General features: G+C 39.3%; 1 protein-coding gene across 1 annotated transcript; it reads right to left on the bottom strand.

The window, feature by feature from the left end:
* Nucleotides 1-49,938: 49,938 nt before the first annotated feature.
* On the bottom strand, nt 49,939-69,492 carry ISOC1 (isochorismatase domain containing 1). The gene is made up of 5 exons (XM_027547038.1): nt 69,125-69,492; nt 59,113-59,232; nt 58,802-59,005; nt 56,670-56,786; nt 49,939-51,076 (listed from the first exon to the last, which is right to left on the bottom strand). Exons 1-5 carry the CDS (start codon nt 69,431-69,433, stop codon nt 50,930-50,932), a joined length of 897 nt encoding a protein of 298 aa, XP_027402839.1. The 5' UTR covers nt 69,434-69,492; the 3' UTR covers nt 49,939-50,929.
* Between the last annotated feature and the right edge of the window lie 2,597 nt (nt 69,493-72,089).

Raw genomic sequence — 72,089 nt, 5'->3', positions numbered from 1 at the left:
TCACTCAACCTGACATAACTGACATCTCTAGAATGCTCCATTCACCACACAAAACCACATATTCTTCTCAGGTGTAGATGCAAAATTCTCCAGAATAAATGATATACTAAGCTGTAAAACATGCCTCAATAAATTTAAAAGAATAAAAATCATACAAAGCATATAATTACAAGTCGATAACAGAAAGAAATTCATGGAATTCACAAATATTAGAAATTAAACAACATACTTCTAAACGACACATTATGTTTCTGTTGATATGAAATACACAGAAAAGGCAACTCTATAAAGATAGAATGTAGATCAGATCACCAGCACCTGGGAATGAGAACCAGGATTTACTGCAAACAGACATCAGGAATCTGTTTAGGTGATGGAAATGTCAAACTAGATCGTGGCTATGGTTATCTCTGTAAACATACAAAACAAGTCATTGAATTCTAAGATTTAAATGAGACAATTTTGGGGCAGCAGAGGATGAGATGGTTAGATAGCATCACTGATTCAAAAGACATGAATTTGAGCAAACCCCAGAAGACAGTGGAGGACAGAGGACCCTGGTGTGCTGCAGTCCATGGGGTCACAAAGAGTCAAACACAACTTAGCGACTGAACGACAACAAAAGCCTATATAGCACTTAACACTTCTAAATAGTCTATAGTTCAGAGAAGAAATCAAAAGGAAAATTGCAAAATATTTTTCTCTGAACAAAAATGAAAAGACAACATATGACATGCTGTTAAAGCTGTTGATCATGAAGACTTTATAGCAGTAAATGCCTATATTAGAAAAGAAAAAGATATTAGATATCAATGACTTAAGCTTCCAGATGAAGATTAGAAAAAGCCAATTAAACTCAAATCATGAAGATAAAAGATTAGAGGGAAAAAATCAATGAAATAAATAAAAGAGAAAAAATAGAGAAAAATCACTAAACCAAAAATGTTTTTTAAGTTCAATAAAATTCATAAATATCTGGCCAGACTGAGCAAGTAAGGCCAATATCAAAAATGAGATATGTGTAACAATCTAGTGGGGTATGGTGGGGGCTGGGAGGTAAAAGGGAGGTTCAAGAGAGAGGGGGCATGTGTAGATTTATGGCTGATTCATGTTGATGTATTGGAGAAGGCAATGGCACCGCACTCCAGTATTCTTGCCTGGAAAATCCCATGGATGGAGGAGCCTGGTAGGCTGCAGTCCATGGGGTCACGAAGAGTCGAACACAACTGAGCAACTTCACTTTCACTTTTCACTTTCATGCATCAGAGAAGGAAATGGCAACCCACTCCAGTGTTCTTGCCTGGAGAATCCCAGGGACAGGAGAGCCTGGTGGGCTGCCGTCTATGGAGTCGCACAGAGTCCGACACGACTGAAGTGACTTGGCAGCAACAGCATGTTGATGTATGGCAGAAACCAATAAAACATTGTAAAGCAATTATTCTCCAAGTAAAAATAAATTTATCAATATCATTTTTCTAGATTCCATATATGTGCATTAATATACACTATGTTTGTTTTTCTCTTTCTGACTTACCTCACTCTGTATAACTGGCTCTAGTTTCATTTACCTCACTAGAACTGACTCAAATGCATTATTTTTTATGGCTGAGTAATATTTCATTTATATATGTACCACATCTTCTTTATCCATTCAAAAATTAAATTTTATTTATTCAAAAATTAAATTTTATTTATTTTATTTATTCAAAAATTAAATTTTAAAAGAGAAATGAGATATGACATCAATATTGATTTATAGATATTAAAAGCAAAATAAAATATTATGAAAAAACTTCACAGAAATAAGCCCAAAAATGTAGATGAACTGGACAAGTTCCTTGAAATATAGAGACAAACAAAGCTCACTAATGAGGAAATAGCTTATCTGAATAGCCTTAAATATATTGAAGAAATTTAACATAATTAAAAACCTCCATACATTAAAAATACCATGCCCAGTTTACTTCAAAGGTGAATTCTACTAAACAGTTAAGAAATATTAATTCCAATTCTACACAAAATTGTCTCAAAAAATTGAAGAGGAAAGAATGCTTTCCAGCTTATTCTATGAGGCCCTGATATCAACATCAGACAAAGACACACATGAAAAAGATCAATATTTCTCATGAATAAATATGCAAAAGTTCCAAAGTTTTCAATAAATAAAGCTATACAAAAAAGGTTAAGAATGATAAACAAGCGGAGTTTTTCCCAGGAATATCAGGTTGATTCAACATTCCAAAAAAGAAAAAAAAAGTGACTACAATTCACAATATTTGCAAATTAAAAAGAAAAAAATCATATGATCAACTCAATTGATGCAGAAAAACTATTTTACCAAATCCAATATCTATTCCAAATTTTTAAAATCTCAACAAATTAGAAATAGAAACAAACTTTTACAAAATGATAAAACACATATACAAAATCTCTATAGCCAATACTATAATTAACAATGAAAGAATGAACGTATTCTCATTAGTGAAAGAGTTCCCAACTGCCAAAGCTGGAAAAACCTGAGCAATAAAATACATAATGTAGTATTAGCATGATAACCCAAATTATAAAATGAAAACATGAGTCTATACTGATATAATAATGTGGGTTCGACCCCTGGGTCCAAAAGATCCCCTGCATAAAGAAAACAGCAATGCATTCTAGTATACTTGCCTAGGAAATCCCATGGACAGAGGATTCTAGCAGGCTACAGTCCATGGAGTCGAAAAGTATCAGACATGACTTAGTGGCTAAACCACCACCATTGATATAATAAATGATTATATAAATAAATGGGGGATAAGAGACAAATATCTCATGCAAGACATTTCTAAGTAAGTTGTATAGACACTCTCCCCTTAAAGAGAGTGAAGCTTAACTCTCCACCCTTAAATACAGGCTATACTTGGAAACTTGCTTCTAGAGTACAGAATGGAAACAGAAGAAGTGACTTTTCAGAGCAGAATATTAAAAACCAATACAATATTGTAAAGTTAAAAAATAAAATTAAATTAAAAAAATAAAAAAGCACTGCCTTGGCCAAATGATAGAAATTATTATCATTAATAGTAAGTCATTTTGACAAGACAGATTAAGAACTACTTCACTCTATGGTTATACTCTGAAAAACCCTTAACCATGAGAAAACCACCAGAAAACCCAAAACAAGACCCTGTTTAAAATACCCAACTGCTGCTGCTGCTGCTAAGTCGCTTAAGTCATGTCCGACTCTGTGCGACCCCAGAGATGGCAGCCCTAGTACTCCTCAAAAAAGTCAAGGTCATCATAAATAAGAAAAGTTTGAGGAATCGCTATAGCCCAAATGAGTCTAAAGAGACATAACAACTAAATGAAATATGATATTCCGGATTGGATCCTGGAAACGTATATTATGGAAAAATTAATTTCAAGTATGAAGTTTAGTCAATGAAAAACAAGGAACAAATTACTGAAATAGGCAACAATAAAGCTGAATTGTAAAAGTAAGATGATAAGTGAAAGAAATCAGGCAGAAGAATATATGCTGTACCATTCTGTTCATATGAAATCCTAGAAAAGTTATAACTATAGAGATAGAAGGCTTAATAATGATTGCCAGTGGCCAGACGTGAGGAGGGTATTGATGACAAAGGAGTACTAGGGAATTTTCAGAGTCATGGAGATGGTCTACACCACGAACCACTATCATAGTGGTCACTAGAGTGCACATATATACGCATATATGTGTATATATATAGAGAGAGAGAGAGAGAGTGCAAAGTTGGTGACTTTATATAAATCAGATTTTAATACTGCTATTTTCAAGTCTTTATTGTCCTTAAGGCCTTTCACATCAGGGTCACAGTCTCATCTAAGAAGATAATACCTACACAATATTGTAAGCATGCTGGTAAAAGTGGCATGTCACTCTGATATTGAGGATCGTTGCCCAACACAGCGATGGGGATAGCATCTTAGAGAAGTCTTCCCAGAGCCTCTGAAAGGGATTTTACTGTTTCATCTTTTTGCAGGCTTTATGGGTGGTCAACTTTTTCCAGAGTGACGGTCCATTCCCTTTACAAGGAAAACCTGGGGAAACTAAATTTTTTCTAAAGAACACAAACAGAAAATACCTCATTTTAACAGAAAATGAAGTATCTGCTATTTGACATTACTGTACATGCCTTAGCCAGATACTAAACTCATTATAATGTGTTAGTATGAGAATTATTAGTCAACTCATGTCCTCATTACAGGGACTTTAAGGACCTGGGCAAAAACCCTGCACAGAAAGGGGAAATTGCTCTTTCGAGCTCACATAAATAGAGTTTGACCTGCTGTGATGTTTGTAAGTTTATCACTTTTTCAAATGTTCTGTCAGCACAAAGGATATTCTTTCTTAGAATATACTTATGTGACTTTTCCTTTTCTTTTTTTTTCTAGTACCTTCAGCCACCCTATAGCAGCTGGTTTCATTGAATACTTTCAAAATCAGCAGATTATTCCCAACTGAAATGTCCAGCCTTGATCTTGGACCCTTCTTCTTTTAGTCATGTGTCTTCTTATACCTTCTTTCCCATAAGAATATAAATATATTTGTTTTACTCACACATAAAGAAACTCCTATTTTTGCCAAAGGTACAACTATCCCCCTAGTTCCCTAGGCTTCCCAGGCAGCGCTAGTGGTAAAGAACCCACCTGCCAATGCAGGAGATGGAAGAGACCCCAGTTCCCCAGGCTCAAGTTAATGGAATGACTTCTTAATCCTTTCTCTCCTTTGATCTCATATCCAATTCATTACCAAATCATTCCAAGTGCTTTACTCAAATGTAAGCTTTTATGATCTCATATTCAAACTCTTTGAATGACCTTGATTCTTCTGCCTCCACTTCTCTGTTCTAAAACACTCTGTACAAACTCCTATAAAACCTTTTAAGTATCTTTTCATTACATCTCTTGCTATGCAAGAATCTACACTTCCCTTTATCTGCTATAATAAATACAAACTTAAGTGTCCAGCATTCAGTGCATTATGTCAACTGTTCTTATGTTTTATAGACTTTAAAAAAATCCATTTGCCTTTCTTATTTAGAGTTTACTGTACACTAATTTTCACATATGATTCTCACGATAACCCTACAAAATAGATGTCCTACTATCACCTACATTTTACAGAGGAAGAAACCAAGACTTAAAAAATCAGAGTAACCTGCCACAGTTCACTCAGTTTGTAAGTGGAAGAATTATTATTTTATGACAGATCACTCTGACCCAGAGACTATAGTCTTAACTGTATACTCTATCACCTTTACCTCACGTAAGTTTCATTATACACCTAGAATCTCTTCTCCCCTTCAATTTTGCCCAGGTTGGCTTTAATCTAAACTGCCTTCCAGCTGTGCATTCCCTTTGACAACTCTTATCTCCTGTCTCATATACTATATCTGTTTACTCTTATTGATAGGTAATCCTCAACTCAACTAGAGAAATTTCAGCTTTTGAAAATATGTATGTCTCATACGGTCTGGATCCCCAGCACCTAGTAAAGTTCCTGGTCTACTGATAGTGATCAGTAAATATCTGTGAAGAAACAAAATAACAACAAAAAAAAGCGTTCTTCACTTTTAGGAGTCTGTATTTTTTAATCCTTTCAGTGGTTAGTACATTTCTCTACACAGTAAATGCTCAGTAAACTGCTGGCTCACTATGCTCCTTATACTTTAAATAGATGTTACTTCCATTAAAAAAAAAAACACCTTGAAGTTATTTGGGCTCCCATTGGATTTTTCCTCCTTAGCTCGTGAACACACAAAGGTTAGGCAAGCAGTGGATGTGCAAAACAGGATTGAGAGGCTTGAGCTATTCCTCCTCAGACCTAACAAATCTGGGGTTTTGACATCTTATACCACATGGAAATGAAACAGGATGGAAAAATGGTCAAAAAACAGTTGACCACATGACCAATGAGAAATCATTTTACATTTATGTTAGATCTTCTAAGGTCCAACATGATGGCCATCATTGTTAACTAGCAAGAAAATACCTTAAAATTAATGCATGAAAATTAATGCCTAAATAAAAAACAAACACAGAGAAATGATATTTGCATTTACATAGCCTCCTGCTGCTGCTGCTGCTGCTGCTAAGTTGCTTCAGTCGTGTCTGACTCTGTGAGACCCCACAGACGGCAGCCCACCAGGCCCCACCATCCCTGGGATTCTCCAGGCAAGAACACTGGAGTGGGTTGCCATTTCCTTCTCCAATGCATGCAAGTGAAAAGTGAAAGTGAAGTCGCTCAGTTGTGTCCAACTCTTAGTGACCCCATGGACTGCAGCCTACCAGGCTCCTCCGTCCATGGGATTTTCCAGGCAAGAGTACTGGAGTGGGGTGCCATTGCCTTCTCCAACATAGCCTCCTACCCTTCTCTTAATAATTTTAAAAATCATTTTCTATTCCCATCCTTAAAATAGCAAATGCCAAGATAGTTATTATTATACTAATTTTATTTACAATGTTATTTAAACCCTATGAGATTTATTTTGCAAGGTTATAAGGCCAATAATTAAAAACACCACTGGGACCAGGAGTTGGATTTTTTGGGTCACAATCCAATATTCTGACATGTTTGAATTTTGCTGCTTTTGTAGCTAATAATTCATTCACAAATGCTTGTTTTGTGATCAGGATATATTTGTTAAACAGTGCTACCACCTGCTGGTAAGTTTTTCAGTAATTCACAGTATAGCAATCCTAAAACGGGAAGCAAATAAAAGGATTACCAATATAGTTTACAATTATAACTACTTTGACTTGCCACACTCTAAACTGTACTTCCTAACTGTGCTATCATCTCTGCTTAGGTACTCCTTTATAATACAAGTAGCCAAGTGAATCTTCCAACCTTAAGCACCCAAACATTTCTTTTCTCAAGAGCTTATAGTTTCATTAATTTTGTCTACTTCTTAGACCATGCATATCTGGGACATCATTTTACTAAACTTTTACACAACATAACAACAAATTTGGTGCCTACCGATAATGTAAGTCAGTAATACCCAAACTTGTACACACAACATCAACATCTGGTGAGGAGTGAGGGCTATTATGGTAGCAAAGGCCAACCAGAAGCCATTAGCACTCTCTCCCTATTTAAAAAAATAGTAAGCCAAAAAATAATACCACATTTCTGGAGGGATTGTAGGGAACAGTGCCACCATTAAGGACTTAAAAGGTGCAGGATTGGTGATTCCCACCACATCTCCATTCAACAATCCTATTGGGGCCTGTGAGAAAGAAAGATGGGTTCTGAAGAATGATAGTGGATTATTGTAAGCTTGACTACTATAGTGAACCCAATTGCAGCTGCTGCACCAGATGCGGCTTCATTGCTTGAGCAAATTAGCACATTCCATGGTATCAAGTGTTCAGCTACTGATCTGGCAAATACCCTTTTCTCCATTCCTGTCCATAAATAAATTCCACCAGGAGCAGATTTTTTTTTCAGCTGGCAAGGCTGGCATTACACCTTGACTGTCATATCTCAAGAGAATATCACCTTTCTTTAGCCCTGTATCATAACTTAGCTCACAGACCAAGATGCTGATCACATTTTCTGTAAGAAAATATACAGGTCCATTACACTGATGATATTTTGCTTATTGGAACTAGTGAGCAAGAAATAACTAGTTTAGCCTAGGTATTATCTGATCCACCAAGTTACACAGTTGGGCATGGATAGCAACACTCTCTAATCAAATGGAAGTGGTATATATATGAGTGGCCTCAGGCAGGCACATGGTTGTTGACTTTGCTTGGAAGGAGAAATGGTCAGATGTGCAATTATAACCTGGCTCATGGATTGTGGTCAATAGTTAGGCTAGATGACAGGGATTTGGAAGAAATATGATGCGAAAATTTATGATGAGGAAACCTGGGGAAGAAGTACACGGTGGACCCCTCTGATTGGGCAAAAACATTAAGACATTTGCATCCAATGTAAATGTTCAGCAAAGGGTGACCTCAGTGGAGGAGGATTTTAATAATCAAGTGGATAAGATGACTTGTTTTGTGGATGCCAGTCAGTCCCTTTCCCCAGCCACCCGTGTCATCACCAAATGGGCTCAATGAACAAAGGGGCCATGATGACAGGGATGGAGTTTAGACTTGGTCTCAGCGATATGGCCATCCACTCACTGAGGCCAATCTGGCTATGACCACCACTGAGTTCCTCATCTGCTAGCAACAGAGGTCAATTCTGAGCCCTTACTATGGCATCCTAGTAGTAGATTGATTACAATGGGCCACTTCTATTATGCAAGAGGCAGTGCTTTGTACTTCTGGGGATAGACACTCTGGATACAAATTTGCCTTCTCTGCACTCAATGCTTCTTCCAAAACTACCATCCACAGTCTTAACAAATGGCTTATTCATCATCATAGTATTCCACAAAGCATTGCTTCAGATCAAGGAAGTCACTTTGCAGCAAAAGAAGGACAACAGAGGGCCCGTGCTAATGGAATGTATTGGTCTTACCATATTTCTCACCATGATGAAGCAGCTGGCTTGATCAAATGGTGTAATGGTCTTTTGAAGATTCAGTTACAGTGCCAGCAAGGTTGCAATACCTTGTAAAGCTGTAGCACGGGCTATGGTAGTTTAGTCACTAAGGTTATGTCCAACTCTTGTGACCCCATGGACTGGAGCCCACCAGTCTCCTCTGTTCATGGGATTTCCCAGGCAAGAATACTGGAGCGGCTTGATCTCCAGGGGATCTTCCTGGCCCAGGGATCAAATCCACATTTCCTGTGTCTCCTACATTGCAGGCAGATTCTTTACCTGCTGAGCCATCAGGGAAGCTCCTCCATAATGCTGCATAAGCTCTAAATCAACATCCAATATATGGTGCTATTTCTCCCAAAGCCAGGAGTCACAGGTCCAGAAGTCAAGGAGTACAAATGGTCATGGGTCCATTCAATATTACCCTTGGTACCTACTAGTAAAATTTTTGCTGTGTGTTCTTGAGACTATATACTCCACTGGACTGAAGATCTTAGAGGAAGGAACGCTTTCACCAGGTGACAACAATTATTCCACTGACCAGGAAGTTAATAATGCTGCCACCCCACTGGCCACTTTTGACTCCTCATGTTTCTGAATCAACAAAGAAGGGAATTTCAGTATAAGCTTGGGAAACATCTCACACCAAGAGGAAATTGTACCTCTCTACAATGGAAGTAAGGAAGAGTAAGTCTTGAATACAGTCAATCTCTTAGGGTGACACTTAGAATCACCATATCTTGTGATTAAAGTCAATAGAAAACTACACTAAACTAACCAAAATCCAGGCAGGACCAGTAATGGTCAAGACCCTTCAGGAATGAACGTTCGGATTACCCTACTGGTTAAAGAGCCACGACCAGCTGAGGTGCCTGGTGAAGAAAAGGGAACACAGAAGGAAAAAGTAGCTATAAATACTAGCTAAAACCATGTGACCAGTTGCAGAAATTAGGGCTGTTTCTCAGATATATATATATATACACATAGGCAGGCTTGCTCTCCTTCCTCTCTTAGTTCCTCATCATGTAAGGTAAAATATACTGCTGTTGTTGCTTAGTCACTCAGTTGTATCTGACTCTTTGCAACCCCATGGACTGTAGCATGCCGGGCTTCCCTGTCCTTCACCATCTCCCAGAGCTTGTTCAAACTCACGTCCATTGAGTCAGTGATGCCATGAAACCATCTTGTCCTCTGTCCTCCCCTTCTCCTCCTGCCTTCAGTCTTTCCCAGAATCAGGGTCAGTTCTTTGCATCAGGTGGCCAAAGTACTGGAGCTTCAGCTTCAGCATCAGTCCTTCCAATGAATATTCAGGACTGATTTCCTTTACAATTGACTGGTTTGATCTCCTTGGAGTCCAAGGGACTCTCAAGAGTCTTCTCCAACACCAAAGTTCAAAAGCATCAATCCTTTGGTGCTCAGCCTTTTTTATGGTCCAACTCTCACATCTATACATGACTACTGGAAAAATCATAGCTTTGACTAGATGGACCTTTGTCGGCAAAGTGATGTCTCTGCTTTTTAATACGCTGTCTAGGTTGGTCATAGCTTTTCTTCCAAGGAGCAAGTGTCTTTTAATTTCATGGCTGCAGTCACCATCTGCAGTGATTTTGGAGCCCCCCAAAATAAAGTGTCTCACTGTCTCCATTGTTTCCCCATCTATTTGCCATGAAGTAATGGGACCAAGATGCCATGATCTTGTTTTTCTGAATGTTGAGTCTTAAGCCAGGTTTTTCACTCTCCTCTTTTACATTCATCAAGAGGCTGTTTAGGTCCTCAAAACATACTGACTTTATAACATATATTTAAGTATTAACATCATCATATAAGCTATAGATTATTAAAGAGAAGACTATCACTCAAGAACTCTACCTACTTTATTGGTGAAGCAATCAGTGCATTTTCAATTGTACACAGGATCGTACTTGTGCTTAGTCACTCAGTCATTTCTGACTCTTTGCAACTCCACAGACTGCAGCCTCCCAGGCTACTCTGTGCATGGGGATTTTCCAGGCAGGAATACTGGGGTGGGTTGCCTTTCCCTCCTCCAGGGTATCTTCCCAACCCAGGGATCGAACCCTGGTGTCTTGCTTTGCAGGCAGATTCTTTACCAGCAGAGCTACCAGGGAAGCTTGTACACAGGATAATTGTGGCATAATAGCCAGAATTGTGGTCTTATTAATCTCATTGGTTGCATATTAAGTATAATTTAAGGAGATGAGTATGTGTGCCACGTTAACAAAAGGAGGAGATGTGAAGGGTAATTGTATGTGTCCGTTTGAGGGAGCCATGGATGCCTAGATTCTGTTTCATTCTAGCTCATTGAGGGGGGATTATTTTGAGTATGTTTCTCAAAATAATTTTGAGTATGTTTCTCTAAATAAGATTAGCTCTTGAATCAGCAAACCTAATAAAGTAAACGGCCCTGCCCAGTGTGGTTGGGCATCATCCAATCTGCTGAGGGCTGCTTAGAACAAAATGTGGAGGGAGCAAAATTTGCCTCTTTTTCCTGCCTCACTAGTTGAGCTGTGACATCTTATCTCCAGCATCAGTCTGAATTCATATCATCATTTACTGTGGTTCTCAGTCCTTCATACCTGAACTGAAATATATGACCAGCTTCCCTAGTTCTCCATCATGCAGATGGCATATTGTTGTACTTCTCAGTCTCCATATCATGTAAGCCAATTTCTCATAATAAATCACATAAGTATACAAATACACAGCCACACATATCCTATTGGTTCAGTTTCTATGGAAAACCCTAACACTAGGTTTATCTCCTAAACATTCTAATTCATTTCTGGAATGGAATCAGGAAAAAGTGTTTTTTAAGGAGCACCCCAAGTGATGGTCATGATAAGGAAAGTTCCAAAGCTCTGACTTAAGCAAACTATTCATCTTGGGATTTATCCATAATTGGCTCAGTGAGTCTAATAAGGTCAAATAACTGTTCTAAAACTCTGTTCTTTGTAAGAAAAATATGGGAACTATAATAAATTCCAATCATTACATATTCTCTAAGAACCTTCCTTCATGAACATGCATTTTCCAAAATAAAATATTTTTGGAAAGTGAGCCCAGGTGATAACTGAATTTTTACATATTGGATAACTTGTTTTACTTAGTCAGAAATGTTGAACTAACGATTACTTGTTGAACTAACAAGTAGCTATCCCACTAGACTATGAATAGCTGTAAAATAAGTATGTTAGTCTTAAAAAATATTTGGAGAAAAAAAATTTTTCAACATCAGTAGGTTTGGGAAATAAGAATTTAGTGTTTTACAACTAGATGTTTGTCATAATCCTTTACCTACTCACAGAGCATAACTAAACAATGTCAGGGCAGAAAGGCAATAACCAGGAGAAAATAAAGAGATTTTTAGCTGTAATTGCATTAGTTAAGAGCCTTCAGATGCTAAAAATTCAATGCCCCACAACTATTAGGAGAAAAATCAGTGAAAAATTAGCCTGACTTGGAAAATGTTGGATGTTTAAATGAAAAAAGTAGTGGCTAGTTTAAGACAGACTGACCTAGGGCAAACAAGTCAGCAAAAACAAGACTGGGAGCTGACTGTGTGGTTCAGATTATGAACTCTTTACTGCAAACTTCAGACTTAAATTGAAGAAAGTAGGGAATACCACTAGACCATTCAGGTATGACCTAAATCAAATCCCTTATGATTATACGGTGGAAGTGACAAATAGATGCAAAGAATTAGATCTGATAGACAGAGTGCCTGAAGAACTATGGATGGAGGTTTGTGACACTGTACAGCAGACAGGGATCAAGACCATCCCCAAGAAAAAGAAATGCAAAAAGGCAAAATGGTTGCCTGAGGAGGCCTTACAAATAGCTGAGAAAAGAAGAAAAGTGAAAGGCAAAGGAGAAAAGGAAAGATATAAGCATCTGAATGCAGAGTTCCAAAGAATAGCAAGGAGAAGATAAGAAAGGCTTCCTCAGTGATCAATGCAAAGAAATAGAGGAAAACAATAAAATGGGAAAGACTAGAGATCTCTTCAAGAAAATTAGAGATACCAAGGGAACATTTCATGCAAAGATGGGCTCGATAAAGGACAGAAATGGTGGACCTAACAGAAGCAGAAGATATTAAGAAGAGGTGGCAAGAATACACAGAAGAACTGTACAAAAAAGAGGTTCACGACAGATAATCATGATCGTGTGATCACTCACCTAGAACCAGACATCCTGGAATGTGAAGTCAAGTGGGCCTTAGAAAGCATCACTATGAACAAAGCTAGTTGGAGGTGATGGAATTCCAGTTGAGCTCTTTCAAATCCTGAAAGATGATGCTGTGAAAGTGCTGCACTCAATATGCCAGCAAATTTGGAAAACTCAGCAGGGGCCACAGGACTGGAAAAGTCAGTTTTTATTCCAATCCCAAAGAAAGGCTATGCCAAAGAATACTCAAACTACCACACAATTGCACTCATCTCACATGCTAGTGAAGTAATGCTCAAAATTCTCAAAGCTAGGCTTCAGCAATACGTGAACTGTGAACTTCCAGATGTTCAAGCTGGTTTTAGAAAAGGCAGAGGAACCAGAGATCAAATTGCCAACATCACTGGATCATCAAAAAAGCAAGAGAGTTCCAGAAAAACATCTCTTTCTGCTTTATTGACTATGCCAAAGCCTTTGACTGTGTGGATCACAATAAACTGTGGAAAATTCTGAAAGAGATGGGAATACCAGACCACCTGACCTGCCTCTTGAGAAACCTATATGCAGGTCAGGAAGCCACAGTTAGGCCTGGACATGGAACAACAGGCTGGTTCCAAATAGGAAAAGTAGTACGTCAAGGCTATATACTGTCACCCTACTTATTTAACTTACATGCAGAATATATCATGAGAAATGCTGGGCTGGAAGAAGCACAAGCTGGAATCAAGATTGCTGGGAGAAATATCAATAACCTCAGAGATGCAGATGACACCACCCTTATGGCAGAAAGTGAAGAGGAACTCAAAAGCCTCTTGATGAAAGTGAAAGAGGAGAGTGAAAAAGTTGGCTTAAAGCTCAACATTCAGAAAATGAAGATCATGGCATCTGGTCCCATCACTTCATGGGAAATAGATGGGGAAACAGTGGAAGCAGTGTCAGACTTTATTTTGGGGGGCTCCAAAATCACTGCAGATGGTGAATACAGCCATGAAATTAAAAGATGCTTACTCCTTGGAAGGAAAGTTATGACCAACCTAGATAGCATATTGAAAAGCAGAGATATTACTTTGCCAACAAAGGTCTGTCTAGTCATGGCTATGGTTTTCCCAGTGGTCATGTATGGATGTGAGAGTTGGACTGTGAAGAAAGCTGAGCGCCGAAGAATTGATGCTTTTGAACTGTGGTGTTGGAGAAGACTCTTGAGAGTCCCTTGGCCTGCAAGGAGATCCAACCAGTCCATCCTAAAGGAGATCAGTCATGGGTGTTCATTGGAAGGACTGATGTTGAGGCTGAAACTCCAATACTTTGGCCACCTCATGCGAAGTGTTGACTCATTGGAAAAGACCCTGATGCTGGGAGGGATTGGGGGCAGGAGGAGAAGGGGACGACAGAGGATGAGATGGCTGGATGACATCACTGACTCAACAGACATGAGTTTGCGTCAACTCCGGGAGTTGGTGATGGACAGGGAGGCCTGGCGTGCTGTGATTTATAGGGTCGCAAAGAGTCGGACATGACTGAGTGACTGAACTGAACTGAACTGAATGAATGTAGACTAAAATGTTTGTCCTTTCCTCCTCCTTGAGAATTCCAGACCCTTATCTGCACTTTGAGAGCCCCAGGCCCCTTTCTCCTCCTTGGGGACCCTGGACTTCTTACCAATCTGCCTAGGAATTGACTCTCTCAAGTAAATTAACTGTGAACTTCCAGATGTTCAAGCTGGATTTAGAATAGGCAGAGGAACCAGAGATCAAATTGTGAACATTTTTTGGGGCTTCAAAATCACTGCAGATGGTGACTGCAGCCATGAAATTAAAAGACACTTGCTTCTTGGAAGAAAAGCCATGACTAACCTAGACAGCATATTAAAAAGCAGACACATTATATTACTTTGCCGACAAAGGTCCATCTAGTCAAAGCTATGGTTTTTCCAGTGGTCATGTATGGATGTGAGAGTTGGACTATAAAAGAAAGCGGAACACTGAAGAATTGATGCTTTTCAACTGTGGTGTTGGAGAAGACTCTGAGAGTCCCTCGGACTGCAAGGAGATCAAACCAGTCAATCACAAAGAAAATCAGTGCTGAATATTCTTTGGAAGGACTAATGCTGAAGTTGAAACTCCAATTCTTTGGCCACCTGATGGGAAGAGCCAACTCACAGGAAAAGACCCTGATGCTGGGAAAGGTGAAGGGCAGGAGAAGGAGACAACAGAGTATGAGATGGTTGGATGGCATCACCGACTCGATGGGCATGAGTTGGAGCCAATTCTGGGAGATGGTGAAGGGCAGGCAAACCTGGCAATGCTGTAATCGATGGGGTTGTAAAGTGTCAGATACAACTTAGCTACTGAGCAACAAAAAGCCTTCTGAGTGGTAAATAGGCAGATTGTCCAGGAATGGGCTGCTTAGGAAGGAGGTAGATGGTTAGGGCTTTTGCCAGCTCATATTTAAGACTTGATTCATGGGTGAAATCCTCTTCTTCAATACTCCCTTATGTTGGACATCTCTAGCTCCTGTTGTAAGACTGCAAAGTTGCCCTTCAGACTAACCACATTTTGCCTATGTGATCTGTGAGTAACAGGACCAGAACTTGTAGTCTCACATAGCAGATAATCCAGGCATTTTCTCCTACTTACTGAAACTCCACTGATGTGCTCTATCCAAAGTGGAAACAAAGTGTAGTTTACATTGAAAACTACTTATGTTCCAACTAGAATATCAAACTGTGGCCTATGTGGATGGGATTGGTTCCTTGGGTGCCTCACACCAAATTCATTAAAACTCAAGAAAAAGTTTTCAGTGAAACCACAGGAAAAAAATGTCTTGATCTTTTAGTCTACACATCTTCCACAGATCTCCTATATCACAGTGAAAAGCAACAGATTTGACTGAACCAAAAACCTAGTAAACTTTCATCTTCTATGTTTTCTTCCAATTCCAAAGTACAATCTATTTTCAAGATTTTCATTTTAAGCTCCCAAACATCTTTGAATCTTCTTAGTTCTCTCCATACCCGTGCCATCAACTAGCCTAAGGTGTTGTTATATCAGATTACAATTAATATAAAATAGTCTACAAAAATCTTCCTGCATCTAAGCTTGCCCTTCTGTAGTTAATCCTCTATTCTGTAATCAAAGTGACCTTTCTAGAAGACAAACATTGATCATAGTTTATGTTCTGCTTAAAATCTCTCAAACCTTTACTACTTCCCTCAGAGCCTGCTATTTAAAGTGTGGTCCATGAGCATCAGTAATACCTAAGAAATTTGGAGAAATGCAGAATAGCAAGCTCCACTACTAACCTCAAAAGACTCTACAATGCAAAATTTCTCTTTGGTTTAAATGTGCATTGAGGTTCAAGAACTGCTACGTAAGGAGCAGCCATGTTTAAAAGCAACTGGACCCTATGATGATCTTTTATTTTTTATCTAGTTTGTCTCACATTTTCTATTTCATATTCAGTGCTCCCATTTCATTTATTTAATGTTTTCCAATTTCTCTTTTTTTGTTGTTATTCTTTCTCAAGCCTTTATCAAGTGTAGTAGAAAAGCTTTTGTGTGTGTGTATATATGTACATATATTATGTGTATGTATAGTATGTATAATATATATTTTAGAAAACTAATGAATTTTTGCCTAGCTAAAAATTTTATGACATTGATTCTACTTTTTTGACTTATTATGAATAGAACACTAGATTTCTAATTTATATTCACTCAAAACTCTGATATAGTTCCATGTACTTTGGCATCTACTATTACTGCTAAAGGGCTTCCCTGGTGGCTCAGACGGTAAAGAATCCTCCTGCAGTGCAGGAGACCTTGGTTTGATCCCTGGGTTGGGAAGATCTCCTGGAGGAGGGAATGGCAACCCACTCCAGTATTCTTGCCTGGAGAATCCCCATGGACAGAGGAGCCTGGTGGGTTACAGTCCATGGCATCTCAAAGAGATGGACATAACTGAATAACTAAGCACAGCACATTACTGCTAAAAGTCTAGTAAGTTTATTATCTTAGTGTTTTTTTAAATAAAAAATTTGAGACTTGGGGAGAAAAAAAGAACTGCTACTTTAGGATAAAATCCAAATTCATGACTCAAAGGCTTTTGATGAACTACCCACAAATTAGCTTTCTTGGCTTTTCTCTTGACGACTTCCATCCATCCAACCAATAAAGATGCTATGAGGTCCATTTCACCTAGATTTTCAAATGTCTGTTTACTTTTCCTGAATACTCTTCCACACATTCCCCCAATTCTTCCTTGCTACCTCCCCCAGGAAGTTACCAGGGCATACTGGATGGCTATGCCCTAACACCTTGACAGCCTACACTTGCTTGGATCTCCAGCTCTCAGATCTTATTTCAGACTGCATCAGCTAACTCTGTGTGTGCATGTGTCCTAAGTCGTGTCTGACTGTTTGTGACCCCATGGACTGTAGTCTGTGAGGCTCCTCTGTCCATGGGATTTCCCAGACAATAATACTGGAGTGAGTTGCCATTTCCTACTCTAGGGTATCTTCCCAACCCAGGGGTTGAACCCACGTCTCTTGTGCCTTCTGCATTGGCAGGCAGATTCTTTACCGCCATCTTCTTCCTTGCTAACTCCAACTCATTTTAATTATTCTCCCAAGAAATTTTTCCTAAGCTGAGATATGTATGTCAAGTAGCTATTGTAATGACACTCTATACTTCCTTACCATAGAAATTCTCTCACTATTGTAATAGACTATATCCTCCAGCATATGGAAAGCATGCTAAAAATAGAAAACTACTTTAATATGTTAGTTATTGCATATCCAACACTGAAAATTGGCACATATTAAATGTACAATAGATATTTACTAAATAAATGTTGACAATATACATGATAGCTTAGTTGGTTCCCTCCCACCCCTGCTAAACTGTAGAAAAGTTATTTTGTATTTTTTTAACTTCCAGGAAACCTAATTTGGAAACCTAGGCTGAATGTAGTAGAAGGACGTCCTCAGGTAGTCACTGACATGCAGTTCATAAAAGGAGGTAATTCTGAAGGCAGTGTCCCAGATGATTAACCCAAAGCCAGGTAATCTGTCAAGGAAGTCATGAAGCTGAGAGTGGCAGTGGTTATGGGAGACTGAGGTGTGCACAAATGGGGAAGATGCTGAGTAAATCAGATGGGAACAAGGAGGCTGGAAGTGGGGCAGAGATGGTGAAAAATTCACTGAGTCATAGAACACACAATTGACCCTTAAACAGCACAGGTTTGAACAGTGTGGGTCCAACTATATCTGATTTTTTTTTTCACTAAATAAATACTGCAGTACTATATAATCCACAGTTGGTTGAATTTGAATTTACAGATGCAAAGTCATGATAGTGAGGGTTGCCTATAAAGTTATAAGCAGAGGGTTAGCAACTGTAACTTCTACACTGTTCAAGGATCAACTGTACCTTGTGAAGAGAAGTCTGAAGCCTTAGCAATGTATGGTTCAAGGAATAACAAACTCAACTGTTCATAATGTTATGTTTTGTTCTCTTTCAAGGATATTTCCCCCTCCTCCCTTTCTCTATTCTTACATCTATAAATAATTTCCACTACTAAATACAGAGGAAGATTACAAGTGTTCACACTCCAAGTGGTAACATTTTCCTTTTTAAAATCCTGTCTATAACTGCTATGTAGAAAATGAATTACTGGGTTTCCAGAGTAGATCCTAAGGGACCAGTAAACCAGACAAGTAATTCTAAGAGCTGGGACAGAGACTGAGGGAGTGAAGTTAGAGAGGATGGGTACATTTGACTGATATTAAAAAACAGTGTTGATTAAATGTATTATAAACTGAAATGTAGCCTCACTGGTTGTCTTTTTAATAGCAATATCTGATTATATCTCACACATTGCTAGGAAAATTATTTAAACAAAAAAAAAAAGAGGTGTTCTCTTCCTAGGCCATTGCTCAGTAAGGAGAATGTGTTTAGTTAAGAGTGTGAAGATAGTGAAGCCCAATGGTGAAAAGTGACGTGAGTTTTTGTCCAGCATCTCTCAAGGTCTCCTTGAGCAGAAGGTGACTTCAGACCTTAAGGTCCAGCTAAGGGAGCAAAATATAATAGCAGCCAAGGAAAGGGAAGTTGATAGTGTTAAGATATCAGTTTACTCAAATTTATCTATGGATTTAATACAGTCTCCCCCAACTCCCAGAAAGTATAGAATGGAACAATGGAACAGAATTGAGAGTCCAGAAATAAATTCACAAGCATATACGGTCAATTGCCTTTTGACATTGGTACCGAGGTACCAATATAATTCTAAAGGGAAAAAAACTATTTTTTTCAATAAATCATGTTGCAGAAACTATATAAAAAATAAAAAGAGGGAATTCCCTAGTGGTTAGGACTTCCTGCTCTCACAGCTCGGGGCCCAGGTTCAATTCCTGGTTCAGAGAGCTATTTAACATCTCATAAGCTGTACGGTACACAGCCAAAAAAAAGAACCACCACCTCGGGTTCCACCTCATGCCATACACAAAACTTCATTTGAGATATCTTAGTGACCAAACAAAAATTTAAACCACATAAGTTTTAGAATTATGCATTAGAGAAAATACTAGTGAATAGTGGTAAAGATTTCTTACACAAGATACAAAAATACTAACAATAAAATAAAAATAAAAAAATTTTTACTTCAGCAAGATCCAAACCTTCAGTTCTTTAAAAAACACCATTGGGAAAACCATGTTAGACTAGAAGAAAATATTGACAAGATATACTCTACAACTCAAAAATAAGACAAACACCCTATTATTTAAAAATGGGTAACAGACTTGAGTAGATTCTTCACCAAATATATTGTATGTACATGAATATGTATGTACAAGAAAGATGTTCAACACTGATAGTCATCAAGAAAATACAAATTAAAACAACAATGAGAAGATATCACCTTTAGAAAGGTTAAAAACCTTAAGACTGATTTTACCAAGTTTTGGAGGGAATGTAGAACTATCTGAAATTTGAAACTTTGTCATGATGTAAAATGGTAAAGTCATTTGAGAGTTTCTTTTAAAGATACACCTACCATATGATTCAAAAATTCCATCCAACTGTTTACTTAAAAGAAACACAAATGTGGCTACGTCAAGAGTTATATACACAAATAGTTATGCTGCTGCTGCTAAGTCGCTTCAGTCGTGTCCAACTCTGTGCGACCCCATAGACGGCAGCCCACCAGGCTCCCCTGTCCCTGGGACTCTCCAGGCAAGAACACTGGAGTGGGTTGCCATTTCCTTCTCCAATGCATGAAAGTGAAAAGTGAAAGGGAAGTTGCTCAGTCGTGTCCGACTCTTAGCGACCCCATGGACTGCAGCCTTCCAGGATCCTCCGTCCATGGGATTTTCCAGGCAAGAGTACTGGAGTGGGGTGCCATCGCCTTCTCTGACAAACAGTTATAAATATTTCCTATCTCAAAACTAAAAATCATCTCAGTGTCCATGAGCAGGTAAATCAATGACTGAAAAGTTTGTATGAGTACTACTCAGTAACAAAACCAGACATTAAACTATAAAACATGCAAATATACAGACAAATTTACAAAGCATACTTAGGCAAACAAAGCCAGCATCAGATCAGATCAGATCAGATCAGTCGCTCAGTCGTGTCCGACTCTTTGTGACCCCATGAATCACAGCACGCCAGGCCTCCCTGTCCATCACCAACTCCCAGAGTTCACTCAGACTCATGTCCATAGAGTCAGTGATGCTATCCAGCCATCTCATCCTCTGTCGTCCCCTTCTCCTCCTGCCCCCAATCCCTCCCAGCATCAGAGTCTTTTCCAATGAGTCAACTCTTCGCATGAGGTGGCCAAAGTACTGGAGTTTCAGCTTTAGCATCAGTCCTTCCAAAGAAATCCCAGGGCTGATCTCTTTCAGAATGGACTGGTTGGATCTCCTTGCAGTCCAAGGGACTCTCAAAAGTCTTCTCCAGCACCACAGTTCAAAAGCATCAATTCTTCGGCGCTCAGCCTTCTTCACAGTCCAACTCTCACATCCATACATGACCACTGGAAAAACCATAGCCTTGACTAGATGAACCTTTGTTGGCAAAGTAATGTCTCTGCTTTTGAATATGCTATCTAGGTTGGTCATAACTTTCCTTCCAAGGAGTAAGCATCTTTTAATTTCATGACTACAGTCACCATCTGCAGTGATTTTGGAGCCCAGAAAAATAAAGTCTGACACTGTTTCCACTGTTTCCCCATCTATTTCCCATGAAGTGGTGGGACCGGATGCCATGATCTTCGTTTTCTGAATGTTGAGCTTTAAGCCAACTTTTTCACTCTCCTCTTTCACTTTCATCAAGAGGCTTTTGAGTTCCTCTTCACTTTCTGCCATAAGGGTGGTGTCATCTGCATATCTGAGGTTATTGATATTTCTCCCGGCAATCTTGATTCCAGTTGGTGTTTCTTCCAGTCCAGCATTTCTCATAATGTACTCTGCATATAAGTTAAATAAACAGGGTGACAATATACAGCCTTGACGAACTCCTTTTCCTATTTGGAACCAGTCTGTTGTTCCATGTCCAGTTCTAACTGTTGCTTCCTGACCTGAATACAAATTTCTCAAGAGGCAGATCAGGTGGTCTGGTATTCCCATCTCTTGAAGAATTTTCCAGTTTATTGTGATCCACACAGTCAAAGGCTTTGGCATAGTCAATAAAGCAGAAATAGATGTTTTTCTGGAACTCTCTTGCTTTTTCCATGATCCAGCAGATGTTGGCAATTTGATCTCTGGTTCCTCTGCCTTTTCTAAAACCAGCTTGAACATCAGGAAGTTCACGGTTCACATATTGCTGAAGCCTGGCTTGGAGAATTTTGAGCATTACTTTACTAGCATGTGAGATGAGTGCAATTGTGTGGTAGTTTGAGCATTCTTTGGCATTGCCTTTCTTTGGGATTGGAATGAAAACTGACCTTTTCCAGTCCTGTGGCCTCTGCTGAGTTTTCCAAAATTGCTGGCATGTTGAGTGCAGCACTTTCACAGCATCATCTTTCAGGATTTGGAATAGCTCAACTGGAATTCCATCACCTCCACTAGCTTTGTTCATAGTGATATTTTCTAAGGCCCATTTGACTTCACATTCCAGGATGTCTGGCTCTAGGTCAGTGATCACACCATCGTGATTATCTGGGTCGTGAAGATCTTTTTTGTATAGTTCTTCTGTGTATTCTTGCCACCTCTTCTTAATATCTTCTGCTTCTGTTAGGTCCATACCATTTCTGTCCTTTATCGAGCTCATCTTTGCATGAAATGTTCCTTTGGTATCTCTGATTTTCTTGAAGAGATCCCTAGTCTTTCCCATTCTGTTGTTTTCCTCTATTTCTTTGCATTGATCGCTGAAGAAGGCTTTCTTATCTCTTCTTGCTATTCTTTGGAACTCTGCATTCAGATGTTTATATCTTTCCTTTTCTCCTTTGCTTTTCGCTTCTCTTCTTTTCACAGCTATTTGTAAGGCCTCCCCAGACAGCCAGCATACACAGTATGATTCCAGTTTATGAATTTCTAGAACTGACAGTATTATATTAGAGTGGTTGCCTGATGCTTGGGGCAGCAGGAAAGAGTAACTGCAAATGGGATTGAGGGAACTTCGTGGTGGTAATAAAAATGTCATGACTGGGCTCCCCAAACTACACACAGCTTTTCCAGGTGGTACTAGTGGTAAAGAATCAGCCTGCCAATGTAGGAGACACAAGAGACGTTGGTTGGATCCCTGGGTCAGGAAGATCCCCTGGAGGAGGGCATGGCAACCCATTCCAGTATTCTTGCCTGGGAAATCCCATGGACAGAGAAGCCTGGGGGACTATAGCCTATGCAGTGGCAAAGAGTCAGCCACGACTAAGCACACACACATAAACTACACACATGTAATAGAATCCCTCAATGAAGTTTATTCGAAAGGAGCTCTCAAGTTTTTTTAGTTTTACTGAAAATCAGTGAATGGTACCAGGCTTCTTGGCCAACTTAGGTAGGTATTCATTTCCAACAAGTTAAAAAATGATTAGTCAGAAAGAGCAGTTACTTTATTGACTAACCGTATCTTTCTTTCTAACCTTTCATTTAGATTCCTCTGATGTTGATTTTTATGTTCCCCAATAAATTAAGTAAAAGAAGAATAATAGCACATAAGACAAGAAACATTAGCCATGTTGGTTATACTGCCTGCAATGGATACCCAATGATCTCATCTCATAGCAATGCCACTGCTATGGTCTGAATGCTTTTGTCCCTCCAAAATTTTTATGGTGAAAATCGAACTCCCAATGTGGTGGTATTAGAAGGTGAGACTTTGGGAGGTCATTGGGACACAAGGGGAAACCCCTTATGAATGGAATCAGTGCCCTTATAAAAGAGACCAGAGAAAGCTTCCTTGACCCTTCCACCACGTGAGGTTACAGCAAAGCAGGCCCTCGTTAGACACCAAGTCTGCAGATACCATAACCTAGGACTTTCCAGCCTTCAGAACTGTAAGAAAATGTTTGTTATAAACCACCCTGTTTATATAATTTTGTTTTAGGAGCCAAAATGAGCACAGTCATAGACCTAAAGTCACTTGGTTTCCAGTTAGGTGAATCTTAGCTTCTTCATATTGCCAGTTGTCATCAGAACTGACACTTGAAAACATATTGTGATTTATAGTAGCAATAGGCAGTAGTTCTAAAATAAACCAGAGCATGTCAATTCGTAGTATCTCCTAATAGATTATACATATTCTAGTTTAAAACAGTACATTCTTAACCATTATTGTATTTTTAAGAGCACCACTTGAAGCAGGCTTCCTTAAAGGAGATCATGTTAAGAATCTTAGATTAAAAATCTCAATATTGGCTAGGAAGTTTCCATTGTATTTTTCTGTGAATATTATTAAATTTCTTATTTTTATCTAGAGTAGATTACCTTTTAGTCAATGAAATTTTTCTTGATCTTGTCAAGAGTAACCTTTTACTTCCAGAGAAATACAATTTAATAGAAATAATCTGGGGGCTTTAAAGTAGGAAACAAAGTATTTGAGGTTAAAAGTATCACTGTTGAGTGAAAAATGAAGTCTATAAATTGCAAATTATATATCATAAATTCATTTTTCTTATTAGCATGAAATATAAAGGAGCCAATATTATCTCATAAAAATTAAAGAACAATTGAATATTTATATTAGAATAGTTAAATATAAATTCAATAAGCATTTTAATATTAAATAACTCGTTACCATAGTGTTTTAAATATCTATTCCTAAAATGTTTAAAAGAAAAATAACAGTCAAGATGATGATCCTTTTTGAGGAAAAAATATCCCATTATCTTTATTAATCTACTCATTCAACAAATATCTGTGGGTTGAACACCTACAATGTCTCTAGGAGGCACTGTTAACATGCTTAGGATTCAACAATGAAAAAAGAGATAAAGATCTCCACCTGCATGGGGCTTATATGCTGGCATGGAGAGAAAGGTATTAATAAGATGATAAATTAGTAAAATATCTGATATAATAGAAATTAATAAGTGCATTGGGGAAAAGAAAAAAAGCAAACCAAAGTAAGAGATATCAAGAGTGAAAGAACTGTATGTATGAAATCTTCATACTCATCAACTATTTTCCCATCACACCAGAATTTTTAAGATATTTTCAGCACAAAACAGATGCTAAGAATGCATTATCCATAGGTGACCTCTGACCCAAGACTTGTGACACAATAAACATTCCTTTAAATTGCAAAGTCCCTTGGAATTCCAATTGAATTACCTCTCACTGAGTTCTTCATATCCTATGTATCATGTGAAATGGTCATAAGAACAGTAAGTTCAAAAATTACTGAATATCTATAACTTCTGTTTTTCTGTGAGTCTTTTTCACACAAACAGTTGAGTTAAAATTTTATTATCATTGGAGAAGGAAATGGCAACCCACTCCAGTATTCTTGCCTAGGAAATCCCATGGACAGAGGAGTTTGGCGGGCTATAGTCCATGGGGTCGCAAACAGTCAGACACGACTTAGTTACTGAACAACAACAACACAGTTATCTATTTATACATTTATAAATTTCTAAGGCCTATGTGTATATATATGTCCACAGTCCCCCCTTTTTTTTCATTTTACAATTTAAAAACTCTGAGGGCAGACATGTTTTCTTATAATCCATTTAGTTACTAAACCTGAGACAACCTGAATTTATTTGCTGGTGAAATAAAGACCATTTTTTGTCCACCCCCACCCCCCAAAAATTTAGTATCATTTATTTCTCTGCTCAAAAAGTAAGGGAAATCATAAGACACTATCCAGTGCAAGGTTAAAGGGAAAAGATGAACCTTGCATTGGATAATACCTTATGATTATGACTTATAATGACATGAGTATAAGTTTTCTGATTTATGATTATGACTTATGACACATTAGTCAATTCTGGCAAATTTAGAATATCAGTAGATAGCCTCTAAGTCCATCCATGTTGTTGGAAATAGCAAGATTCAGTTCTTTTTTATGGCTTAGTAATATGACACTTCATGGGAAACAGATGGGGAAACAGTGGAAACAGTGTCTGACTTTATTTTGGGGGGGCTCCAAAATCACTGCAGATGGGACTGCAGCCATGAAATTAAAAGACGCTTACTCCTTGGAAGAAAAGTTATGACCAACCTAGATAGCATATTGAAAAGCAGAGACATTACTTTGCCAACAAAGGTCCGTCTAGTCAAGGCTATGGTTTTTCCAGTGGTCATGTATGGATGTGAGAGTTGGACTGTGAAGAAAGCTGAGCACTGAAGAAATGATGCTTTTGAACTGTGGTGTTGGAGAAGACTCTTGAGAGTCCCTTGGACTGCAAGGAGATCCAACCAGTCCATTCTAAAGGAGATCAGTCCTGGGTGTTTTTTGGAAGGAAGGATGCTAAAGCTGAAATTCCAGTACTTTGGCCACCTCATGCGAAGAGTTGACTCATTGGAAAAGACTCTGATGCTGGGAGGGATTGGGGGCAGGAGGAGAAGGGGACGACAGAGGATGAGATGGCTGGATGGCATCACTGACTCGATGGACGTGAGTCTAGGTGAACTCCGGGAGCTGGTGATGGACAGGGAGGCCTGGCGTGCTGCGATTCATGGGGTGGCAAAGAGTCGGACACGATTGAGCAACTGAACTAAATATGGCATTGCATATATAAACACCATATTTTATCAATTCATCCGCTGATGGATGCTTAGGTTGCTTCCATATCTTAGCAACTGCAAATAATGTTGCTATGAACATTGAGGTGCCTCTATCTTAAATGCTTTCTTTGGATAACTATCCAGGAGTAAAACAACTGGCTCATATGGATCATATTTTTAATATTTTGAGGAAACCCCATACTGTTTTCCATACTAGTTTCACCAATTTACATTTGAATCATCAGTGCAACCCTTTCTCAACATTCTCATAAACCCTTGTCTTTTTGATAATAGCCATTCTAACAAGTATGAGAGGGTATTTCCTTGTGGCTTTGACTTGCATTTCCTCAATATTTAATGATGCCTGTTGGCTTTTTGTATGACTTCTTTGGAAAAATGTCTATTTGGGTATGATGCTCAGGTTTTAAATCAATTTTTTTTTAATGTTGAGTTTTAAGAGTTCTTTGTATATTTTGGATAATAGCCTCTTAACAAATATATCATTTGGAAGTATCTTCTTGCATTGACTTTTCAAGTCTAAGTTATAAAGACTAAGTAAGCTTAATAAAATTAAATGTTTCTAATTATTTAATAATAGAAACATTTGGGAGAAGAAAAAAATCATGATTTTATTAGATAAGACACAAAGGATTTTAAGCTAGAGGTGTGTGTGTGTGTGTGTGTGTGTGTGTGTGTTAGTCTCTCAGTTGTGTCAGTCTCTTCATGACTTCATAGTCTATAACCTGCCAGGTTCCTCTGTCCAGGGAATTCTCCTGACAAGAATGCTGGAGTGGATTTCCATTCCCTTCCTCAGGGGATCTTCCTGACTCAGAGATCAAACTCGGGTCTCCCACACTGCAGGCAGATTCTTTACCACCTGAGTCACCGAGAGGCTTGGCATCTCGTCAGATAAACAGCTGAAAATGTCACCTCTTCCCCCTTTACATCCACACCTCCAACTCTATCCACTCCAGATCTTTATATATTTTTGGCTTTAACTTTGCCTTCTTTTCCACTTAGAGATAATAATCAAATAGGACAGTTATGAGGATGAACAGGTGATCAAAGTAGAAGACAATAGAGTGTAACAGGGCAGAAAGTTCTGTGCAGCTATGAAACTTAGGGTCTACCTTTTGGAGTGAGGATCAAAATGATATCATTCTTGAGAACTTAGTCACAGGAATACATGTTCACCACACTATGTCACTTTTAACTTCACAGTAAATGCATGTGAGATTAACTTGTCAACTCAAGTTAAAAATATGTGTTTTGGTGTTTTTTTGGTTTTTTTTTTTTTTTTGCCAAAATCATGAGTTTTAATTATCTTTATATTTATTTTAAGAATTTCTTAAAAACAAAAAAAAAAACATGATACACTCTTGGCCAAACAGCCAAGGCCTTCATTGTCTTGTACATGAAGTACAGAAGGTTTAAGTCTACTATATCCTGTACATCCTGTGTCCAGATTAGCAAGGAATTCCAGACGTACAATATTAGTTCTTTGGAATTGTACAGTGCAGGAAACTGAGGATAGAAACAAGAATTGAATTTGACTGAGTAAAGACAGTAAGAAATGTGGTACTCTCCTTTTGTATCTCCCGAAACTAGAGATGTCTGTTAAGAGAAAGGCACAATCTTGGCTCAGATACAGGTTCTGGGTAGTTTTGGAAGTGAAGCGAAGTGAAGTGAGTCACTCAACCATGCCCAACTCTTTGTGACCCCGTGGACTTTACAGTCCATGGCATTCTCCAGGCCAGAATACTGGAATGGGTAGCCTTTCCTTTCTCCAGGGGATCTTCCCAACCCAGGGATTGAATCCAGGTCTCTTGCACTGCAGACAGATTCTTTACCAGCTGAGCCACAAGGGAAGCCCAAGAATACTGGAGTGAGTAGCCTATCCCTTCTCCAGCAGATCTTCCCGAACCAGGAATCGAACCAGGGGTCTCCTGCATTGCAGGTGTATTTTTTACCAACTGAGCTATTAGGGAAGCCCTTCCCAGCATCAGGATCTTCTCCAGTGAGTTGTCTCTTTGTATCAGATGGCCAAAGTATTGGAGCTTCAGCTTCAGCATCAGTCCTTCCAGTGAATATTCAGAGTCAATTTCCTTTAGGATTGACCAGTTGGATCTCCTTACAGTCCAAGGGACTCTCAAGAGTCTTCTCCATCACCACCACAGTTCAGAAGCATCAATTTTTTGGCATTCAGTCTTCTTTGTGGTCCAACTCTCACATCTGTACTTGACTACTAGAAAAACCATAGGGTACCACTGCAAATGGAATCAGTTGCACCTCTCTCACTGTTTCCATGGCAACTTGTACCTTTATAGAGTCATTCTGTTGTGCCTCGTGGCTAGTTCTTCTTGACCCTTCTACTAAAGCGTACTCAGCTTGAGCTCAAAGGAGTCAAAATTGAGAGGGAGATACACACACGTGTAGCCTCCCCACATTACCATCATGGTACTTATCAGAATCGTACTTTTTTTAAAATCAAGGATGAATGTACATCCCCACATCATAATTGCCAAAAGTTGTAGTTTACCTTGTGGTTCCCTTTTGGTGGTGTCTATTTTATGAGTTTTCTATGTAAATTTCATGTATCTTAAATTCCATATATCCATCATTATAATACCACATATATGGTGGTTCAGTGGGTAAAGAATCTGCCTGCAATGGAGGAGACACGGGTTCGATCCCTGGATTGGGAAGATCCTCTGGAGGAGGGCATGGAAACCCTCTCCAATATTCTTGCCTGAAAAATCCCATGGACAGAGGAGCCTGGTGGGCTACAGTCCATGGAGACGCACAGAGTTGGACACAAATGAATGATTAAGGACACACGTAATACCATACAGAGTATTTTCACAGCTCTGAAAATCCTCTGGTGCCAGAATGAAGACTATTTCTGGGATATCTGCACCCACCCAGTACCACAGCTTTCTCCAGGCAGCTCTTTACAGTTTTAGGAGAGATTAAATGTGTTTTCTGACGGAAAGAAGGAGGTAGTACAATATGTGTGTGCGCATCAATATATTTGCTCTACAGGGGCATTTAATGAAAACTATTTTATTTTGTTCTTTTCACTTCTATGCTCTATGCTTGCACACTGAGCTTGGGCCATTCTGGGGTTCTTTGGGGATCTTGGCTTTCACCTCCATTTTGGTTTCCTTATTGTCTGTCTGTATCACTAGCAGACTTCCACGTATGTACTTTCAGATTTGCAGAAAATTGTTACTAAATCTCCATGATCAGCTATAATTTTCTTCACTTTCAAAACTTCATTCATTGTTGTGTTCCTTTATTATCTCAGGAAGGAGAGAGAAAGGCATCTGAGCATGAGTGAGCACCAAGGAACTCCCTTTTAAATCATAACTTCCTTCTGCTGATCTCAGGCTAGCCTGTGAGCCTCACGTTTCCACAGTTCCTTTCCTGTTGACCCACCCACGGTCAGTGTTTTCACACGCAGCGGTTTCTTGATGGTAGCAGAGAGGGGGTCAGATTCTTGGTTTCACACTTGGCCCTGAAACTATCTGATGCACTGCTTCAGGAGAGTTGCTTCCAGCAAGTGCCTGAGCCAGGACACAATCAAGATTATTACCATTGTCTACCTTGCAGAGAGACCTGAGAGTGACTTCATGCGTTTTCAGTGCCAAAGCATTTCTAAAATGGTCTTCAGATTTTAAAAGAACCTTCTCTGTTGTAAAACCCATAAGCAGACACAGGAAAATGCCAGCAAGCAGAGGTAAACTGAGCACATTCCAATGTTCCATCAACACATCTTGAAAATTCTTCATCCTCACTGGTGAGTGATTCCTGAACAACATCCAGAATGCTAGGCTTACGGGCCAGCAAGGAAGAAAAACAGCAATATAACTTTCTAAATCCTGCCCCTTGGTAGAACTTATCTTCAGTGTTGATTTCATCATGATTTCTTTTTTTCTACCTCTCTGACTAAATGAGAACTTGATGAATCATTGCATAATTAAACAATCATGAAACAGTGGGATGTATACCCTGGGCATTCTCAATGGGTGGGATGTGTTTTCACTTCATTTGGTTCAGAGAGGAAAGGTGACTCAAAAGGGAAATTTTTTCTTCTCCATACATTTTTTTTTTTTTTAAAAACACATGCTACATGTGTAAGAAACGAGTTGCCAGTCCAGGTTCGATGCACGATACTGGATGCTTGGGGCTAGTGCACTGGGACGACCCAGAGGGATGGTATGGGGAGGGAGGAGGGAGGAGGGTTCAGGATGGGGAACACATGTATACCTGTGGTGGATTCATTTTGATATTTGGCAAAACTAATACAACTACGTAAAGTTTAAAAATAAAATAAAATTAAAAAAAAAATAAAATAAAAATTGGAATGTAAAAAAACAAAAAACAAAAAACACATGCTACAGACATAGAGAGAAATAAAGGGTTTACTCCACGAACATCAACATATACCTTAATTTTTTTAAGTGTTTAGAAACAATTAACAAAAAAAGTCCAACCTTTAAACATCCCTTTATGTCTTTCCAGGATCTGGAATAACTAAATGAATCATTTCCTTCCACGTCTGGTCTCTGTCTCTGGCAGAGAAACCAAAGGACTATTATGGGAGGGCTTGGTTATTGTCTTTGTTATTAGTCTCAGAAAATTAGTCAAAAAGCCAAAATACACTGATTTAATTCCCATGAGGATATGGGACACATGTCCTCACAGACATACACACAGACACACACACACGATCTAAAACTTTTTGTATTTTTTCAGTAGTTAATAATTTTAGGTAAAAAGCCCAGAATCCTATTATTCTTCATAAAATAGTTTTTAAGCACTGGAAAGTGTACAGACAGGGTGCTCAAACCATTCTTGTCCCTTTTCCCTTCATGTGTCTCTCACTTCCACGACCAATGCATTGTGGGGTTCAGGTATTAAGAACCATGAAGGTAAACCGTGAGATGTGTCTGTGATTGGAGTCTCTGCCCTCTACATATGTTACCATCCACACTAATATGACCTTACCCGCAATGTCTGTCCTTTTAAGCCTTCAGAGTTTAGCTTATTTCAATGTTCAGAGAGGCTTACTATGGCCATCTGCAAACTTAAATAATACATGAGACCATATCTGACGTGAATTCTGAAAAGGCCCTGCTCTTTTCATGCTACTTCATCTGGAGATGTGCCTGCTTGGTTTTAAAAATTATCTTTGTGGCAGTTATTTATAACAAATGTCTTCCCTTTCTCCACTTTGAGTTTTAAGAGCTATTATGGGTAGAAATTTGTTGATTTCTGAAGACAAATTACCAGCACTGCTTCCTCACACTGCCCTAATTTCCCTTCTATAAAACTAGTTTATAAAACCGTGTCTTTCCCTGGTAGCTTACTTTTACCAAAACCATTTAAATTCTTTACTGATTAATAAGAAGCAGGACCAGAAATTAGCAACATAAGGATAGAAATTACAAAATCGTCTGGTTCTAAAATTTTCCCTACAAAATAGAATAAAAGGGTATTTTTTTTTTTTTTTTAATTAAAAGGAGACTTAGGAATGGCACTAAGGTGTAAGATCAGCAGGATGAATGAGTCTGATGTACCCTGACTCCATGGATCAAAAAGGCCTGAATTTCTTGTCATATTTTCGGTTGAAAAAATTCCTGATATACATGTAGTCCAACAGGGGAGCAAGTTGCCAAGATAGCTCTTTTCTTTAGAAGAATAGAAACTCCTTTTTACCTTTGGTGGTTTAGAAGTGGTTCTTCTTTCTTGGATAAAAGACCACAGAGACTTTATCCTATATGTAAACTTGGTCTGCAAATTTCTGCTAGTTCTTGTAAAAACTAGATAAGTTATTTTTGCGGGCATTCTGCTAAAATCACTCCAAAATAATTGTATCATTGGTTCACGAATTGGTCCCCCAATAGGGAGGGCAAGGAGACACCTATCCAGATTGGTAGGTGGCTGTTCTAATAAGCAACTTAGGAAGCTTGCTTGTGCAACCGCTAACCCACCAGGATCTTTAAAGTTTCTATAAAGACCTTACCTGGTTTCCCCTGGAGGGTCTCCCCATCTTACTCTCTCATGGTTACCTCCTAGTGACAGGGCCCCCTACAGGACCAGCGGGTGCAAGATTTCCTAGCTTCAGCTCTCTGATCCACTCAACTGGTGGTCACATCCTCCTCAATGGCCTCCTCCAATGCACTTGCTATTTGTGCTAAGCTGACTTGTTAGCAACCTGTATTTCCAAGATTTCTATCAGAGCACATCTCGTTCTGACAACTGTGAATGGTTTCTGTGATCTGCCTGATTGTACATCCGTGGTCCTTGGCAGAAAGGCAGCTTTGTCCATCATACACATGCCCCATATGAAATTATTCCAGACATGTTTACTGTCTACACATTCAATGAATATAGTTTATTTTAGTAACAGAGCTCCAGAAAGGGAGCAAGGAAGAAGGGTTTTGATCTGGGTCCCGCACCTGTAGGTGAAAGCTAGGATGACACCTCACCTCCCTAAATTTGTTTCCTCCACAGTAAAATACAAGTACTGACTCAATACCTTATCTTTCTTAGTTTAAATACCATGGAAGTTTTTCATCACAAAGGGTAAAATGTGTCCTCCTTGGTACATATGACTGAGTGCTAAAATATAATCCCTTTAAGCCCCACTACTGATGTCATACGAATTCTTAAGCGTTATTACCAGAGTATCTGTTCTACCTCATGGTGGCTGGAACTCCCTCTTCCCAAGATGTCTAGTTACTTCTGGACTTCTTTTCCACTAAGGCCTGTGGTCCAACAGTGTATCTTTTGGAAGGAGAGAAATTACATTAAGTATTTACCTTCACTTCAGAAACCATTGCCTATGAATATTTTGGGCTATCAAATTTGGCCTATAATTTGAAGACTTTCCTTTTCATTCTTTCAAGCAATTTATTTTAAGTTTAAAAAATTACATCAACTGATCAGATTTGTAAAAAAAAAAAACCCACACATCACACTGACTGACAATTTGAGACTATTCCCAACATCAAGATGGCAAAACCAATACAATATTATAAAGTAATTAGCCTCCAATTAAAATAAATTAAAAAAAGAAAATGAATCCTATCTGACAATAAAATAAAAGTGAAACAAAAAATAAAAATAAAAAAAAATAAAATTTCAAAAAAAAGATGTCAGGTGAAAAAAAAAAATTCCAGAGTGGTAAATCCTATTAATTTTAAGTACTTGTTAAATAGTGGAAATATTTGTGTTTGTATGTAATTGTTTTCATCTAGATACTGGCTTTAATTAAATAATTCTCAAATTTCAGGACAAGATGGAAGTTCACTTATTTCCAATAAAGGCAATCTTTACAGTAGTTCAGGTTAGAGACCCAGGAACATTGTCATTCAACAAGAGGCAAAACTGTCAAGAGCAAAAAGGAAAGTGTTTCTACTCATACAAAACCTATGTCTTTAGCTGATTCAATTAACTTCTCAAACCCTCAGTTTTCACATCTGTCAAGTGGGGATATTATTAAATTCCATTCATACATAATTATTGAGGGGATAAAATGTGAGCTGAGAACAATTAGACATGTGTTACACTCTGTAAAAATCCAAGGGCTGTAGTTAAAGCATACAGTTAAGATCTGGGATGAGAATCAGTGACATAGTTTTGATCCCATTTAAGGCAAATCATCTACCCATCTGGGCCTCAGATTCATCATCTATAAAAGAGAGAGCTACATTCAACAATGTAATTTTTCTATCAACGATGGAATCTTATGACTGAACAACTGCAAGCTGGGTAAACTTATCTGATAAATGTGTGAGGCTGGGGGAAATGAGTGAAATGAGTCTCACACAGCCTGCCAAAGGCAGAACTTAATCCAGTGGGCCAACCAACATGCTAGGCTCTCAATTAAAAACATATTTAAAAACTTGTTAAAAGGGGCTTTCTCTTCCATTGCTCTTTCATCAATAAAACTTCATAATAAAGCAAACAAAACTCTTTGAGGAATAAGAAACACAAAGTACATCAATCTGTGATGAGTTTACAAAACCAATCTCTAGTGTTTCATTACCTAGTACAGCTGTTTTCTTGCTTTTTCATCCCAGCACATTTTTTCAACATGATACGTATGTCTCCACTGTCCTATGTCTCCATGACACAAGACAATAAACACAATTTGGCACAATAATTTAAACAGTCCATGCAAAACCCACTACTTGAAAGTAACCTCTATTTTTATAGCAAATTACAGGAAATATGGGGATGTTTATATGTCTGTGTGTGTGTGTGTGTGTGCGTGTGTATATATATATACACGCACACACATATTATTTACTCGTGAATTTATAAAAATTTATATAAATTCATATTCATCTGTTTAATTTGCTTTAAGAAACTCTTAAGGGAAAACAGCACAAACATTTACTCAGAGACACATTTTAGCATCTATGATTAGGATGGTATTTTTATGACTAACAGATTAACAAAATACTAAGTAATATGTAAGGTCAAGGTGCTTTCACAGGGCGAAAGAAAACTATCAGGGATTCTGATTTCTGGGCAAACCCCTTAACGCCATGACAAACGAACTCCTGCTAACATTTAACATCCTTCCTGAACTGCATTTAGTGGATGAAAAGTTCTGTGCTAACCTCCCAGGAGGATGTAGAACATCTACTTCTATCTGAGAACTTAATGTCAGCAGCTAAGAAAGGTAAATTTGAGAGCATATCACTGAGCACTTGGCGGCCCTAGTACCAGAGGACAACAGACATGGACAAGTCCCTAAACAGAGGAGTCAGGAAGTGGAGGTAAGGGGCCACTCACAATTTGAGTCTAATTCACGATTTAATCCCATGTTAGGTCATGACCATGTGGTTCGATTCTGGGTCAGGAAGATCTGCTGGAGAAGAGATACCCACTCCACTACCCACTCCAGTATTCTTGGGCTTCCCTTGTGGCTCAGCTGGTAAAGAATCTGCCTGCAATGTAGGAAACCTGGGTTCCATCCCTGGGTTGCGAAGATCCCCTGGAGAAGGGAAAGGCTACTCACTACAGTATCCTGGCCTGGAGAATTCCATGGACTATATAGTCTACAGGGTCGCAAAAAGTTGGACACGACTGAGCCACTTTCACTTTTTCACTTTCATGCTTTAAGTGTCACCACTTAAGGAGATTTCAGATCCATATTTTAAATTGTCAACTAAAGATCATTTGCATACATATATTTAGGAATCTTTCCACACTGACAGATTTTAACTTTTGTGTATTCATCTTGATGCAGAATACAAAGAAAATTTTCTTTGCTACTGAAAAGCCAAAAATTTTCTTTTGCAGTAATACTTCCAATTGAAAGACATTTTCAGAGAATAATATAACAGTCTCTCAGGTTAGTATTTGTCAAACAAAGGTATTTGGAAGCCTATTAAGTCTGAAAGATGTTTCCCCTTGAGCATGGAGAGCTCAAGTTTGATTTGACAAAGACATAACTAGGAAGTCCTACAAAGAACACAACTGTTGATGCTGAAGGTGACCTTGCCATTTCAATTTAGTCTGAATTAGATTCAGGAAAAAACAGAAACAACCCTCTGCAGGTAGACCTTCAAGAAATGTTCAGCATAAAATTGTGCAGAAGACTTAGAACGCCTTCTATTACTACTTCTACTACAGTAATGGGATACCAGAGAGTTAGGCTAAGAAGCTAAGTTTCTTTGGAGACAATTTGACAGCCTTATTGGGATATAAGCTTCAAGCTCCCTGGCACTTACTCTGTGTTTCCCAGTATGTGGCTACTGCCATCAGAACCACTGGAGACAACTTAAAAAAAAAAAAAAAAAGCAAAGGCCTGGCCCAGGCACAGACTTACTAAATCACAATTTGTTGGTCAGGGGTCTGAAAATACGATTTATATTAAGCTCCCCAGGTCATTCTGATGTACAAAGAGATTAAGAGCTACCACTCAGTTTTAAAAGATACTTAGAAAGGATCACCTATTCCTGCATAATCCCATTTCTTCCTCCTCACTATAGCTAAGATATAGGATATATTGAAAATGGCAACAAGGTTAGATACAACTCAGGACTATGCAATGATCCAGGGGTATCAGTGGTGAAAAAAAATGTCTCCATAGCTTCTTCATTCATTTTCTCATTCTTGAAATTCTCAAAACTCTTCATTGTCAGAAGTTTGGGAAAATGCGGGGAGCTGCCCATGAGACCAGGGTCCTTTATCCAAAGGACACAGCTCTGGGAGCTGCCTCAGTCCTTGAGGGTTTGCTTGCAAACATAGCTCTCTGTCCCGCCACCCCAGAGATTAGGCGCTTATTTACTGCAGGCACCTGGAGTTCTGTGCAAACTTCTTACACACAGAGAAATGTTATCTGGTGTAAGAAATAATAACAGGGTGCCATTCCCATGCTCTCAAGATTTCTTGTGACTGTTTGTAAGATGTATAGGTCAACCAAGAAAAAATGTCAACTGTCTTGTCTTTCTCATGCTTTTCTGTATAAATATGAGATGCTGAATAAAGTTGGTGTCAGACTGCGTCCCTTCGTGGAGACGTGTCTGAACCTCTCGACCCCATCTTTGTTGTAGTCTCTTGCTTTAGTTTCTTTCTTAGCCCCGCCGTGCACGTTCTCGGGACCTGATCGAGTTTGCCGGCTGGCACCAGCAGGAAAATGATGTTTAGAAAGTCTAATATCAGCTTGACAATGATGCTTGGTAATAAAGTTAATATATAGTCATACTCTTATATTCAGCTAAGGCCTCTGTGGCCCAATTCAATATACAACATCTCAAAACACTTAAGACAGCAGAAAGCTGTTTAAAGTATATGAACCTGGAGATCCAACCAGTTCATTCTAAAGGAGATCAGCCCTGGGTGTTCTTTGGAAGGAATGATGCTGAAGCTGAAACTCCAGTACTTTGGCCACCTCATGCGAAGAGTTCACTCACTGGAAAAGACTCTGATGCTGGGAGGGATTGGGGGCAGGAGGAGAAGGGGACGACAGAGGATAAGATGGCTGGATGGCATCACCGACTCGAAAGACGTGAGTTTGAGTGAACTCCGCGAGTTGGTGATGGGACAGGGAGGCCTGGCGTGCTGCAATTCATGGGGTTGCAAAGAGTCAGACACGACTGAGTGACTGAAGTGAACTGAAGATACTTAAAAAGAACAAACGTTCACCTTTTAACTAGAATAAATCAGGTAACCTATATTTCTGATAAAGTATATTCACTGGAGAAGTATATAAACAAAATATATTTTGTAAAAACTATAAAACTAAAAAACTAACTATAAAAGCAAATTTATTAAATAGCCTCAACTAGAATGTAAATTCTAGAAGCAGAAAATTTTGCTTTAGTCTTTGCTGTATATACAGTTCTTTGACTAGGTTCTGGCACTCAAATTGGCTATTTAGTATTTAATATGGTTGAAAAGAAAATGGTAACTATTGATATTTTCACAAATATCCATCTATGTCTCTTTTCCCATAAGCAACAAATATCCATTTATTTATGTATCCCTCACTGTTTCACTCCCTAGAACTCACTAGAATTTAAAGAACATGTCTATACATATATTTTTTAATTTACCATCTACCCTCTGAAAATGTAATTGTAGGTAACTTTTGTACGTAATTATGTAATTTGTATGTAATTGTATGTAATTTTTGCTAATTACATACAAAGCTGTACCAGATTGTCTGTGTGTGTGCTTGCTTTTCCAAGTACTGTGCACAGTAGTAACTCCCTATTTTCACTTACATTTTTATGGTGATTTTTCATGCTGTGATAATTTGCATTCTTTTTTGGTAAACACCTGGCAATTTCCTATTTGCCCATATTCCTAATATGAAAGAAAGAGCTGCCAGTTTAAACAACTGCTAACAAGTCTCTACATTAAAAAGTGTTAAGTTCTTTTCAAGTATATGTTGCAGAATTTTCCCAAGTTGATGTTTGCTTTTTAATACTACAGAGTTTTGTCCAACATAAGATTTCACTTATTTTGTGGTCACATTTTTTGGTATTTTACAATTTTCATCAATGCTGAGATAAGCTTAATCAAACATGCCTATCTGCTCATTAGGTATAGGGGATCATTAAAGTTCAATTTGGTGAAGTGGTCTTTAGTTTGGAAAATGTGACCTGACTTACGGTATCAACTTGAATAAATGAATAAAGTTATGCTGTAACTTCTAAATTATGAGAAATTTGTGAAGAGTTGGTCATGTGTTGAGTTGATAATTAACAAAAGAAGTACAAGTGATAAGCGTGCATATTTGGAATACTTTTTACAATGTGGTCCTTAAATAATCTTATCATCATTCTCTCTTCCTGAAGATTGAATGAGGTAAGCTTCGAAAATAATCATTCATCCTCTGGCCTTAGTGGGCATCTTTTCGAGCTTCCCTTGTTGATGGATATCCTCAGCCTCTGATTCTGACACAATGGGTGACCTTTCCATGTAAGCCCACACTTCTTTGTCTTTTAACTTCCAAGTATGCTTCCTTGAGAGACCACAAACAGTGTAATTAGAGGTTATAGCTATAACCTTACATTTCCCTGAACTTAGCAGCTACCCTTGACTGTCCTCGTTTTAGGAATGGCAGTAAAATCGGTTATCATAAGAATGCAACTGAATTCAGTTCGATTTTCTTTTTAAAGTACAAAAGAATTATCTCTGTGTTGCTCTGAAAATGACCTAGAAAAAGGTCCAATTCAGGATAGTGAAAATTCAGTTAGGTTTTAATATTAATATTTAGGTGAAATAATGCATGTAAGTGAATAATTTGTTATAAAATTTGAACAACTATCTCAGAATATTACTTCTAAATTTCATATAAAGTTGGTTTTTAATAATCTGAGCTCACAGAAATCACTAGAAATCACTGGGAAGAAATGCACCACTGTATCATGACTTTGCCCAAAGCTTTTAATCTGGTTAAATTTACCATGTTTCCTAGCATTCCCTAAACTGATGCGGTGGCTACTTCAATCTTTTTAAAAAGGAGCATTTCTGAATGGCTAAACTTAAAGCAGCAGGAATTATGGATAAGTCTCACTTTTGAATTCTTAGATTAATTAGAAATTCCCTCATGAATAGACAAGAGCCTTAAGGTACGGTAATTTCAAAACCGTACCCTCAGAATCCTTCTGCCACGTAGAACATACACATTCATACAAACCAATGTTGAAAAGTTAAAATCTGCAGAGAGGAGGATGGCTAGAGACAGAACACAAACAGAAGAAAGAAAAATGAGCTCTGCTGGCCCTGTTTTAGTCAGATGTTTGACTATTTACAATAAAGGGAAGTAAAAAGGTCAGAAAGCACCACCAAATACCGACAATTAGGTCTGCAAAACTCTGAGCAGAGCCTCAGAGCTTTCCTGAAGTCACTCTGTGTCTCCTCCCCACGACTGCCTCATCCAGGCCTCACTGCTTCCACAGGGCAGAGGGAAGCACAGAATCCAAATATTCCAATTACGCATTTATACCGAACACAGACAAGTAGTGTAAAATCCTATTGGGAGTTTGTATCAAATACTTTACACTTCTTACAGCTAAATAGAGTAGGCACACCAATTACAAATGATTTTCTGATTTATAAATTTGCATTTTGCTAAAACAGTAATGAGCCCTCATTTTTCATACCTCCGATCAGCTTTTTTGTATGTGAGACCACCAGCTCTTTGAGCTTTGGTTACCAAATAAACAACATCCCCTCAAAGCTCTGAGGGAAAATCAACAGCCTTGATCTGGCCTCGTTAGGAAGACATGAAAGCCCGCTGAACGCATCACTGGCGAGGAGATGAGTCTGCATTTTGGTATCTCATCCATAAATGAAATTGGATGAGTTCATTTCTAAGGTTGCATGTACTGAAAACTTCTTTAATTTCTAATTAAGCATTCACTATTTCTCAGTGTATTTCACCATGTAGGTTTATAACAATCCCATTAAAAAATGCATGCCTTTCCACAAACAAGAAAAGAACAGAGAGCCAGGGGGAAAATAGAAACCTGTTATTAAAACAGACTCTGAACGGAATGTTGAAAATGCTGGATCTCCTTCCACTTGAGCAATTACCCTTTTCTTCAAATGGTATCTAGATTACATGATCCATTTGTATAAAATGAAAGCTGGGATACCATCATAATTTAAGCCCCAGAAGAGCAGGGACTTCACTTTTCTGTAAATGAAGACTTATATGGAAGATAAATAATGAACATGAAGAGATGAGTGGCTCTGGACGAAGCCGTGTTAAGAGCCTTATTCCCACATCATACCCCAAGGGGGCGCCATACAGCTTCCAATTCAGGTGTTCGCTGACTAGGCTCTAAGCGTGCTTGCCCTGAGGCATAGATGTTTTCAGTCCTCTGAGCAGTCAAGCATTTCAGTATGTTGCCTCTCCTGGACTGATTTTACTGGTTTACCCTGAAGTACTTTAGAAATGTTAGTTTTTATTTGTACTGTGATAGAAAGATTGAAAACCACTTAGCACATAACAAACTAGCCAGTTAAACTTGAGCAACAGGTGTGACCTGTTGCCGCTGACAGAACCTCAGTATGGATCTTAAAGTACATGTGATTGTAGGACCAGCCACCTGAACTTGCCAGCCAGCCTGCCCCACAAGGCCGAATAAACTGAAGTGCTCAATTCAATTGCTTACTTTTCCCAGGGAGGTAAAAAAACAAAACAACAACAAAAAAACCCTTAATTTTCACAGAACATCATTTGGCTTATTGGAGTACTTCTGGTTCTTTTTGATAAGAAAGGTAGCTACTTTTCTATTTTGTGACTGGAAGGCATGCAACTAGTTCATTAAGGGGGGTGGCGGTGGAAACACCATAATTTGGGTAGAAGTAATAGAAACTGGAGACAAGGTCTTTGATACACACCACTTGAGCTGGGTATCTTTCATCAGAAGACCTGCCCTGTCAGATCAGACTTTCAGAAGTTTCAGATTAGACTATTCAGAGTTGAGACTGTGCTAAGTACTTTACAAACATTATATGAAGTTCTCATAAGTAAAATATATATATATATATATTAGACACTGAAAAAATTGGAGTTCACAGGACTAAGTGACAAAATTCAATTTATTCCAGGTGACCTCTAAGTCATAACATATAAGACACCTGGTTGGTTGATCCATTCCAATTGCTTACTGTGGGCCTCCAACTAAAAGTGCATACACATACCCTTCCCCATCAGAATTCTAAGCTCTGTGAAAGTACAGTAAATGTAGATGCAAGGTCCCCAGATGACTTTGCTGTGTAGACTGATAACCAAAGTAAAGAGCTGCCTGTTTACCAACTAGGGCAGACTAATTCTTAAGTCCATCTTCAAGCATTCATGCATGTTCAGATGCTTGATCATGATCAATTCTGCATGATCCCATGGACTGTAGCCTGCCAAGCTCCTCTGTCCATGGGATTTCCCAGGCTAAGAATACTGGAGTGAGTTATTATTTCCTCTCCCAGAGGATCTTCCGACCCAGAGATCAAACCCACATCTCTTGAGTCTCCTGCATTGCAGGTGGATTCTTTACCAAGAATGGCAGCTTAATATTAATAATCAGAATCAGACCTAGTTATAACAGCTAACAGTTTTGGAAGCAGGCAGAATTCTCCCACTTTCTTTTTCAATATTATCATCAGATGACTCCATACAAGAAAGATGTATTGGGTGAAAAGAGTTTCCTAGAATTTCAAAATTAAAAACAAACTGAGTGACAGGAGTTATTTTTCCCCCACTCTGGAGGCATATTAGATTCACTATGGGACAATTTTTAAAAATAATGATTCTAGGATTTTAATCAGAGATCAGTTAAATCAGAATTTCCAATGACAGGCCTGAATATCAATATCATTTTAAACTCCCTGATGATTTTAATGCAGAGCTATGATTTAAGAACCCCTGTCCTTAAGGCTTTAGAGTGAAGTTCAACCTGTCATCTGACTATTAGGCAATGTTCCTCTAACTTTAGCCTGCATAGAACCACCTGGGAATTCTGGTAAATCACAGATTATGTTCTGGTAGTACCAGCATGAGACTTGAGAGCCTCTATTTCCCATACGTATGATGGTGACGATTTGAGGGGCTCATTGAGTAGCGAAGTCTTAGAGCACTTGGTTCTCAAACTTGGCTGCACATGTACCAGGCCTACCGGTCCCATTTTATTTACTTATATTGCCTACCCCATCCCATGGGCAATCAGGTTTGAGCACTCTGGGTTACGAAATGCCTACTGCACGCTGACTCCAGGTCACCTGGCACAACTCGCAGCACCCGAGCAGAGTTGTCTTGAATCAATACATAAAACAAGTAATTGGCCTACTCAACTGTGCTGGTGTATTGTGAGCTGTCCTTCCCCATGGCTGGTATTTAGGAATATTCAAAGCCACAAAGTGAAGTGGGAGAGCCCATTAAAATAGGGTTCATTCATTCTAACTCCCAGCTGCAGATTCTTAACCTGTCAGTGTAAGGATAATAGGAATAACCTGACAAGGTTATGAGTATTAGTTAAGTCACAGCATCTATCTAAGTACCTGGCTTTTATTGGGCTTCCCTGGTAGCTCAGTTGGTAAAGAATCCACCCGCAATGCAGGAGACCTGGGTTCGATCCCTGGGTTGGGATAGGCCCCCCTGGAGAAGGGAAAGGCTACCCACTCCAGTATGCTGGCCTGGAGAAGTCCATGACTGTATAGTCCATGGGGTCCCAAAGAGTTGGACATGACTGAATGACTGTTACTTCACTTTTCAAGCTGCTATTCTTACACATTTTGTACCTATGCCCTTCACAGGTGTGGGGCATGCCCAGTGCAAAGTTGGGCAGCTCTTTTTAGACAGCTAGACTAAGCTCCTTCCAGGGACAATGAAGCTTGGAGTAAAATGACCTAACTTGTTAAAGGCCAGAAAATATTACAAGTATTAAACCAAACCGTAATATATATCATGACATATTACAATGCAATTATATCTTTTGGACTTCTCTGGTGGCTCAGTGGTAAAGAGACAATGCAGGAGACACAGGTTTGATCCTGGTCCAGGAAGATCCCCTGGAGAAGGAAATGGCAACCCATTCCAGTATTCTTGCCTGGGAAATCCCATGGACAGAGGGGCCTGGCAGGCTACAGTCCATGGGGTTGCAAAAAGTCGGACGCGACTTAGTGACTGAGCAACAACAACAATTTTATCTATTAAACCAAACCAACCAACCCAAAGCCAAAGAAACAAATCGTACCAGAAAGAATGAAAATAAAAAGGCTGGAGGCTCTGGACTTAAATCCCATCTGGGGAGAATTAGTCTTCCAGCATTCCCTAGTTGTGTTCAGGACTTCATCTCTGTACTAACCACCCTGTGTGGCCTGTTTATTCTCTCACTAAACTGCATTCCTTCAGAACAACAGCTCTCTCTTCTCGGGACATTCCCCCACAGGGAGGCTTTCACAGGGTAGGTATTCAATAAAGCAGTACCGAAAGAACAGATAAAATAAACCCATATGTACTCACTCCAGAAAACTCTTGGTAGCCACGGTTTGCTTGCATTCTATTTCTTACGTGTTAAAATACTTCAAAACCTATTGGCTGGTCAATCAGTGACAGAAAAGGTTTCACCAGATGCTGTTAATATAAATAAACCCTATGCACTGGAACGTTTTTCCACATTCCAAGTAGCCAAAAACTCAATTGTACAGAGTTTTGTGTACAATTTACATTTTAACAGTGATTGTATGATTAATTTTTCCAGAACTATTTTGCTATTTTGCAAGTTAAGGTGGATTCAAATCATTTAACATCATCCCAAGAATCACTTATAAATTTAGTAGCTCTTCCAATAGAGTAGAATTTTTCAAGGGGTCAAGAGTAGATGCTTAACCTATTTTTGAGACGTTTCAACCATCCAAGCTGATCTTAATACTCTTCAGCAAAATTTGTGAATTCACAGAATCTACTCCAATATCTAAAATAAAAATCTATGCAGTGTTTCACAAAACTGAGCGACAAGCTCTCATTCATTTGTTCTTTTAAAAAAAAATTCTCAACCAATGCATTCAATCTAAAGTCTCTAAGCTGGTCCAGACAGCCCATAAAGATGATCTTTTTTTTTTTTATGAATGCCCTATGCCTTATTACAATCACTGGATTTCTCTTTTATGTTTGTCAAAGAAAAAGAAAACGAGGTTAACATTTAATGGTCATGCCTTTATAATTGTGTTTGCATTTTCTAAGATGTGTCCTTTAAAATTATAAAGGGCATCCTTGACTGAACCAATACCATGATTCAACTTCTCTCCTAAGAATCCATTTAACACTTGAGGGCAATCAACCATACTGTGTTTCTGTGGCTTGGATTTGTAAAACTTCTGAGGCTCCTTTAGGCAACCTGGTCAGTCTTATTTTAAATGAAGGTTTCCAGGAAAGCATAACACTAACATCTAGATGAAAGGGTAGATGTTTTTGGTTATCTCATCCAACTTCATTTCCTATACAGGAGAACCTAGAGTTGTCTCAGAAAGGCTTGTGGAAAGCTGCCACAGAGAGCGAAGACAAGGACCACAGCCCCATCCCACCATCCTCTCCATTAAATCCATCACACCTGTCTGCTGGGAGGTAGGTACACCCTCCTTGGAGCGCTTGTAGTCCTCCAGGTCTGGCTGGCTGTGCCACATCTTCAAGGCACCCAGACGGCTTCTCAGCCTTGTTTGTGCAGCCAGTAACCTTGACTAATGAGGCTTAACAGCTCTTTTTGGACAAAGAGCAGGCTTGCTTACTGTCTGCTATAAAAGTTCAGTGTAAATCCACTGAGTGCATGGAATTCATCTGGCACCTCCTGCATCACCTCGGGGGACTGAGGCGCAAAGAGAACCAAAGCAAGTATGCTACTGATCACACTGGTCTGTCTCTGAGCCAGGAATGCCATGTCTTCTGGAGCATCCGTGAAATAGGAGCACTCTTATTTACTAGCTTTTAAGAAGTGTACAATCAAATCCCAAGCTTGACACTAATTTTAGCTTGAAAATTCAAGTTTACAGTTATTATAGCAAATTATTTAATTAGATTTATTCAGAACATCTGAGATTGGTCAATATAGAAAGAAAATAAGGGTTTGACAGTATATATGCATTCCCATTCCTCTAAAAAGTTTTATGCTAATTTTGGCCCTAATCATGTCACCAAAGACTTTTTTCTCAAAGCTAACTAAAATATTCAGGTATTTACGAGGCAGATTTCGTTTTAGCTAAGTACAGTCATTTTGTAAGTAAAATATGCATCAAGTAGTATGTCAAAGTAATATTCACCACAGATATATTAAGCTTCTATTTATCTCTGAAAAATCTGAATACAGAGGTTGAGTGAGTTGACAAAATTTCTAAGGAAATTACTTTTTTGAATGCACAGCTAAATCAATTTAGTTAATATTTAAAGGAAGATTAAAGAGAGCAAGATGGTTGGCATATAATGGAACTCTTTCTCCTCTTTCTCAATGAACTCTCTAAAGAAATAAATATTTTAAAATATTTAGTCTTCAACAAAAGCTATTTATAGCAAACAGCATAGATAAAGTTGTCTGTATACATTAAAACAACAACATCAATAACTTGGGAATAAAGAATTCCCATTTGCACCCATGCTTCCTGCATCACCATGACTTGCTCAGAGAGGCTTCCCTAGCATGACACCTGGCTCTCAGAATATAAGAGGGAATAGTTATGTAGTAGTTACATAGTAACTTACGTAGTAAGTAGTAGTTATGACACTTGAAGCAGTTACTAAAATCTGCATTTTAAAGTCTCAGCCTTCTCACTTCCAACCAAATTGGATGACCTTGGGCAAGTTACTTATTCAATTAGTTCTTCAGTTACATCATCGGGTTGTTAATGAGGAATGAGTTAACAGATATTGACGATGTAGATACCTGGCACATTTCCTAGTATGATGGACACTCAAATGTTAAATGTGATTCACTTTAAAAATCTTAAGTATAGAATGCAGACCCTTACCCATGGTGTAGTTCCGTCCAATCTCTTCATCATACACATAAGACACTTGCCCCAAGTGTTAAACCTTTTAAGAATGAAGCTGGGTCTGCCATTTCAAAGCTTTCCATTATACAACATACTATATGTAAATATCCAAATACATGTGTTTATGCCTTTATGTTTTAAATGTGTTCTCCAGTATTTAAAGGAAATCCTCCATTCTTCTCTTTCCTGCCAACATGTCCAACCTTTTTTAATATGGAAAGAAAGATATATGATAGACACACACAGAGAACATTACATCTAAACCATGCTGTCTATCTGCAGGAATGAATTGTTGAAATCCAACATGGACCTCATAGGACAAAGAATATTTAAGTTTTGCCAAATTCCCCAAAAGCAAAAAAGGACTTACTGTATATGAACGGTATAACCAAAAAGATGCTAACATTTGAGTAACAACTAACAGTTTACACCTGCCTTCTTTGTATGTTTCTGTATTCTTTCCAAGGTCTTAATTTCTTGGAAAAATCCCCACATTTCCAACACTTACAAAGCATTCCACATTTTTAGTTGGGGCTGCCAAACAGGCTATTTTGTGAAAGCACAATATGCATTTTCCAGAAGCCCAATTCAAAGCCGCATGTATCCAAAATACATTAACAATGAGTATTTGTGTATTAACCATAGGTTCTGAGACACATCACTTTTCATTTCTTCCATTTACTGTCTCAAGTGGGAGGAACAATTTAACAAGAAAACAGCTGCGAAAACAATGAACAAATCTGAAGCCAAGGGACTTTTACAGCTGAGTAGTGAAATATACTGTGCAACTAACAATTATATCAAGAAATGAAGCCTCATATATGACAGGTATGCTCTAAGAAATATGCACTATTTTCTGCAATGAAAAATACAAAAAGCTAACCGTACAATGGAAAATGCTATATAATTAACACAACGGACATACACTTTCCCTCCCATCCCACTATTCTGGAAACAAACTAATAGAAGCTAATGGGAATGTAGAGATTTATATTTATTCTCTTGAAATTCCCACTTAGATCCTTCCTCTTTTTCCTTCATATAAACATGATTGCAAATCAAACAAACGCAAAAACAACAAAAAAACAAGTATACTAGTTTTCTACTGCTGGATAACAAAATATGCCTAATTTAGCAGCTTAAAACAAGAGAAGCTTATTAACTCACAGTTCTGTAGGAGTCCTGGCACAGCATGGGAGCCATCTCTGAGACTCAGAGTCTCACTAGGCAGAAATCAAGATGTAGGGGTCTTGCCTGCATTCTTACTTGGGGTCTGAGGAAAAACTTGCTTGCAAATTCACTCAGGTTGTTTGCCAAACTGGGTCCTTGTGCTTGTACAACAGAGGTCCCCGATTCCTTCCTGGTCTCCCCAGTCCTTGGCTTTGTAATCAGCAATAGAGAATCTCCCTCCACTGGAATCCCTCTCACATGCTGAATCGCTTTTGCCAGGAACAGTCCAACCCCTTTTACAAACTCACCTGATTCAATCAAGAACACAAAGGCAGTCTCCCTACCTTAAGGTGAACTGATTTGAAACCTTAATTACTTGAGCAAGCTCTTTATAGCTGATCAGAGATTAATTAGTATTCACCTGTCAGGGAGAAGGTGTATATACAACCAGAGTGGGAACCTTGAGGTTCGGTTCAAAATTCTGTTTCCTACAACATGCAAATCAGGACAATAATAATCTCTTCAGTAGGAATTAACAGGTTATTTTACTTGAACATCATTTGGGACTTTAATAAAAGTCAATTTTTGTTAAGATGTCTGCTATTTAGGCTTAAAAGATAAAGAAAAGCAATAAGAATTCTAAAAGCCAATTGCAATTATTTTATAAATCCATTTCCATCATATCAAAGTAATTGATATAGCTCATCATGATATGGTGATTTTTCAGTTATTTTTAATCAGGAGTTGTTTAGTTGTTGAGTCGTGCCTGACTCTGTGACCCATGGACCAAGGCTCCTCTGTCCATGGGGTTTCCCAACAAGAAAGACTGGAATGAGTTGCCATTTCCTACTCTGGGGGAATCTTCCTGACCCAGGGATCGAACTTGCATCTCTTGCATTGGCAGATGGATTCTTTACCACAGAGCCACCTTAAACAGTGAAAATAAAGCTCCATGGAGGATTAAGTGACATTAAGGATCTCAGAATATGAGTTTGTAGTTATTTGATGATGAATATAATGAAAACATTATATTTCATTATAATATGAATGAAAATTCATATTATTTTCATAATATGAAACTACGATTTTCATATTATCAGCCATTTTCCTGAATTAATTAAAAACCATCAGGAAAGAAGGCCAGATTGAAGAAAAGGAAGGGAAAGGTCTCAGCACTAGAAGCAGCCCTTGAGCTCTGAGCACTGTAAATGGTATACAGCTTCACAAACTCTAAAACAGAGCCTACTGTTCTCCCCCTTTCCTTCTGATAATCTTTAGAATTATCAACTACTGTAAGGAAGTCCAGGTTGTAGAATTTTACAGCAGAAATGGACCTGCAAGATCATGATCTTTAAACTTTCACCCAGATCTAGAGTCATATCTACCAAAATAACAACTTTTAAAGAGAAAATATTCTTCCTAATTAGAGAAATATGATAATTAAATTGGTATTATAGGGTATTTGGTTTCCTGGTTAAAACAAGTTGTCACTTTTATTTTCAATTTTACAAATATTTTATGTTTTAAAGTTTCTCCATATATTTCAATAAATGATGTGTCTTGATCCTGTTTCTACCCTCCATGCAATTCAATATACTGGACTCTTCTTTAGTTTATGTGCTCAAGGTCTTTATTTACATCAGTTAAAAGAATTCTGTTACCCTACAAAATTGCAGACACTTCCAATTCCAAGACTAATGTATTAAAATTAATTCAGGTTTCCTACAATAATAAGGCCTTGTCACCTTGCTTGCATGATCAGCAAAGAAGGCAGAATTCAAAATTATATTACTCTAAATACAGCATTACTTTAATGCTGTATTCACATTCCTGAACCTCTGACATAATTCAATTCACATTTACTAAGAAGTTACGCTATATCTGATTTTGTACCAAACTCTCAGCTTCTATGGGCATCTTTGTATCTTTAGCACATAGAGCAATATCTAGATGTACTCAAAATAAGCTTTCAGAATAAGTATAGAATAAATGCATAGGTCCTGCTTTCCAGGAGCTTAGACTCTAGTGGGAAAGATGGGTTTTAGCCCAGTGAAATCCATTTCAGACTTCTCACCTACTGGCCTGGAAGATGCCACTGTATTATTATTTGTGTTGTTTTAAACCTCAGTTTGTGGTAATTTAACACAGCCATAGGAGACTGACTCAAGGTCACAGAATTGTTTTCAGCTGTGAAAAGGTTTCACTGGGGTGGTGTTCCAAGGGAAAGGAAGAGCCAGGGCTCCATGGAGGAAAACAGGTGATGATAGTTAAATCCTTGCTACTTATAAAGTATGGTCCTTTTTGAGCAGTGCTGATGGAAACTGGCTTTCTTGGAAATGTAAAATGTCAGGCACAGAAGTTAGACCTATTGAACCAGATTCAGCATTTTAACAAGATCCCCAGGTGACTTGTATTCATATTAGTTTGAGGAGCACCAGGTTAAATTTACTAAAAACTATTTTAAAACATGTAGAAATCTTTGATTCTTCTTTTTTGACACACAAGTTTGCTGAGAAAAACAATTAAATATAACCATAAGAAGAATGCTATATTGCTTTTGTTACATTGTTTTAAAAAAAAAATTCTACTGCTTTTAAATAATTAAGAAGGCCCTTCAATAAAATCCAGTTACTCCCATGGACAAAGAATTTTCCTTTTTAGAAAATATCCATGAGTTGAAAGATTACAAATATAAAAATTTTATACCCCTAAATAAATATTCAAATCCCTGGAATAATAATCAAAGATCCATGTTGTGGGGGACAAAATGATTTCATTCACATAATACATTTTCTTTAATTACTTTAATACAAAAGACAGAAATGTTTCATGTTCACATAACATTAAAAAAATGTTTTAAAACCCTATAATAAGTATTAAATGAAAATTAATTTATTGAATGGCAGTAATCACTACAAAATTAATACTACTGAATTATTACTGAGACCTTTTGCATTAACAGTAATTGGATGTTATGTGGAGAAAATATCAAACAAGAAGATGGATGTTTTAAAACTACATTTTATCCAGTCTTTTATCTTTTTGCTAAATCTAGTGCATATTAGAAGATGTATTCAAGATGGTTATAAAGCTATTCAGCTAAAGTAATACTTCAAAGATCTTAAAAGAGCCCTCTACAAATGATATGACATTGCTATCATTCCATCTGTTTACAAAATCAAAAATATAAGTAATAACCCAATGAGTCCTTCTAGGTAAAAGATTCAATTTAAAAAAGAGAACATTAACAGAGAATTAGTGATGGTGAGCAGAAGAAAATCAACATAATTAAGAAAGGTATATAATTATCCAACATGACTTCGTCTGGTTAAACCAATGCAACTTAATAAATAACTTGACTGCATTGTGAGTGAAAGGGGTAACAAGACCCAGAGTCCTGTTTTCAAATTCTCATATAATAATCCTACTTCAATCAACCTGTAAAGCAAAAGCACTGAATCCATATTAACATCATAACATACATCTTACAATGATACAAAGGTCAAACCGTTACTGGGAGATCTCTGTCTTTGTGACAGTATAGGAAAACTTCACAAGAGTGTGCACTTTTGAAAGTATGATCAGTGTATACGGTATAGACAAAACAGGCACCTCCATTACATTTTTTTTTAATAAATAAAAGCACATTAACATAAAAAGAAGTTAAGCAGCACCTGAAGCCTTTGACATGTGTAACTAAATGCTGGTACCCAAACGGTCTAACTGGTTAAGTTTTACTAAGAGGCGCAAAAAAGGAGCCAATTTTTGACTTAACATTTTAATTCTACGAGAGACAAGAGCTTGTCTGGGCTTACAGTCCTGTCATCTGACAGTGAGTAGCATACCAGTCTTTCACATGTCTTATACTTTGGAAAGCAGACCCGACTCTGGGGCACTCGCCTTAATTAGATTCTGAATTTCCTTGAATTTTGGATGGTCTTTATCAGCCACCAGCTGTAGCAGAACAGCCTCACTTGTAGTCACAATGATCCCGGTTCGAGCAAGACGCTTAAGGAAAAAAAAAAGATAAACACAAATCAAGAAATAAGCATGAGAATGAACACTGTATTAAAACCGCAAAAAGCACAGTGAGACATGCTAGTGTCCTCTATAAAAACCACGGTGCTCAGCCATACCATCAAATTCAGTGACAAGGAGACAGTTCAAACCAGCCATATCAGAAACCCATGAGGATGATTCTCAGTATTATTAATATTAGTCCCAATTATTAACATTATAAGAAAAAGAAAAAAGGTAGCCAATATAATGACTTAGATGTGCCGGAGACAGAAGGGATCAAGGCTGAGGACTGTAAAACAATGATTCTTAAATTCTTTTTCCCTCTCTCCAAATATCTGACATTAAACTGTATACCCTTTGTTAAACTGTATACCTACTTATATACCATAAGTAAAACATGGGTGGCAGAAAAGCCTCGTGTGAGGTTAAGAACACTCCCGTGAATGATAACAGAACCACCACCCTTGCCACGATCATAAGCTTTCCAGAATCACAAACAAGAGTATAAAATTTAAGGTTGCACAGAGTTTCACTGACAGGTCAAAGAACATCCTTGCTACATCGTCCCAGTGGAATCATAATAAAGCTAAGGACAGACATCTCCAGGAGGGGACAAGGAGAGAGTACGCAGGAGGGATGAAGAGGGAGAAGGGAAGGAAGGCAAAGCAGAGAAAGCACAGTAAAGAGTGGGAGCGGGGACAGGAAGAGAATTCCAGGGTAGAGACCCATTTCCTGGATATATTTCTCAGAAACGCTAGGGGAAAAAGGAGACCAGCTGTTTGTCATCCCATGAAACATCCAGTGTTAAGAGCTGTAGAAGATGAGGTGTTTAGACACAATTCCTAAGCAAGTTAGAAAAAAACATGTGAATCAGTGTCGTATCATAACGGGCATCACTCGAATAAATAGGACATCTCAATGGAGCCAAAGTAAAGCCTTCAGATGGCTACAGATCCATAGGCCCAACCTTCCCACTGACAGCCTCTTCCTTTTTATCCCCAAGGACCGAGAAGGGAGTATAAGCCATGGCCTACTTATCAGATAGCAAGTTAGGGCCTCAACCACCAGAAAAGAGGAGTGTGAGGAGCAGCTGATCACAAGTCTTGAGAAATGAAAAAACAGCAGTCACAGAGGAAAAGAGGAAGAAATAAGCAAGGCTGCCAGTGTCCTTTACGTTGGGACAAATAACCAGATGATGAGTTGTCTCTGAGTTTTTTAAAGACTTCTGGAGACTAATTTACTCCTCCTTGCTTTTCAGTAAACTCCTAACTGTCAAGTCAAAACCCTTAGAAATCTCAAAGGACTGTGTGGTTGCTTCAGACAGGAGGGTGGGCAATAAATATAAGACAAGCTGTGTCTCAGGGCCCCGAACGTCGAGTCACCTAAACCCAGCTCTCTCCCTGGCTGGCCTGCCTTCCTTACTGTTCCGTTGAATCAATGGCCTTTCAATGAGTCAGCCTGAATCTGAATCATACTTTCAATGTCTGTGGAACTGCTTTCTATATTCCAAAGTGCTAACGAAGCATCAATTTTCTCAGTAATCTTTCTAGTTCTTTCATGAGGCAGAAGATCAGAAAAGTGTTCCCAGGTCTGAGAAAGAAATGCAATGACCCAGCAAAGACACAGCTTCTCAGTGCTCTGCTGACCAGAACCAGGTTCACTCTAAGCCAACAGCTCTCAGGAATGCTAAGAGGCCAAGGCCGGGGACAAGCTGGAACGCAAGAGGCACACACACAAAAACATTTTAGTAAACAGAAACCTACATACAATTACTTAACTTCAACAATAAAGTATGGCCAATACTGAGCATATTCAAAAGTAATCAAGCCACAGGACTTCCCTGGAGGTCCTGTGGTTAAGACTATGCTTCCACTGCAGGGGGCACAAGTTTCACTGCCTCGAGGTGTGGTCAAAAATACAAAACCAAAAAACAAACAACAACCAATAACTGTAATCAAGCCAAGAACCTGTGTTAGGGGAAGGCATGGCTCATGCCTTTGCTAAGAAAGCTAAGGTCAGGCTAACACATCTTCCCATGGTACCTGCCCAGCACCAACTGGAAACGGTGCCCGAGCAGAAAGAGAACAGGGCACTCGATCCAGACACAGGCAGGTTGCCACTCACCACCTTGAGCTGTGAGGACACCTAAGACACTGGTCCCAAACTCACTTCATCTCCTGGCTTAAAAAGGTGAAGGTGAAGGTGAAGTCACTCAGTCCTGTCCAACTCTTTGCAACCCTTTGGACTGTAGCCTACCAGGCTTCTCTGTCCATGGGATTCTCCAGGCAAGAATACTGGAGTGGGTTACCACTTCCTTCTCCAGGGGATCCTCCAGACTCAGGGATTGAACCCGGGTCTCCCACATTGGAGGCAGACGCTTTAACCTCTGAGCCGCCAGGGAAGCATAAAGGGACAATTAAAACTCCAGCTGTTTAATGCAAATGGGTACTTGGCTTAATTGACTTCCAGAGTTCTTCCCTTAGACTTACAAAGTCAGTCCAACTAGGCCAAAGGAAAAGAAAGGTTACTCTGACCCACAAACCTAAAAATACACGACAGCCTCCTAGAGGGCAGAGGAGGGAAAAAAAAAAAAGACTAAACCCATTAAATTCCCAAGCAACACTTAACAACTTCTCAGAAGTACAAGGACATCAAGTTCAAGAGAGGGTTTTATTCTGTCTTCTCCCACATTTACCCTGCAACTATGAGTTGAAAGAAAAATGCCTGGCAGATGGTAGGTGCTCAAAGCACTGTGAGGAGCAGAACACACACCACAGATCCCGGCAGAGAAGTTTTAATAACAGTAACGATAAATCTTATGAATTTAACGATCTGAACAGGCAGGGTGGGGAGTCTCAGGAACGATCTCAAGTAGTTGTATTTCTCAAGGGAAAGAGAAGAAGGGGAGCTGACCAGATCGCTGTTTCACTTTCATAGTCACAGAAGAAAAGAGGAGACTGAACATTTCTCCCAAGGACTGAGGGACTAACTAAAACACCTCCATAGAAACTTCAGACCGAGAGGAAAAGTCTGAAATGTGGAACATCTTCCCCCATCACCTCTCGACCTGCTTCTCTCCCCTCCAACCTCAGCACTGTGACCCCAAGCAATGCTGGCTGTTCTGTGCAAGCTCAGTCACCGCAGTCATGTTGCGATCCTATGGACTGTAGCCCACCAGGCTTCTCTGTCCATGGGATTCTCCCGGCAAGAATACTGGAGTGGGTTGCCATGCCCTCCTCGAGGGGATCTTCCCGACCTAGGAATCGAACCTGTGCCTCCTGTGTCTTCTGCATTGCAGGCAGAAATCCACCCCAGCCCATATTTTTTCCTTCCCTCCTCAGAACTTCTCAAGACTAGTCCCTTTCGGGTCTTGGAAGCTGATATATGCTTATATATTTCTGATTGGAAGGAGCTCATGAAGAAAAGAATAAGAGCTACAATACAAATAAAAGCAACAGCTAACACTTGAGTGCTTATTGTGTCAGACACTAAGGACTACCAATACAGTATTTCATTTAATCCTCACAAAAATCCTCCCACATAATGACTATTACTATTTCTATTTCACTGCTGACAAAAAAAATTAATCAGTTGATCTAAAAAAGGAATGGAAAATTTTACTCCAGCCAAGATGCTGATCATAACCTGGGAACAGCCCCTCAGAAAACTCTGAGAACAGTTCCGCCCATCAGATGTCAAAGCACAGTTATGTAAGTTTTTTGAGACAGAGGGCTGTACATGAAATGATAAATTATTGACAGTTTATAGAATCCAGATCCAAGCACCACTGTGGTGGGTCACATGACCCTTGAGACAATCAAGAAGGAGTATTATCTTTCAAGGAGCTGTCTACTCTTTACAGTTGAACAGGTTATTTCTTTTGATGGGGAGATGTGCTTGATGCATAATATGCATACACAGTAGGGGGGAAAGAGGAAACCAAAGGGCAAAGAACAGTTTTTCAAGTTTACATTTTTCTATTTTGCCATAAAAATATGAATTTTATTTCATATCACTAATGAGAAATCTAAGGCAAAGATATTAGGTGATTTGTCCAAGGACACAAATTTACAAAATGCCAGAACCTGCATTCAAACCTGTATTATCCCTCTACTGTTTGGACTCCTGATCAGTAAGATTACAGGCTACCTCTGAAAGAACGAGGCTCATGTATTAAAAAGCCAACTGTTTTATTCTGAGTCTTGGTAAAAGACAGAACTGCCAGCAATAACAACTTTCTGTGATAAATGGCATAATAAAGACATGTCTGAAAAATGTAAATGAACACAGGACAAAAGTTCTTGAAATCTCTTTACAAGAAAGGAAAATTTCTGGTTTTATACGTTCTTAAGTTCTTTGCTTCCTTAGGAACACTTCAAGTTCTGGACCTCAGCATTACCATAAAGGTTATTCACGGATGGATCAGATTACTAAGAAAATCTGAAAGTGTTAGTTGATTAACTCTGACTGTAGGGAGAGCTTAAAGTTCTCTGCTGAGAGGGGAAGAAGCAATACTTAATATCAAACTAACCAGAGAACCTGATAGTCCAAATGGACTTGAAAATCGTTGAATAAAATTAATAAAACCTCCCTGTTCAGGAATAAAAGAAGGGATGGCCAACCAGGGCCTTGAAAGCACTGCTGCTGCCAGCTACCCTGCAGGCTTCCACATCAGCCCTCCCCACTGACTTGACCCTTCGTCTTTCTTTCTTATACTTATTTGCCGAACTCACCACCCTAGGGAACATTTTAGACTATGAGAGATGACTGAGCAATCTACAGAGAAAGTGGCTCATAGGTCAGCTTATGCATGAAACACTGGAGAGTCTCAAGAAAAAGAAAAAAAAAATCTACATTTCCCATTCTCAATAAAAGTAATTAGTTAAAAACTCAGCAATTCAAATCCAGATTGACATTACTTTAAAATTATGATAGAATTAGAATTAAACAAAACAGACAGAGATCCACAATGTGAAGATTTCAAAGGATTAATTGTGGGAGTTTGCTTTTCAATAGTCTCAGAATAGGAATTGCTTACGTAAGGCTACTGTTATGCAATTCTGATGAAAATCACTGACACGCCACGCAGAGCCATTAAACACTGTGTATGCGTGGCGCCCACCGTCAGCGACACGCCTATTTCCAGAAATTCAAGTCTGACGAAATCTACACAAGGCTGAACCAGGCTGAGGCCCACTAGGCACGAGGTTTTGGATAGACCTTGATCAAGTTAAGCCTAGATGAGATGCTTTTACTTTGCAAATCTTTAAATAGTTCAGAGTAAGCTTACTAGAATACCTCTTAGTTCCTGTGCAAAACTATAGTAAAGTTAGGACAGAAGATGTAAAGGAGTGTTTAGCATCCCTAGAAATAAAGACAGAGCAGATGTAGAACAGGATATGATGGTGAGATCTTAGAGGCTGGTTGTGCATAGTAGAGACCTTGGAAATCGGCGAGTCTCATTATTGTCAGACCAAGCTCAAATTTAAGAGGTAAATTTTCATTGCTGTTACATATTTAATATTCTCCAGATTTGTCTGGAAGTCTTGGTAAATAAGTTATTTTAAAACAGGACACTTACCTCAAGGGCAAACATCCTGTCCATCATGCTTCTCGATGATGTGGCATCCGCGACAATATGAACCTCGATACCTCGGCCAACGAGCTCCAGAGCTGTCTGCTGGATGCACACATGAGTCTAGATGGAAAGTAAAAACCCACATGTAAGACTGTGGTACACGACAAGCATTTTACAAATGTGCAGCAATGCAGTAGAGCTGAAAGAGCACCACAGGTTGAACGACCTTGTCCTACATCGAGTTGTACCTTCAGCCCACCAGTGATCTAGAGCATAAACAGCATCTCTGGCTTTGGTCTCCTCTCTGTAAAGTCAGGAACTGAATTACATCAACGGTCTTTGTCCTGGGGACCTTGAACATATTCTTACAGCTCTGTGAGCATTTTTTTTCCCCTGATATTTTCATCTGTATCTCACCTGGATGACCTTCATTCAGCTGACTACTACTGCTCGGTTTTGATGCCACTCGCAGTCGGGTTTATTTCTGTTTTCACACCAAATGCCTGACACAAAGAATGCGTCTGCAGTACTGTCGACTGAGATAATGGTGGGAAAACTGAGTTGTTACAAGACACCCAGTAGTAACGGTAGGCCAAATTAAAAATAACGTGTAGCTTAGGCAAAAAATACCCAGTATACATCACCAGCAAATGCATTATACAGATTTCAGCTTTCCAAGTACAAACTTGTATCATTCATTGGCAGGGAATAAAGAGTAAAAACAGGCTCCAACAATAAGTGGATTATATAAGCAATGAAAGCAGATTTTAATAATGCGACAAAGCTGACTTTATCTTCACATGACAAGAGAGCCATGGAAAATTATAGACTAACAATCATTAAAGTTAGCACTGGAGGACTGCTCAAAGATTATTTTGATTACACGTAAGAGCTAATAATGATGAACAAATAAGAAAAAGTATAAAAGTCAGCAACAAGATTTGGCATGACATATTTATACAAATAGGCTTCTTTTATTTTGTCAGTTTTGAAGTCAAAATACAGAAATATTTAATATACATATAAAACTGAGGATACATCTTTCTACTATTAAAACCTACTACTATGAAACCTACTATAAAAACATCATGGGTGTCTTGAATTATTTGGATTTCATTGTTTTTATGGTTTTCATAATTTTATAATTTCAGTTCAAGAGATTCTTACAAGCTATGAATAAATACTTATACTCTGCTTCTACATGTCAAAAAAGCCCCCAAAATCATTTCAATCAGTATTAAGAATCCACGAATATATTTTCTCCTTAAAAAAAAATGTACATGATTCAAATGTGAAGGACAATGAGGTACATGACTTCTAAGGTTTTCTAGAACAAAAACATGACCAAGATGAACTCCTATAACTCCTACATAAGTAAACATATTATCTTTGATGAAAGTGTGTTCTGAGTAGTGGTTCAAAGTAAAGGCCCAAGGGTCAATCAACCTACATTCAAATGCAACTCGATCCTTTAGCTAACTGTATGACCTTGAGCAAGACACACAACATCTGTGTTTAAGTTTCCCCATCTCTATAACATGAGGAGACCAAAGTACTTAGATCAGAGGATTGTGCTGAGAGTTTAACAAATTAAAGGATACAACAGTGTTTGGACCAGTGCCCTGACAACAGTCAACATTTAATAAATGGGGGGGGTTATTTTCTATCAGTTGTTGCTGTTTAGTCACTAAGTCATATCTGGCTCTTTTTGGACCCCATGGACTGTAGCCCACAAGGCTCCTCTGTCCATGGGATTCTCCAGGCAAGTATACGGGAGTGAGTTGCCATTTCCTTCTCCAGGGGATTCCCGACCTAGGGATCAAACCCATGTCTCCTGCATTGGCAGGTGGGTTCTTTACCACTAAGCCAACAGGGAAGCTCTTTTTACCTATATAGTATTCTGTATACATGAAGAAGAAAATGGCAACCCACTCCAGTATTTTTGCCTGGAGAATCCCATGGACAAAGGAGCCTGGTGGGCTATAGTCCATGGGGTTGCAGAGTCAGACAGGACTGAGCGACTAACACACACACACACACACACACACACACATTCTATATACAAAATTACATTCTGGAAATAACAAGTTTTCTACAAATGATATTGTGTCCAAAACAGAACAAGTGGTACTTACTTCTACTCCAAACAACACAACACTCCTGACTCCAGGAATCTCTGCTAATGCTGCTTCCACTTCTGGTAATACCATTGAAAATTTGGTCTTTGGAAGTACCAGCTTTACACCTGTTAAATCAATTTCTTGAACAGTGCTTCCAAGACCTTTAGGGTATTGTTCTGTTACAATAACTGGAATTCCTAAAATCCGGGCCCCTTGTAACTGGGGGGAAAATAAAAAGCACAAAGATAAGTACCAATATACATACATTTGTGTATGAATGTATATCACGCTTCAGCAAATTGGAAAAAATAAACAAGTAAGCATACCAATCTCTGTCCCACACTAATAATATCTCCAAAATACTTGATGGCTGGTCTGAACCTTTCTTGCATATCGCAGCAGAAAAACACAGTGCTTGAAGGCGTAAGATTTCCCAGGGTAGTGAGCTGAGAAAAAAAGAAAGAATGATTTAGCATTTGTTATACAGTGACATTTATTTTCAGCTGGAGGTCAGTAAAGAGAGAAAAACATTCTTACTGTTTGACCCATTAAGTCAATTTTAACAACTATTGTTTAGAAGAAATGAATAATAGGAAAAAAAATTATCCCCAAAGATGTCCACTGAATTGCTTTTAATAGTGAAAATTTGAAATAAACCAAGAATTGACAATACAAAAAATGATTTCACAAAACATGTTTAGCCTATTAAAATAGTATATGCATATGTTTTCAAAAATGCACACCTCTAAGAAGAAATGCTTATAATCTAATGTTAATTTTAAAAAGAGCACAGTTCAATAGTATTTCAAAACTCTAAACATATGAATAAAAAGTAGAAGTAAATATATGAAAATATTGACAAGTGGTTACATAGTTAGGGATGCTGATAATATTTTTTCTCAGTACCTTTCTTCTGTTTTTCAAATGCTGTTTTAAAACATTTGCTAAATGTTATTTAAAAGTATGTATTACTTTTATAATAAAAAATAGTAAAATAAATTTGATGACAAGATTGCTTACAAGTACAAAGAATAAAATTTAAAATAATCTGTAGCAGAGACTGTGGAACAAAACATGAAAAAACAAACAAACAAACAAATCTAGAATTACTGCTATTATCAAGACAGAAATATTAAGTCAGTATTCTCAAGAATACCTTAAGAATTCCAAAAAAAAAGCAATGAAATGATGCCAACCACATCCCCACTGTCAAATGGAGAGACATAAACCTGACATCTGAATTCTTACACGTATTTATCACAATCAAGAAAATCAATGAACCAAAGTGAAAACTGGGTATTAGGTTACCAAGCTTTACATTAATTGCCGTAGTTGGTCTACTACAATAACTTGGGCCCAACATGGATCTCCGAAAAAGTGAAAAATCACTGTTAAATACAAGAATTTAATCTAACTGAGTTCTAAAAAACCCACTGTGGTTTTCTTTTCACCTTCTCAAATTAGAGAAGCTCTGGAAAAGACGCAGTTTGATCCTGAATGAGGCCATGCCACTGCTCTTGGTACCCTTTAAGGCTCCCCTCTAATGAACCTAAACACCAACAGATAATAATTATTTCTAATTTTCTAGAGAAACCTGAGTCCTGATTACAAAGGTGGTGGCTTCACCAGCAGCCTGACCCTAGACTCTGCCTTAGTACCTCGGCACATGTATCACACTTAAGAAACAATTACTCCAAGAATTAAATGAATCATTAAGAGGAATCTTTGATCCTTAGCAGTATGACCGCTCTAGTCAGTACGTACTTTATTATCTGCATCCTGGCCTGAAGGACTCTGGCACCTTAATCTCCCTCTGGTATTAACTCTACAGATGTGTACTGATTAACCACGTGCAGTCCAACAGCATGTCCATGTGAGAATGGGAGTACCATCTGTAATTCTAAAACTACCTAGACGGTTTTCCTCCTCTGTCAATAAAGAATGTTTAAAATAAATATTCAAGCATTTTGAATTATATATGCTCATCTTTGGCTGCTTCTTTACTTAAATTTTTAATGCCAAGTACCATGCTTCCTTTCAGTCATTATCAAAAGCAATGAATCTGATGACTATATAAGTACTTAAGGTACTAGGTTGAAAACCAACCACTATTTATGATCATGTATCTTAAATTCTCAGGAAATATTAAATCTTGGCTCAAAATCCATATATATATATATTATTTTGAACCAGGGGTCCCCAGTGAAAAATGATGTGTTGAAGGAACACGATGAAAAGTGGTTTAGCTGCAATTGCCCTGTTTAAAACAATTGTGATGCAACTCAGGAATCCTGCCATTCTACAACATATGAAGACCAGCAAGCAGGCAAAATAAAACTCTACGAAGTTGCCAGGGTATGCTGGATAGCCACGCACTAACACACCGACAGCCTATGCTTACTTGGATCTCCAGCTCTGAGATCTTATCTCAGACTGTAAGGACTAACTCTGTATATATTCCTAGCAAGTTTGGTTGCCTGGATTATAAATTAACATAAGGTAAGAAACAGCAAAGGTGAAAGTTTGCTGAAGATAGGCAAACAGATAGCAGCAAGGAATAACAGCCGAGGAAGAAGAGATTCAAAATACAGTAAATGCAGATCGAAACTCAACCAGTTCTCAGTCTAGACTCCAATGAAGGAGTAACAAGCTGTATGTTAAGTTATAAATTGGGACAAAATCATTGTCTTAGACTCATTAAGAAAATCAGTTACATAATATTTCAGGACTACCATATAAAATGGTCAAACTATTGAATATTGGGATGTTAAAGGAATAAAACCATACCTACTGAGAAATCCTCGATTATTCAGAGTTGTGGTCTCCCAGGGTTCCTGTTACCTAGTGCTTCCCAACACCTCATTACAGCTGTGAGGTATCTGTTCTGGGCAGGGGACCTCATCAGACATATGTCATATTAGAGAAGGTCAGCAAACGCAGCCCTGAAATCCTTTCCAGCAGAGGAATCCATCATCTCTAAACTTTCAGTTAAAGAAAGAAGCCACAGAGACAGGGGGTGAGAGCAGAGATGACTGGTTATAAATTCGTGAAACAAAAATGCCTAGATATTCTCCTCTCCAGGAGTGGACACCCCTTGAATGTGGCCTGCACTGAGCAATTTGCTTCCTCACAACAGACAATCGAGTGAGAGGGTAATTATGAATACGGCCTCAGCCAGGCCATCAAGACTGAGGCAATCAGTGAAGTCAGGGTGATGGTATTCAGCCTGGATATGTGATGAGAATGACCTTCATGATCTTCCTCTCACAATCCCACAGCCCTGGTTTAAGCACTGAGAAAACAGCAGATAAACCCAAACTGAGATCATTCTACCAAAATATCTAATCAGTACTCCTCAGAATTGTCAAGCTCATTAAAAACAATGAAGCTTTGAGGAACTGTCATAACCCAGAGGAGCCTAAGGAGATGTGGCAACTAAATATAACTAGTATCCTGGATTGGATCCTGGAGCAGAAAGAGGACATTAGGGAAAAAGCTTGTGAAATCTGACTAAAGTGTGGCACTCAGCTCATAGTAATGTACTAACAACATTGGTTCTTTAGTTGTGACAAATATGCCACAGTAATGGAAGATGTTGGCAAGAGGGAAAACTATGTCACATATACATGAACTCTCTGTGTTATCTTTGCAACTCTCCTTGTAAATCAACACTATTCTAAAATTTAACATTTAGGTAAAAAAATTAAATGGTCTCCCTATGTCATAACAGTAGTGGGAAAAGCCACTACTTTATAAATAATCTCTATACCATACAAGGGAGAAAAAGGAGGAGCTGAGGCTACAAAAAAAAAAAAAAACTACTGAAAATCTCTAACTATATCCAATCAACCCCTTATCCACCCCAACTCCACATGAATTTCAGTAACTGTTAAATTACACACTGACTCTATAATCCAGGGACTTCATAATTTGACTCAGAAACTCTTCACACACCAAAACCTTGCAGATAACTAAAAGTGCTGCTCATCATCAGACATGTTGCAACTCCAAGAACGCAAATTAAAAGTGGACTTGACCAAATGCTGTCCTAGGTAAACGTGTAGCAATTAGAGATCAACACATATTCAAGAAGTCTGAAGAAATCACATATAAAAATGTTTATATACACACACCTTCACATATTTATATATCTATATACATCACCATACACATATACATAAAAAATATGTATTTTAATGTATTGAATACATATTTCAACACAAAAAGTTGATCACAATCAACAGCTTCCTCAAGCAATAGTTTAAGACAAATTTCAAGTATAAAATTTTTGCCCACTTTCTTAACTGTCATAGCTAGAATCTGACCTTAGATTTCATAGTCAAAAGACTCTTCATACCCAAATTCCATGACTACCATGATCATAACAGTATTCACCCTGCTTCACATCCACATGTGATCTGAGCATTTTCTAACGACAGCTGCTACATCTGCAAGGAATCTGCTCCTCCCTTGCTTGGTCCCCCTGGTTTCTTGGGACAGGCACAAACACGATGGCTGGTCTTGTTCAGTGATACGTGGTGAGCCACTTCTGATCTCTCCATAAACGTAGCACATGGTGAGAGTTGTGTGTTGAACTGTGTGCTCCGAAACTCAGATGCTGAATTCCTAACCTCCAGTACTGCACCCCAGTATTGCCTTATTTGGAAACTGAAAACACAGTCAGTTAAGACGAGGTCATGCTGGAGCAGCATGTGCGTGCGTGCTCAGTTGTGTCCCAACTCTTTGTGACCCCATGGACGGCAGCCCATCAGGCTCCTCTGTCCATGGAATTTCCCAGCCAAGAATCCTGGAGTGGGTTGCCATTTCCTCCTCTAGGGGACCTTCCCAACTCAGGTGGATGCCTCATCCAACATGAGAAGCATCCTCATTAAAAAGGGAAATCTGAGCACAGAGAAGGCCATGTGAACATGAAGGCAGAGATCAGTGTGGTATGTCTACAAGTCAAGCCATGCCAAAGACGGCCAACCCACCACCAAAAGCCAGGGGAAGCATGAAATGTCTTCTCCTTCACAGTCCTCACAAGACCCAAATCTGACCTAAAGCCTTTAGAACTGTGAGAACATACATTTTGGTCATATAAGCTACTCAGTCTGTGGTACTGTGTTACAGCAGCACCCGAGCAAGTGACTACAGTGAGTAAACTGTGTATCTTTAGAAATGACTGAAGTTTGAACTTGTGAATGCAGTGTTTTGAAAATTTTAGTAGTCTATTACAGCAACAATATAGGCATGATGTGCTTGGGAGAGGGGTCCAGAAGGGAATATGAGGTATCATTATTTCACTGAGAAGTGTTTCCAAGGAAACGTGACTGCCACAGGTACAGGAAGGCTTTGTTTCAATACTGACTCAAAACAGAGGCCTGTGACACAACTCTCCCAGGCAATACAGGTCAGCCCATGGGCATCAGAATCTGAGTTCAAATGGCAACTTCACTAATTTCAATTGCAAATCATTAACATTTCTAAACAGCAGCTTCTTAATCTGGCTTCACTGGTGGCTCTGAAAGTAACTACCTGCAATGTGGGAGACCCAAGTTCAATCCCTGGGTCAGGAAGCTCCCCTGGAGAAGGGCATGGCACCCCACTCCAGTGTTCTTGCCTGGAGAATCCCAGGGACAGAGGAGCCTGGTGGGCTACAGTCCATGGGGTCACAAAGAGTCAGACACAACTAAACACCTTCACTTCAATCTGTAACAAAGTACTAAAAATAGTTGCTACCTCATAGGGCTACATAGAAGGCAATGGCACCCCACTCCAGTGTTCTTGCCTGGAGAATCCCAGGGACAGAGGAGCCTGGTGCACTGCAGTCCATGGGGTCGGACAGTCGGATACAACTGAAGCGACTTAGCAGCAGCATAGGGCTATTTCAAAGACAAATCAGTTTCATGTAAATCTATCAATAAAAGTATTAGGTTACTGTGCATCCCTCTTATAGGAAACATACTCTGTGCTTTCAAGTTTAGCACATGTTAAAAACAGTTCTTCAATAATGAGGTTAAAATACCACTTACTACTAATATGATCCTTTAAGAAACCAAGAAATATATATAGAGAAACATTGATAACATCTAACTTGTTAGCACAGTCTAGAGAATTAAGAAATGGTTCATAAAGTAGATTTCCAAATGTTACCAAAAGACTTACAATTATTGGTACATGATCTGTTTCTGGAAAAATAGGTTTGGGGCTTTTTAATTTAGACTGCAAGAGAATATTTATTTCACTCTTATTTTGCAACCTACTCACCTTTGTGAACACTAATGTGACTGGCATTAAGATTACAACTCAAGCTTATCAGTTAAAGTTTTAGCTTTCCAACTGCCTGCGGGAGGCCAGCCAACTCCACCCATTTCAGTGCTGAGGACAGAGGGGTTCTTTACATCATACCTGATGTTGGGGTGACGGTGAAGCTGACCAGATCCCAGGAACACAGTGACATGTGAATCTACACTGAATTCCCCCTGGCAAATTAAACGTAGAAAAAAAATCCCGAACACAGATCATAGCTTCCACTGGCACACAGTTTATTTACAGGTAGCCTCTCATGTATCCACAAAGAGCAAAATGTGTACAACGCTTTGGGCAGTAATTTGAAATATTAAATTTTTTACAAGGTGAGTGGGTGGGTGAGAGACAATCCCTTAGGATTCAGCTGTTATCTCCAGAGCCCCTGACACTGTCAGCCTCCTGAGAAAAGCCCTGCCTACTTCTCTAACTCAAGAGTTCTGAGCATTAGCTTATCTACCTGCTCCTCCTACACACTCCACGGTAAAGGTTCTGAAATCAAAAATCACCGCCTTCCAACTAGCAAGCCCAAGGGAGACCCAAGTCCTTTCCCTTTTCTTTTCAAACCATGCCTTCTCTTCCTTCCCACCCTGAACTCCGGGGTACCTTCTAGCTATAAAATGGCCACACCTCTGTTTAAAATAATCTTCATACTAATACACTTCCAAGAAGGTAAAACCTGGAGCAGAATCCCTTCCCAAGTAAACACCTCAGAGAAGGTCAAAATAACCTTCCCAGGAAAGCCCTTATCTTCTGCCCACACAAAGCTGTCAGAGCCGTCCCTCCTACGTACTCAAGTAAAATCCTCTAACTGGTGTCACCCTTAACCATCTCCATTTCTTCCTCTCTTCTACTTGGGTTCTGCCTTCCCTGGTGACAAGTTGGAAAAATACACTGGTAGTGGTATGATATCAAATTTACATGAGTTTCCAGGGTTGAACTCTCCATTAGTTAAAACTTGGGAAATACCTTGTGAAAAATTAACACTTGTAAGTCATAAAAATGACCTACATTCCCACTGTATAAGCCTCTCATTTATATTTCTTCCCCTTTGTCTCAAAATGCCTCAGACTTCAAGCATTTTGAGAAAGCTGAAGACACATAAAAAGTGCTTGAAACATGAGCTGTCTTTAGCTACCTGAGCTGTCAGCAGATACTCGGTCACTGTTACAGAATATTTCAGAAAGGAAGACACTAAAAAGTTATCAGAGCCTAATACTGGCAATGGGGGTCTTAAAGATGAATCTCCATAGAACCGCAAACCAACCACCAGTGCAGGCTGTGTGTTTTGCAGGGTCATTAGCAACAGTCAGTACAAGCCTAAAAGCAAACTTAGACCCCTGTGGAAATTGAGAATACATTCTAGAATATACAGGATGTTAGCCAGAGCTGCAGAGGCTATAAGGCCTTCTCCGAAATCACAAATGGCATTATTTAAGCCATGGATGACATGTGGCCAAACACGCTCTTCCTCCCTGCCTCTGGTAGAAGGAGCCTGTTGTCCCTGAGCATGGTCTCCCTGACAGCCACCTTGAGTCTTTCTGACTGACAGGCATCTGTTCCACAGAAGGAATAAATAGCATCAAAACAACTGATATTACAAGCCCAAGTTTGTGACTTGTTTCCCATTCTGCTTGATATAATCACTAAGCATGAAAAGAGAACATGAATGCTGTGGCCAGCTGAAGGACCTTCACATGCTTTATTTACCATGGGACCTTGGGCCATTTCCTACATGTTTTGCTCTTTGGCAAAATGAAGCAGTAAGATTTTAGGTAAGGAGAATGAATTCGGTCTTACCCCTGTTTACATTCATTGTTCCAGGCACTTACAGCTGCCACTCAAATGCAGAATGAACTCTTAAATTCTTGTCCAGCCATGAAATGTCCATGTCTTCAGGATTATACAGTTGTGCTCCAAAAAATATAGTAAAATGGTCATGAAAAGAAATATCTTCCCTTTTCCTTCTGGGAGTATCCATACATATATACATACATGTGTGTGAGCATGTATACACACACACATATATCTCTCTCTTCATATGGAAGGTATAAACAGGTATCAGAATAAGCATATGGATATACATGGTATGAGTGTGCAACCCTCTACATCCCATTATCTATTTTTAAGCTTGGGGAGGCACCTGGCTGAAGAGGTCAAGCTACTGTGACTACTAAACTGAAATAATATAAAAATATTTTAAATACTTTAAAATATCCTAAGTATCATGTAACAGATGCTTAGGTATTCTTGGCCTATTTGGTGAAAAATAATTACATTTTCAAATGGATGGGGCAGAGTAGTGCTACTATAATTATTATTTTAAACATCACCACAAAAACTTAAACTATTATTTTATTTCCAATACCAAGCAAAATATTTCAAAAGCCACATGTGTCCTGAATTACATAATGCCTTTTGAGAATGTACAAGACATCTCAGGTAGATACATACATATTATTAATTTCTTTAGTTAAAAAGAGTTGTCAGACCCAGACTTTGAATTTTTCAAAATTAAAAAAAAAATCCTATTATTGGGGGAGGGGGAGGCCTTAAAAACTTGGGGAGGGCACCAGTCTAGCATAACATCTCTTAGGTAACAGCCCACCTTCCCTCCCAACCACTACAGGAAACATCACAAAGAAGTCGGCCTCCTCAGTAAAGCTCCATATCTCTTCAGCTAGTATTTGGATTCTCGCCTTTATTAATGGGTTTGTCAAAGGTGCATCCAACTTCTTCGGTATTTTTGGCAGCATTAATCTAAACAGACTGACAAGGAAGACTGCAGAAGGTGTCCGCCATGAAAACTCCTGAAGACAAAAGAAATGGGGAGTAGCAAACCCCTATCAACCACAACTCCCAAGAGCAGGGCAAATTCTAGGGTATCAGACACCAAGTACCTGCCTCTATTTTGGCTCATCAAGGGCTGACCGTGTAATCTCACAGCCTTTGTCCTCTGATTAAAGTACCTGCTTTGGAAGTTTCTGGACTGGGTGCTAGAGTGATAGCAAACAAGATCAATTTCTCAGACAACTACAACTGAAAAAAAAACTAAAGGGCAGTCGTCAGAAAATGACACCTGAATATCAAAGTGACTTCTAAACCTGAATCCCACATTTCAGTTCGGTTTTCCAAAGAAATGGCTTACCTGTCTCTCAACCAAAAAACTGTTGACGGTGTAGTACCTAAAATACACCTTTTATTCTTGCTTTGCAACAGTGTAAATCCTCGAGTGAATCCTCTGAGCAGAGCACAAAAAGAACCCAGGAGGCAGATCTGTGCAGCATAAGAACACGGCTTTTTAAAAATATTAAAAAGCTATAAAATAATCCTCAGGTATAACAACTTTTCCAGCCAGCACTACCAGGAAAGAATGGTCTGGCTAAAGTTGTGTATTTAAGAAGGTACTGCAGCCTGATTCGAATGACTTTTTCAAGGCAGTCAAATGTATACGTGTAATCAACAGATTCAGTTGACAGTTACTAGGAAGAGGCTAAACACGGTTATTTCACTTAGGGAAGGCTGAAGATCAAAGGAGCTGAAAGCTGGAAAAGAGGAGGGATGAAAGGAGAGAACTCCAGAAGTTTGTGTTTCCGCAAGTGGTAAACACAACTCCGGGAGCAAACCCCAAGGCCAACACTCCGCACAACCTCTTTTCCCCGGTTCTGCATCACCCCAAAGAAAAACACAGCTACTCTGCACAGCCCTTGGGTTACGCAGGCGGCTGGGACTTGCTCCCGGCACACAAAGCGGATGCGGGAGGCTGAGGACCACACACGTGGGGGCGTTCGCGCGCGCCGCCTCCAGCTGGGAGGCCCACGCCCCATCCTTGGCGGAGGACAGCCGGTGACCGTCACCTTCGGACAGGCGCCGGGGCTGGGCCATTCACGAGGCTTGCGACACCGGCGCGGCCCTTCCCAGTCGGCGAGGCGCGCGGGGCCGGCCGCCGCGGGGCACCTGAGGAGTGCGGCGGGGACGGGGACGCACGGGGACCCGGAGCGGCGGGGCGCGCGGCCCTCCCGCGGGACCCACCTGGATCTGCAGCGGCACGAGGCGCACCTTGCAGCGCTCGCTCACCGCGAAGCCCTTGGGCAGGTCCACGTACTGGCCCCACTCCTCGGCGAAGAGCTGCACCACGAATTTGCGGTGCATGTCGATCTGGTCCCCGTACAGGCTGAGGAACTTCTGGATGAGGAGCTCGTAGCCCGCGCCGTGCGGCACGGCCGCGGGCCGCGCAAAGACCGAGAAGCAGAAAAGCACGGGGACCGTGCCCGACGGCGCCCCCGCGCCCGCGCCGCCGCCGCCGGGGAGCGCCGGGACCGCCGGCTCCGCCGCCGCCATGTTCCCCGAGCGTCTGCGAGCTCCGAGGCCGCGAGGCGCAGACACTGCCGGCCGCCGCGGCCCCGCCTCCCCGCGCCGCCCGCCGCCCGCTCGGGAAGGCGAGGGGGCGGGTCCTGGCGGCCGTGGCTCCCGCGCCCTCCTCCTCGCGCGGGCGGAGGGCGGACCCCGCGGAGGGCCGGGCTGTAGGACCTGGGCGCCTCGCCAAGCGCCTGCGCCCGCCGCCGGGACCGCCCCCTCCAACCTCCGGCGGGCCGGGGACCCCGCACACCCTCGACCTTCCTGGGCTGCCCGGGGCTCCAATCCTCAGAGGAGATCGGTGCCCCCGCCTTCCAGCCCGCTCCGCCCACCGTCCAGCGGCGTTTGGGGCTGTGCTTAGGCATTCGGGGCTGTCCGGCGAGATCTGCTGGGGTGCGTTACCTGTCGGCCTTGTCGAAAGGCAGGCAGTCCTTGAAGACGGGATAGTAATATTAAAACTGGTAGGGTAGCTGATAAATGCCCTAAGAAGAGCGGTGGAAGTCAACGCTTCCTTAGGAGTGCCATCCAAGACGTAGAATTTCATGTTTTTTTAACCCCATGAAACACAGTCTCTCCAGTCGTGGATTTGAGATCTTACCCTCTCTATATCTCAATTCAGTTTCTGGGAGAACTTGGATTGAGCATAGGCAAATATAAAGGGGTTTAAGAGTGAAAATCAGAATTTTTTTTTATTTTATTCAAGCTGAGGATTTTGTTTTTAAGCAAGTAAAAACAATCACCTTCAAATAACTTTTTTACTTGTGAACACTTTAAGGCGCTATAATTAGCTGGAATTAGGAGAAGGCAATGGCACCCCACTCCAGTACTCTTGCCTGGAAAATCCCATGGACGGAAGAGCCTGGTAGTCTGCAGTCCATGGGGTCGCGAAGAGTCGGACACGACTGAGCGACTTCACTTTCACTTTTCACTTTCATGCATTGGAGAAGGAAATGGCAACCCACTCCAGTGTTCTTGCCTGGAGAATCCCAGGGACGGGGGAGCCTGGTGAGCTGCCGTCTCAGGGATCGCACAGAGTCGGACACGACTGAAGCGACTTAGCAGCAGCATCAGGAAAGTATACGCTACGAACCAAGTTTCCTTAAAGGTCAGGTCCTCGGAAGAGAGGCTTATTAATCTAAATAAAATAAAATTTTAGATGTCAGGGGTTTCCTCCTCTTAGAAGGAAATAAGGAAGGTGCAGGGTTTCTTAGTTGGCACTGTTGACATTTGGAATGGAGTCTACCTTTCCATGGGGGCTATCTTGTGTATGTGTATGATTTTAGCAGCATCTCTGACCTCTACCCACTAGATGCCAGTATCACCCTGCACTTCCCTCTCACACTTAATTTGATCTTGACAATCAAAAAAAAAAAAAAAATGTTTCCAGACGTTGTTCAATATACCCCAGGAGACAAATTTGCCCCTAGTTCAAATTTGCCCCTAGTTCAGAGCCACTGCTTTAAAGTAATGCCAATACCATCCTTTGGCCTTTACTGCTCACTTGTATACAGGCTACTGAAAATAGTCTATTTTCTGGCACCTCATCAAACTTTGAGATTCCATTTAAAACTTGTCTGAATCCATCAGACCCCAAATGACATCTTTGCAGATACCACTTCACTGCAACGTCTTCTGTGTGCCGATGTGCAAATCTATGCTAATAGAATGGTAGTTTGTCTAGACTGATTACCAAAAGGTACCTATTCTAGGTATTAGTCTAGGGGGACTAATTGTAAAAGAGTTCCTTCTCCTTACTAATGCCTCCTAGACAGAGCAGGTTAGAGAAGTTGGTCTGAACCTCAGACCCCCTCAACAAGCACCTCTGCATCTGTACAATGTTTTCTGGTGGTCTTCAGTCAACATACTTACTCCACTTTCAGATTTTTTAAGTAGGTTTCCAAAGAAACCAATTTCCATATCCATTGTACTACCTGAGATTGGCCTTTGGCCATTTTATTTAATATTGCAGTCTCTGTGGGAATAACACACAAAGCATTAATAAAGCAGGTGTTTGAAGAACACATCCACATTTACTGAGTACCAACTGTGTCATCCCTATGCTAGAAAAGGGCCATAAGTATAGATTTCATTGATAATTTACTTTTCTCAGGAATTTAATTATTAGAGTACTAAATTTGATAAATGTTGTTGGAAAGAGTCAATGAACAAGAATCCATCAGCAGATATTCTAGTGACAAGTAGAAAATAACTATCCTAACTGGCAAAATCATCACAGATAAAATGCCCAAAATGGTCTCATATAGGGCTCTCAGGAGGTTTACTAGTTAAATTTAAGTACTTACTTTCAGAATTTAAATTCTAAGCAATTCAAGAAGTTGGTTTATACAGTATTGATTAATATGTAATGCACTACAGAAACAAACTTCAAAATCTCAGTGGATTAATACAACAAAGGCCTATTTCTTATTCCCCCTAATGAGCAGCAGTATTTGACAAGGTGGTCACTCTTTCCATTTGAATCATATGCTTCATTTCCTGGATACCATTTTCTCTTATTTCTCCTTCTACTTCATTTTCAAGCTCTTTTCCCACCTTCTCCTCATTTCCCAGATCTCTAAATGTTTCAGTACACCAGGGCTTAGTTCTCACACTCGTCTTTAAGATGTGTGGCTTTAAATAC

Source organism: Bos indicus x Bos taurus, chromosome 7, assembly GCF_003369695.1.
Source record: "Bos indicus x Bos taurus breed Angus x Brahman F1 hybrid chromosome 7, Bos_hybrid_MaternalHap_v2.0, whole genome shotgun sequence".
NCBI classification, from domain to species: Eukaryota; Metazoa; Chordata; class Mammalia; order Artiodactyla; family Bovidae; genus Bos; species Bos indicus x Bos taurus.
Note: the sequence above shows the minus strand (reverse complement) of the source record. Positions and strands in the feature narration are given on the sequence as shown.

Bases quoted from the DNA above. Each gene is read 5' to 3' on its own strand.
- ISOC1 (XM_027547038.1), bottom strand. From the start codon at position 69,433: ATGGCGGCGGCGGAGCCGGCGGTCCCGGCGCTCCCCGGCGGCGGCGGC. The intron at 59,233-69,124 runs GTGGGTCCCGCG...TTTTTTTCTCAG, and splicing joins TCGTGCCGCTGCAGATCCAG to CTCACTACCCTGGGAAATCT. The intron at 56,787-58,801 runs GTAAGTACCACT...CTTTCCATCTAG, and splicing joins TTGTGTTGTTTGGAGTAGAA to ACTCATGTGTGCATCCAGCA.